At 38.9% G+C, this 72,089-nt stretch overlaps 2 protein-coding genes and 2 long non-coding RNA genes across 6 annotated transcripts; 1 reads left to right on the top strand and 3 right to left on the bottom strand.

Annotated features, from left to right (window-relative positions):
• Nucleotides 1-23,267: 23,267 nt before the first annotated feature.
• Nucleotides 23,268-25,599, bottom strand: LOC127631416 (uncharacterized). The gene is made up of 4 exons (XR_007968956.1): nt 24,926-25,599; nt 24,558-24,740; nt 24,288-24,365; nt 23,268-24,015 (listed from the first exon to the last, which is right to left on the bottom strand). It is a non-coding gene; the product is annotated as an uncharacterized LOC127631416 (long non-coding RNA).
• Nucleotides 25,600-25,620: 21 nt separating this feature from the next.
• LOC127631414 (uncharacterized) lies at nt 25,621-32,089 on the bottom strand. Of its 3 annotated transcripts, none has more exons than XR_007968952.1 (3): nt 31,782-32,089; nt 30,220-31,032; nt 25,621-26,428 (listed from the first exon to the last, which is right to left on the bottom strand). XR_007968952.1 is itself a non-coding variant. In XM_052109529.1 (2 exons), the coding sequence occupies exons 1-2, from the start codon at nt 32,040-32,042 to the stop codon at nt 30,550-30,552; spliced, it is 744 nt and encodes a 247-aa protein (XP_051965489.1). In that variant the 5' UTR covers nt 32,043-32,089; the 3' UTR covers nt 29,996-30,549. The 3 variants fall into 3 exon arrangements, 1 of the variants encoding a protein (XP_051965489.1); XR_007968953.1 differs by lacking the exon at nt 25,621-26,428 and adding an exon at nt 27,485-28,279; XM_052109529.1 differs by lacking the exon at nt 25,621-26,428 and having other exon boundaries at nt 29,996-31,032.
• Nucleotides 32,090-32,116: 27 nt separating this feature from the next.
• On the bottom strand, nt 32,117-39,268 carry LOC127631417 (uncharacterized). The gene is made up of 4 exons (XR_007968957.1): nt 39,207-39,268; nt 36,918-36,971; nt 35,623-35,672; nt 32,117-32,168 (listed from the first exon to the last, which is right to left on the bottom strand). It is a non-coding gene; the product is annotated as an uncharacterized LOC127631417 (long non-coding RNA).
• A 2,422-nt stretch (nt 39,269-41,690) lies between these two features.
• On the top strand, nt 41,691-49,130 carry LOC127631422 (uncharacterized). Its single transcript, XM_052109539.1, has 5 exons — nt 41,691-41,749; nt 42,437-42,718; nt 47,805-47,946; nt 48,258-48,428; nt 48,594-49,130. The coding sequence occupies exons 2-5, from the start codon at nt 42,681-42,683 to the stop codon at nt 49,128-49,130; spliced, it is 888 nt and encodes a 295-aa protein (XP_051965499.1). The 5' UTR covers nt 41,691-41,749; nt 42,437-42,680.
• Nucleotides 49,131-72,089: the final 22,959 nt, after the last annotated feature.

Raw genomic sequence — 72,089 nt, 5'->3', positions numbered from 1 at the left:
AATTAAAATCAGTTTGAAAAATCAAAAATAGCTAGGAGAAAAATAAAATAATAAATAATAAGAATAAGAATTAAAGCTTTGAGTCCAGTGTATTGCATTAAACTGAAGTCAACTAAGTAATTGGAATTTAAACAAAGGTTGTAGTTAAGATAAGTGTTGTTATATTACATAAAGTAAAACTCCAGTGGAAATACTAAAATCTAGAAGTCCACTGTGTAAAATCTCAAACAAATGAGAAAGCAAAATAAATAAATAAATAATAAAGTGACGTGAATGAACTTTGTGTATTAAAAAGTAAAGGTGAAAGAAATTTGAAAAATTGTTTCAAAATATTGCCGTTAAAGATTAGTGTAGAAGGAAATACATTTAAAAGATAAGAGATTCATTTATTCTCTAAATGTATTGATTTATCTAAATTAATGCTGCTAAAATAATTTTTCATTTTTATATGCCAAGTAAAAATGAAGAAATAAACAGTGGAGAAATAAAAACTAAGATCTAGATGAAGACTGATCCTAAAAGTAAATTGACAAACATATAGGAAATGTATTCATGTATGGGGTATAATAATTCACATATTAGAAGATAAGGAAATTAAAAGATATTTAGATTAAAAGGTTAATAAATAAATAAATAAATAAAAAGATAAGAGTAAAAACTAAAAAAAGGAAAAGTAAAAAGAATAAAGTAAGAGCTATGTCCAGAAAGTTTAAAATTCACTGAGAAATATGAGGCAGGCCAGAAAAGCTGAGGCATGCAGAGGAGGGTAAAATGACAGGATCCTTTTTAAAAATACCTCCCTATGTGACCCCAAAGGTCAGCTCCAAATACTTTAAATAGAATGTGGATGTAATTTCTCAAAGTGTGGCCAGTAGTTATCAAAGCCACAGAAAATGGTAAAGGGAGATTAAAAAGAAGGATTTTGAAATTGGAATATGAAAAGTAAATCTAATGTGAAAATTTCACATTCATGTGTCTGTTTAATGTTCTGTCTAGTCCAATATGAGAAAATAACATTTTTAACAATATTAAATTAAACTATAATGTCCTGATATATACATTTAAAAACCCATGATTATATGTTTTATTTTTGATGTGTTTAAATATGTCTGGAGAACAATGTACATGTGTGTGCAACTTTATTGGTGTAAACTTGATCAACCAACAAAAATAAGACAGATAGTGTTTATTATTTTTGCTAGGAAATGTCTGACTGGAGAGATTGAGTGAGACCTGATAGTGCTCTTAATAGAAACAGATCCTGCGCGCTGTAAGGAGAGAGAGCAGGAGGGGTTAAACCCGGTGTCTCTCATGATGTCTCTAGTCAAACACAGGGGGCCCCCAAACTTAGAAAACAGAGATAGCTTTTAAGATTAGATATTTTTCTTTTATTTCTTGTTTTATATACAGTGTAGGCATTGGTTGATCATGGGTACACTGAAAGTTGTTACTGAGACTAGAATTAAAGAAAATAAATTTAAGAATAATTTAAATCATTTCATGTTCTCTACTGTTCAAATTTGCTCAGATACGTTTTTTCTTGGGTTTGTTCTATGACCAGTCATGCCAGATAAAATTGAAATAAGTCCTAATATGTGGTGTATTTGATTGAAAAAATATTGATAATGCTAAGGAAAAACTGGAGATTGGTATTAGGTGAAACCCATAGAGAAACATTAAGATTACATTGAATATCATAAATAATTTGATGTTCATGTGTCTATTCTGTGTGAAATTGATGCTAACTATGTTTTACTCTCTCTGTTGTCAGCATTGTGCAAGTCATTTCAGTAACTCATTCTGGAACCAGTCTCTCGCCATTGCAGATTGCTGAGCCAGATGATTTATTGAAGAAGCTTATATTACAGGAGACAGTCCGGAGAAAAGAAAAAGAGACTGAGAAATACAGTATGTGGTACTGTATTTCAGTCATATATGACTAATTGGATGTTTGATTCTCCAATTGCCATCCATGGGTTCAATACCCATGTCTAAATTGTTCTGAGGGTCTAAATTTAAATCCAGCATCTAATTGCGAATTTGTTGATGTGAAGGTTAAATATTAAAACTTAATGGCAAAGTAAGAGTTACATATTGGATTGTTTACTCCCCTAAATTTTCCAAAGACTACCCTCACTTTAAAGAAAAAGATTAATCAGAGCTGCAAGGAGTTCATTAAGTGTCTATTTCTAGTAAGCTATTTTTATTTTGAGTTAAATCCATGAAAATACAATTTTAGAGGTATACAGTTTATGCACAGTGACATCTGTCTCTGCTATTTAACTGAATAATTGATCATGAAATGCTGATAAGTATAAGACGATAATAACTGAAAAATCATATTATTAAAGGATGATAACATTAGGATATAAAATTTAGACTTGTAAGAATTTCAAAGGATTTAATGTATTTTACTGATCAATTATTGCAAAACACAAGATATTTGTCTGAACTTCCATTGTGCCACTTTACTATTTTATTTTGTTTAAAATCTTTAATTTTTTTTATTTAAAAAGGTGATTTATGTTGGTTTATTTGACAATGAAAGTTCCTTCTCCTGAGAAAGAGTAAGAAAAGGGAGAAAGTAATCATAAGAAAGTTTATTGATTTAAAACAAAAACTTAAATTTCTCAATGGTCTGAATACAAATGCGCATTAATTTTATTGCGCGAGGGGGGAAGGGTTAAGAGAAGTAGAAATTCTAGAAGTTTTCTTGAAGATGGTTTAAAATGGCAAAGGTTGAAAGCAGATAATATAATGAAATATATTTGAATATATTATTTCATTAAATTACATTTATCACTATTCTCACTGTTGTAGAATTACATAAATGTGTTATTGTGATTTTCTAAGTAAAAAAAAGGAATAACTGTAACAACAGTGTGAAGGAGTGCAATCTCTCCCTCAAATTCTTTCCCTCTCGCTCTCAGTTTAAATTTTTTAAGTGGGCTAAAAGCATATCTCTAAATTGTTTTATTTTCTTTTGATTTTATTTTATTTTATATGGAAAATGATGTGATTTGACAATAATGTTAGATACAGTAATATGAAGGAAAGGTTCAAACAGCTTTCCTCATCATGATTAAAGATTTGTTATTTTCAGAGGGCAATTTGAAGTGAAGTGTTCATACTAAAGATAAGAGATTTGGTTGAATGTACATCTGGAAGAATAAATGTAGGTTCTAAAACTACCTAGAAATTATTAAATTAAAGTGATGATTTAAATTAAGCATCTTAGAAGCTTGACAGAGGCGATCCTGTATTTTGATTTGTTCTGATGGATAGTCTTCACCAAGGGACAAGGTCTTTTATGACCGTTGCTAAATGAGAAAATATAACAACTTGAATGGAAATTAGTGAACTGTAAATGAGTTCAATTGTTGCATTTTACTTTTCATTTGGACAATTTCAATAGATTGTTGAACTTTGAATAATGCTTTGTGAATTTAACCAGGTTTTGGACTGTCTCAATGTTTGAGCAGTTGTAGATGGCTCCATTGGCTGTGACGGTTCTCAGGTGATGCTCCCTGAAGCAAGGGAAAATGTCTGTTTACGGATACCAAATTATTAAAGATTAGATAATAGGACTGAGCAGTACCGAGACCAGAGACAAGAGATGATAACCAAATGATGGGTAAAATTCTCCAGTGGCAAGTGGTGACGACCCAATGACGGGTAAAGACTCTCCAATTGCAAAATGAGAGCTGCCTAAGACAGGGCGCCACTGCCCTGGAAACATGCCCAAGAAGGGTGAAATGGGTTTAAGGAAGTGGAAGGATGCTTTTAGGAAAGAAGCATCAAAAGGGAGGTCTAGAAGAAACCTGCCAGAAGTTGTGAGTTCCACTCAACCCGACTGTGTCTTAATAACCGCTTTATTAAAATATTTTATCACAGCGATGAATAACAAGCATTCTATCACTGTGTTATCAGGGGATCACACCCTGTGTAGAAGATCAATTATAGATTGATTTTGGAGGTAAAGCTTTGAGAACCGTTGCATACAAAGAAGTGCCTAAATTATTAAAGAAGTATTAAGCAAACCTGGGATTGTTTGCATGATGAAGAATTAAGATTGGAAAATTATTTTTCTCATGTACATTTTAATAATAATGAAGAATGGAAAAGAATATATGGTGGTGACTAAAAATTAGCATGGCCTGATTGCCAAAAGAAATGGGGTGCACAATTAACTAAAATTAATATAATATCTGGATAATAACATTGTGGAAGGAATAAGATTCTGTGTGATCTTTAATAAAATAATTTTGGATTCGAGCAACAGTAAAGCAGATGACTTTGATTGATGTGAATGGCCCAAGGCAATGGCAACTACCCTGAATGGACAGAAAGACCAACTTGGGAGGAAATTGATTCCTTCAATGAATATATAAGAAGATATGAAGAATCACGCCCTGGGTGTAAGTGCTGGATAACCTCTCCCCAAAGGGTGACCCTCTATGATGCGCAAAGTATCTGGGTTGAAGACATCTACACTACAAGCAAGAACTCTTAAAATTATGATGAATATTTTGTTTAATACACTCTACATAACTGTGACAACCAAAAGCAAGGCCGAACCAGGAGCACGTACATGCGTAAATATGTTAATTTGTGACTATAGAAAGTCACAGAGGAGGGAATATGTAGTATATTTTTATCAAGTTAATCAGGAGTAATCAATGAAAACATTGTTGATTTGTACCACAGTTATGTCTGATGGGCAAACATGCAGTTTACTGTGTGTAAAGGCCTGTGGACGTGATGAATGTGTGCTCAACATATGTTTGACTATTTGACTGTGTGTGCAGAAACATAAATAGCATTACTTAGGGGGGAGAATTGATCTCTTCCAAAGGACGTTCTGTTACTTCTTAATATGGTCAGACCAGAGTCAATGAAGAGCATGATAGATAATGCATGTAATCCCACCTTTTTTGAGGAGGTGTATTTAAGTAAAACCAAACCAGAGATGGTTCAGTTGTTGTTGCTGTGGTTTCATGGCAGGCAACTCGGCTTTATTGTGTGATAATAAAGTCTATTCTTCTGAAATCAAAACCCCAAAGATGCTGAGTGATTTTTCACAAAATTGGCACAAGAAACTACAACAGGTGTCATCCGCAAACTTCAGAAGCTTGACGGACTGGTGACTGGAGGTGCAACTGTTAGTGTACAGGGAGAAGAGCAGAAAGAACGCAGCCCTGAGGGGATCCAGTGCTAATGGACTGAGTCGGAGACGTGTTTCCCCAGCCTCACATGCTGCTTCCTGTCAGACAGGAAGTCAGTGATCCACCTGCAGGTGGAGTCAGGCACACTTAGCTCAGAGAGCTTCTCCTGGAGCAGAGCCGGGATGATGGTGTTAAAGGCAGAGCTGAAATCAACAAACAGAATCCTGGCATAGATTCCTGCGGAGTCCAGGTGCTGGAGGATGTAGTGGAGGGCCAAGTTGACTGCATCATCTACAGACCTGTTGGCTCTGTATGCAAACCTTGACTTCTTGGGAACAGGGATGATAGTTGAAGACTTGAAGCAGGCTGGCACGTGACATGTCTCCAGTGAGGTGTTGAAAATGTCTGTGAACACTGGAGGCAGCTGATCAACGCAGTGCTTCAAGCTGGATGGGGAGACATTACCTACAACTGGGTTGTTGTAACCCAGCAAAAAATTATCACTACCCATAAGATGTGTTAGAAGATCAACTCATAGAGTTGGGTTGGTTGTACAACCCAACATGTTAGATTAAAATAACCCACGGTTGGGTTTGTCCATATTTGACCCAGCCATGGGTTGCAAAACAACCCAAATTAGGTTATTTTCAACCCAACATTTTTTAGTGTATATGTATTACCAAGTTTTGTTTTTTGTATTGACATTTTATAAAAGATGTTCTCGTTTTTTAAATGTGTTTCCGGAGATGTTTTAAATTTCTAGATTTATAGAAGCGATGATCAAATGTTATCATAACATGCAGTATTGTTTTGCACTTTCTTGTTAATTAAATTAAATTATATGATTGAGATACACTCAAAAAAATGTTGGTTCTTCAGCGGTTCTTTGGGGTGGTTGAGGTGCTATATAGTACCACTGCCATATAAAGAACCAGTTCAGCCCAGTATGGTTCTTTAGTGGTTCTTCAGTGGTTCTTTGTATAGTTGAGGTGCTATATAGCACCTCGACTATAAAAATAACCTGTTAAGGCCCTGTATGGTTCTTTAAAGGTTTTATAAACTATGTCTTCTCTTATTTTAGAAAACAATTTAGAAATAATTGAATACAAGAAAACAATGTATTTCCTGAGGATAACATATTAAAGCAGTGGTTTTCAACCTTTTTGCCCCCAAGCTTCCCCAACATGTATAAAGATATATTCCAGGGCCCCCACAGGAGACTTTTTGACCTCAGAAAAGCATGCAAGTGATTTGAAACAGCTTTTGCCATTGTTGAAAATTAATCCCTGTTAAACATGTAAGAGTGGAGTAACATATTTAAAATATATGGAGAATGGGGTGGCCAGAAGAATGCAATAAGACAGGATACTGAAAGCTGTCAGTTGCAGTTTAAATTGTGCAGGAGGAGGAATAGAGTTGGGGGATGAGAGAAATATAAGACACTGATTGGCTGTGAAATGAACGTAAAATGGGGTTCAAAGGTATGGAGGTGTTTAGGAAGTCAGCTGAATACAGAAATTATGTCAATAAGGCTATATGCATATACTAAACGCTATGTGTCATTTCAAATAATTTGGCCATATCTTGATGTTTTGTGACTGTAGCGTTCTGTAAGTAGAGTTTTCAATAATTTACTATCATATCATAAAAAAAACCTGTGAACCTATACCTTTCTGTTGAGGACTGCATTCAAGAATTAAGTAGGCTACTAATTTCCAATGCTGCATAAAAATATTAATTTACCATCAAAGGCATTCTTAATATCCTGAAAAGTCTCATCACTAACCATAATACAATATTTAAGGTAATAAATATGGGACCTGCCCAAAATTCAGATTAAAACACAGCAGGCATGTAGGCCTATCAGTGTATGCATTTCACTCATACAGAGCTGGTCTACACCAGAGCCTTCTCTTTGTAATATTAAGAGATCCAGCAATTCCACAATGAGCACTTGTCATTAAAATGTGTTTTTGACATGGAACTACATTTGACCAGAGCACGCAGAGCACGTAGTTCAGGTGCGCCCTGGCAGTGCGCGAGCGCGAGAGCGGCGGGAAAAATCTGGAAACAACTGCGACGTTGGACTCGAAAACTAGGAGGAACCGGCTTCAGAGTGTCAATACGCAGATATTTTTTGAGGTGAGTGTCTTAGCGACAGCTGCCAGAGAAACAGGCTATTAACGTTAAGTTGCTTGCTTGTCAGGTATATTTATGTTATGCTCCCTTTAAATCTCTTTTATATCGCTGATAGTGGTGACAGGGAGTAGATGGCGGTGGGCTAACGGCTGACAGTAAAATGGCGGTGGGCTAACGGCTGAACCGCTTGTTAGCCAGTAGAATCCAAGTAGGGATGTCTGATCCCGCGGTGACAGGATTTATAGCTGCATGTGTAGCAAAGTACTAAATATGAACAACTTAAGAATATGAAAGTAACACATATGTACACCTTACAACTAAAAAAATTACTGACAAAATTAAATATTAATGTTATATTACAAGAATTAACTAATAGATATAGTAACCATTTAAAGCTCAAATGATGTATTAATGTAACGTTACCATGCAAGAGGCATATGTTACATTAGCCAGTGTAACCTAATGTAAAACACTTCTTTGCAAGTGTACTAGAATGGAAACAAACAATAATGCTGTTAAGTTAAATGTTGGCTGAATTTAGGCTATTTATCATTATTTATTGATGTAAACCTATATCTTGTCGTGAATATTTTAATGAATCATGTTAATTTTATCCAGTTAACAATTTAACATTACTGTTACTGTAGCTACTGTTCTTTTTATCTAGTATTTCTGTTTGTTATAAGTTAAGTTAGCAGATATGAGTCATTCATGTTTCCATGAGGCCTAATGTTTGTCATCACTATGTTGCAGATAGAGCTAAAGGCTAACATTCATCCTAGTTTTGTAATTTGATTTTTTTTTCTTTCTATCTTCAGGTTATGACGGACTTCACATGTTGGACTTATGTCCAAGTTTGTCAATGGTTGAGAGATATTGACTTGGGGGAATTCTGTGAAACATTTGTGGGTGAGCTTCAAGTATTTTGTGATCGATGCACCTGTGCCCTAACTGCCATGTAAGAACAGTCTCTTACAACAGATACCTCAAACACCTGCAGTATTTCCACGAGAATGAGCCAAATTTCGTTGTTGTATGTGGACACAATGGCTGCCAAAAAAAGTACAAAATAGTGAGTTCTTTACGTGTCCATGTTTTTCGGACTCACAAAATCTTGAGAAACGCAGAGGACTCTGAGAAAAATCAGGAGGCTCCAGGCACCTTAACTACCTTGATCGATATGGAGAAGACTTTTGATTCTGAAGAACCAAGTATCTCTTTTGTTGAAAAAATATATGGTTTCAGATCACTAATTGAGAGACATTTTACATTGTTTTGTTTAAAACTTCAAGAAAAACACATCCTCCCCAAAATTGTTCGGCATACTGTTACTCGTGAGGTGAAAATACTGCTTGAACTTTTTAATGAACAGTCTAGAGACCTTCTACGGTTCTGTCTTGAAGTAAATATCAAGATTGACAATCATTCAAACTTGAAGTCCTTGGTTGAAGACAACTTCTTTGGGAAGTGTTTTGATGTTATTGTGTCAGACTATCAGTTTGAGAGGTACTGTATTAGAGAGTTTGGGTTAATTGAACCAGTCGAGTATTTACTCGGATACGACTTAATAGGAAGAAAAGAGACTTTCCAGTACATTCCCATTTTGGAAGTTTTGAAAAATATTCTGAGAAGAGAGGATGTTTTTCATTATGTTGTGTAGGACACGTTGTTTGATGAGGAAACACTAAAAGACTTAACAGATGGATTCATTTTTCAACAACATGCCTTTTTTGATGGCTCTGAGACACAGCTGAGGCTCCAGTTATACACTGATGAATTTGAAATTGTAAATTGTTTAGGATCCAAAAAGCAGATTCACAAAATTTCAAGTGTCTACTTTGTTCTTGGAAATATTCCTCTTAAGTATCGTTCCAGTCTTCAAAATATACATGTGGCTGTGCTTGTCAGACACAGATTGCTTCAGAAGTATGGTTATGAGCCAATTTTGAAACCTCTTCTTCGTGACCTTTGTGAACTTCAGTGCCGCGGGGTATCAGTTGAAATTGAAGACCAGTCCTGTGTTCTCAAAGGCTCTGTGATTTCCATTTGTGCTGATAATTTATCAGCCCATTCTTTGGCCGGCTTCAGTACTTGCTTTAGTCAAGGACGGATCTGTCGTTTCTGTCTGTGCCACCACCGTGACATTGGTAACAAAACTGAGGAAAGTGAATGTATTCTCCGGACTCCTGACACACACGGTAGACATTTACAAGTGTCAGATGGTAAATCCTTGTATGGTGTTACTGGACGCTGCCCTTTTGATAAACTGCCTCATTTTGAGGTTACTGAATCCTTTCCGCCTGACTTGATGCATGATATTCTTGAAGGAGTCATCCCACAGGTTCTGAAGTTAGTCTTGCTAAAGCTTAGCGGTGAAAGACTGGTAACGCTGCAACAGTTTAATGACCAGCTACAACAGTTCCCGTTTGGACAAAATGATGTCACTCACAAGCCTGTTTTGCTGAAGCCATCTGCTCTGCAGCAAGGTGTCATCCCAGGAAAAGCAGTTGAAAAACTGACCCTTTTCCGACTCTTACCTTTTTTGATTGGAAACTTCGTCCCTCAGGAAAACACTTACTGGGGTCTCTATTTGCTATTGAGATCTATATGTGACATAGTACTGGCACCTGCGATCAAAACAAGTTGGCTGAGTCCACTGTCTGCTCTCATCACAGAATTTCTGAAGAGCTTTCAGAAGCTTTTCCCTGACAACTTCACTCCAAAGATTCACTTTCTGCTTCACTATCCTCGATTAATCCAACAGCACGGTCCGCTGAGAGCACATTGGTGTCTCAGGTATGAGGCCAAACACCTGTACTTTAAACGCCTTTCATCGATTGTAAACAATTACCAGAATATTGCAAAGACTCTGGCAAAGCGCTATCAAATACGCCAATGTTGGGAAGCACAATCAACTAGAAACCATGAATTGGAAGATGTCCCGTACTCTTTAATAGAGATACCTCTGCACGCACTACCCTCGCAGCTTAGGGAGATTGTTGCAAAGGACACATCTGAACTGAGTGAGACACTTTGGAAAACCAAACAAGTGCTATACGACAGAGTCAAATACACCACTGGAGACTTCTTGATCCTTGAACTTGTGCATGCTGAGGAAATTCCAGTTTTTTTAAAAAGTTATACATATTGTTAAGTACCACAGTCAGTGGAAATTGTGCGGAAGACTCTACAAAACTTGGTGCTTCTCTGAGCATCTGCATGCCTACGGGGTCCAATCAACAACTCAGTGTGTGGCCATTACACCTGGGGAGGAAACTGACTTCCATGTACTTGACACATATGCAGATCAAGAGGACAACCTGTACATCTCACTGCTTCATAGGCCTGTGAGATATACTAAGTTATTTGCAACTTCAAATTGATTAAAATGTTATGATTTGTTTGATTGCAGTAGTGAACAGAATCAGATTGAACAAATGCTTCATTCACAAACTATAACAAGTCCACCAGGAATTTGCCTTAATGTCAATGGCACAAAACATAGATTCACAGTTACCTATTATCGCATGGGTTCAAGACCTCACTAGAGTCTATAGCATACATGTAACAGCATGCTAACATAGATTTTGTTCCTGGAATGTAGCTCAGCCAATCACAATGCAATGTATAATTGATAGATTCATAACAATGCTTGCCATTTATGAGTTATTGAACCTCTCGTTCTTTGTTAAATGCTTTCTCCTTCCCAGAACATGAAATAGATGGGGCCACTCTTGCTGTGATTTCAGAGAGGATGTCTGAGAGGCTCATTCCAGTCATTCGCAAGCAGAGTCTGTTTCTGGCCCAGTTGGAGAAACTTAAAACAAACCGAACGAGCAGGTAACACTCTGTTTCTACATTGTTGTTCACCAGTTATTTGCTATTTGCTAATTTTATTTTTATTCCATTCTTTGATGGCCATCTCTCTATTCAGTGTCTCTTTTTTTCTCCTCCTATTTTTCCTCTGTAGAGAGCAACCTCCGAGAAGCAGTGATGACTCCAGCCAAGCACAGTCCAGTCCTAATACCTCTTTAGTATTTCCAACAGTGCTGAGGATGGCCATAGACAGAAGAGATTCTGATCTGAAGAGTGCAAGTAAAACAAAACTACGGACTCTTTTGATCCAGACTCTTTTTGACCACCTGAGTAAGAAGTCAATGTAAGTTGCTACTACTTGTGCCTTTCTAGCTTGAAAAAAATTCAAAGTACATGACATATGTAACAAATAGTGAGTGGAGAGATATTTTCTTCACTAAGAAAGCAATGATTACATCGTACCTGAACAATTTTAATCACTGCGGGGGTCCATTCATTTATTTCTCCTCCTTAACAATGGCCGCAACTACTGTATGTCCATTCCAAATGTACATAGACTTTTATAAAGTTTTTTACCACAAATTCCCTATTTGTCCTCTGAAAGTATTCCAATAAGTATACCCACAAATAAATGTCTAAAGTTTCCCTGGATACAAGTAGCAAGATGGGTATATTTTTATCTGAAAATACTAAAATAAATATATAAATTAATTAATCCTAAGTAAGGTTTGTATGGGGCTGTCTGGAGGACCAAAGAAAACCTTGGCAAGACAAGTCCATAAGCAAGCCACTATCGACTCAGGTAGGCCATCTTGCCTCTGTGTGAAGTTATGCAGTTTGCAGTGCAAATCTTGGCTGGTGATCAACAGTTACTTTAGTAATTAGATGAGCATTTAGGATCAAATGTAACATGTTGATTACCACACAGTAAAATGAGCTGGAAGCCACATCTTTACATATTGTCAGACCAGAGCTATAACCCAAACTACTGTACATGCCCTCAAACACAGCATGCTAGCTCGGCTAATAGTGAATTGTTACAAACAAGCTCAAATAAAAGCTGTCTATAGTCTTAACTGTTCAGCTTAGTTTGCCACGTACCTTTTAACATTTAGCATATTCCTGTAAACATCGCTGGCTGAGACAAACCAGACCCTCCTCTTTTCATTGTTTCTAAACATCACTTTCCTGCCGAGTTGCAACCACATGTACTGTCTGATGGCCACACAGACACAGTGGAGAGGCCTGCCGGTTGCAGGTTTTACAGAATGGATATTTATTTGTATTAGTTATTTTTATATTTGTTAAACTAAAATGTAATTATAGATTAAGGTGTAGTTCTTTTTTACACAGCCTCTGCTTTGGCAATACTGTATCGTTTATATTCATGCCAATAAAGACCCTTTGAATTGTATTGAATTGAATAGTGGACATATTGAGAACTGCACTGTGCAAAACTGCTAAAAAGTGGATATTTTAACAGAGAATCACAGACAGTTTCAATGCTGAACCTTTAGGGGGCGTTTAAGTTTACAAATACTTGCAAAAGAAATCTAACAGAAAAAATACAAACTATGTTCCTGTTCATACCGTACAATGATTTTCAATGTAAGTTATGCTGCTTAAAATCTTTATTTTACAGCAATGTTTTTAAAACATGCAGATTTTATATATATATATATATATATATATATATATATATATATATATATATATATATAGTTATATACACTCACCTAAAGGATTATTAGGAACACCTGTTCAATTTCTCATTAATGCAATTATCTAATCAACCAATCACATGGCAGTTGCTTCAATGCATTTAGGGGTGTGGTCCTGGTCAAGACAATCTCCTGAACTCCAAACTGAATGTCAGAATGGGAAAGAAAGGTGATTTAAGCAATTTTGAGCGTGGCATGGTTGTTGGTGCCAGACGGGCCGGTCTGAGTATTTCACAATCTGCTCAGTTACTGGGATTTTCACGCACAACCATTTCTAGGGTTTACAAAGAATGGTGTGAAAAGGGAAAAACATCCAGTATGCGGCAGTCCTGTGGGCTGAAAATGCCTTGTTGATGCTAGAGGTCAGAGGAGAATGGGCCGACTGATTCAAGCTGATAGAAGAGCAACTTTGCCTGAAATAACCACTCGTTACAACCGAGGTATGCAGCAAAGCATTTGTGAAGCCACAACATGCACAACCTTGAGGCGGATGGGCTACAACAGCAGAAGACCCCACCGGGTACCACTCATCTCCACTACAAATAGGAAAAAGAGGCTACAATTTGCAAGAGCTCACCAAAATTGGACCGTTGAAGACTGGAAAAATGTTGCCTGGTCTGATAAGTCTCGATTTCTGTTGAGACATTCAGATGGTAGAGTCAGAATTTGGCGTAAACAGAATGAGAACATGGATCCATCATGCCTTGTTACCACTGTGCAGGCTGGTGGTGGTGGTGTAATGGTGTGGGGGATGTTTTCTTGGCACACTTTAGGCCCCTTAGTGCCAATTGGGCATCGTTTAAATGCCACGGCCAACCTGAGCATTGTTTCTGACCATGTCCATCCCTTTATGGCCACCATGTACCCATCCTCTGATGGCTACTTCCAGCAGGATAATGCACCATGTCACAAAGCTCAAATCATTTCAAATTGGTTTCTTGAACATGACAATGAGTTCACTGTACTAAAATGGCCCCCACAGTCACCAGATCTCAACCCAATAGAGCATATTTGAGATGTGGTGGAACGGGAGCTTCGTGCCCTGGATGTGCATCCCACAAATCAACTGCAAGATGCTATCCTATCAATATGGGCCAACATTTCTAAAGAATGCTTTCAGCACCTTGTTGAATCAATGCCACGTAGAATTAAGGCAGTTCTGAAGGCGAAAGGGGGCCAAACACAGTATTAGTATGGTGTTCCTAATAATCCTTTTGAGTGTATATGGCCAGTTAAATGGACATATACAAAGCCTCTGTGACATGAGTACGTTTTAGGCCGCCGTGTTGGCTATGAACGAGCGATCGTTCCCAAACTTTGCACACGCTATCGGGGTCTTTCCACCAGAAACATATTACACTTTTGTGTGGGGAACCCCTTTTATTACAGTAAAAATATGCTTAATATAGTCGGGCCTATATAAAGCCTCTGTGAAAGGAGTACGTTTTAGGCCGCCGTGTTGGCTACGAACGAGCGATCGTTCCCAAACTTTGCACACGCTATCGGGGTCTTTCCACGAGAAACATATCACACTTTTGTGTGTCCCGCCCCAGGGGAACCCCTTTTATTACCGTATAAATATGCTTAATATAGTCGGGCCTATATAAAGCCTCTGTGAAAGGAGTACATTTTAGGCCGGCGTGTTGGCTAAGAACGAGCGATCGTTCCCAAACTTTGCACACGCTATGGGGGTCTTTCCACGAGAAACATATTACACTTTTGTGTGCCCCGCCCCAGTGGAACCCGTTTTATTACAGTCCAAATATGCTTAATATAGGTGGCATGCTTAATATAGAGTGGTGGTGGCGTAGTGGACTAAAGCACGTCACTGGTAATCAGAAGGTTGCTGGTTTGATCCCCACAGCCACCACCATTGTGTCCTTGAGCAAGACACTTAATCCAAGTTGCTCCGGGGGAATTGTCCCTGTAATAAGTGCACTGTAAGTCCCTTTGGATAAAACGTCTGCCAAATGCATAAATGTAAATGTCCATTTCTGCTTGGCACCGCTGAGGTCACAAAAGAGCTGCCGCTAGCATGTGAGGGAGTCACTTTACCTGATCGAGCTCACTCACAGACTGTGTCTGACCGCATGGCTGCCTGTCAGTGCATCACAAAATGGGTGGTTTTCATCCCTATATCCCATAACCTAACCATAACCTAACCTAACTTCTTAACATAACCATCTTCTCAGCTAATAAAAGTCAAATGTATCATAAAGATACCATGCTTACACAAATTAAGATTGCATCTCTTTATTCATCTTTAACTGTAAACTTAACCAACTTCTGAACATGACACATTTCCAAACTAAATACAAGTCACACTGATCAAAAAGACACAACATTTACACAATATAGAGCAAGTTAGACCATAGGAGAAGTCTGTATTTGAGTCTAAATCAAAACTCTTAAGACTGATCGAGGACAAAGCCAATCAGACAGCTAGAGGATCACGTATATAACACGTATACAAAGTTTTTTTTAAAAATCGGACCAACGGAACCAAAGTTAAAGAAGATGGCGTGTTTGCCATCGGCAGTTTCTATCCTCTGTCCTGCTCTGGCCTGACCGAGGGCTGCCACGGGCCCCCGAAAACACTCCACTCAAACCTACACCAATCGACTCCAAACTCCCCCAAACGCGCTCCTAGCACGGTCCCCCGGGACGCCACCAGGAAAACCAACCACGCTGTCAAATTCCGCTACAGGACGCACCATATATGATGCGGGCCATAGCGAAGCCCCGTATCTCCACGAGCATACCTCCCAGAGTAACGGGGCCAACGCTGGTCTTCTCGGCAACCCCCAGGCCCACACCGCCAGCACCTTCAGAACAGCAGCCACCCACAGACAAACATTTATCCATAGACTGACATTGCATGGACTGTTGATCTTAAAAAAGGCTTAGAATTGTGAAAACCCGTCGAAAACCATGTAGTTACAATTTTAACTCACTGGAGCCTCAGCCATTTCACGTATCGCTATTTGTTGTTATTATATTGTTTTTAAAGCTCCTCTTGTCATAATAAAATTCATCATCCCTTCACTTGTGAACTCATTTCTAAAATGCAACGGTTATCCGGCTTCATCAAGTTGGACACGTCGAGAGTTGCAATGTCAAGTCACTTTTTCTGGTTGACTGTAACTTCTATATTATGTCTTTGATGGGCTTAAAAAACAAAAAATCATTGAAAAGTCAAAAAATGCTTCCATTGTTCAACTTTATATAGATTTATTTATTTTTTCTCCCTCTGGCTTTTGTTTTTTTTATAATTGTTGTATAAAAAAAAAATGCAATTTTTGACACAATTTCATGTAAGACCTTGGCATGATTATTAATAAAATAAAATAAATAAATAATAATAAAAAAAGTTATCTTTAAGGAAATCTGAATTGATGTGTTGTTATTGTAATCGATGACTCAGCGATTGAACCGCGAAGGGGCTTTATTGGATTTCGCAGATTTCATTTCAAAGGGCAAAACGCCCCTAACAAGTGTGTCATCTCATTATCGTGGCAAGATTCGATGCCGTTTGTATTCTTAAAAGTTTTCAAGTCCTTCGGTTATTTTCTGATGCATTTGTTTTTGGAACAATTTCTTTAATATTTACTGGACTCAAGTCTGCTCTGCTCGCAACAAAATAATCTCCTCCTCGCAAGCATGGCCCGATAAGTTTCATGAAATGATAATAATAATAAAGGATTGAGTTTATCCCACCCAACAATTCCTACAAAAACATTTCAGCGTTCTTGTGAAAAATGCGTTCATTACCACAGTCGAATTCATGCAAATCTTAAAGGCGTGCATGTGACTTTTTAAACCACTCACAACCTACGTGCAAAAGACTCTTCTACCTTTTCAGCGCTACATTTCCATTGCTCTCTTCTTCTGTTCATCTCTCCTCGTCACATGAAAGCAGACGGAATTCTGAATTCGATGACACCAAGCTTGGCAAAATCGGACCGACTGTCCTAAAGATTTATCTGTGAAACAATCCAGCCAATCAGATTCGATATGCAAATGAGGGTGGACATAATGAGGGTGGAAGTCGTTTTTACCCTCGAATAAAATCGAGCAGAGCCTAACCGATCGAGCAACTCATCATGTGTCATCACTTTTCTGTAATCCACACAGAACCGTACAGACCTGTCGCTCTTGGGGACAAGAACAACCAGGCTGGACCAATCACTGTGGGATTCCTCTATTGCCTCCATATCAAGCATCGCATCTAATCCTTCCCGAACTATTTTCTTTTTGTGTTCATGCAAACGATAGGGTCGGCTACGTACCACCCCTCCCGGTTTGGATGTTGTGCTGGATGAGGTTCGTACGACCCGGTAGAGGGGAAAACACGTCTGCAAACTCCTGTTGTAACTCGGCAACCTCTGTGAGTTGATATGGTGAGAGGTGGTCCCCACAAGTGACCGGGGTGTTATGATTATGGTTTGTATTCACCTCTGGCCCGAGCTCCGCCCTCTCCAGAACTACTGTAAGCCAACGTCACAGGGACCGCCTCCCTCCATAATTTCAGGAGGTTGAGGTGATATATTTGATGTGCACCCCCTCTATCGGTTCACTTTACCCCATAATCGAGGTCCCCCACTCGTCGTGTGACCTCAGATGGCCCTTGTCACTTGGCAAGTAATTTAGACCTCGATGTTGGGAGTAATATGTGTATCTTATCTCCCGGTGCAAATTCCCGCAGCCAAGTTCCCCTATGTCGTTCTTGAGCTTGGAGCAAATTCTCCTGTATTAATTGCCCCAGTGTGTGGAGTTTTGCTCGAAGATCAAGAACGTACTGAATTTCATTCTTGCTATTTGAAGGTCCCTCCTCCCAAGCTTCGCGGATGACGTCAAGCACATTTATCACGATTTCTTGCATCATCGTGCAAGAACTTACGAATCATGTCCTTAAGGGTTTTATTAAATTGCTCCACCGGGCCATATGTCTGTGGATGATAAACGCTGGTGCGAATCGATTTAATACCCAATAGTTCATAAAGCTTGTGTAGTGTACATGACATAAAGCTTGTGCCCTGATTGGTGAGGATTTCTTTTGGAATCCCCACCCGGGAGATTATTTTGAAGAGTGCCTCCGCAACACTATGTGCTGAGATGTTGCTCAGTGGCACTGCTTCCGGATATCGCGTTGCATAATCCCCTAGGACTAATACAAAGCGATGTCCGCACACTGTCTGCTCTAATGGCCCGATGAGGTCAATTTCAATTCTCTTGAAGGGGACATCGATTAGCAGAAGGCACTTTTGGGGTGGCCTGCGAACATCGGCAATGCCTGGCCAATAAAAATGGCTATCAAGCGGTTCGGTGTTTTTCTTTCCCCTAGGTGGCCTGCCATCGGATCATAGTGAGCCGCCTGGAACATCATTTCCCGGCGGCTCTGCAGTATTAAGAGCTGGGTTGCATCATCTTTTGTAGGAGTGTCCTGCATCACTCTATACAACCGCTTGTTTATAATGGGCTATCTGCATGGATCGTTAATTACAACTTCCGGAATAATAGAAGCCAGCTCAAAAACTTCCGGTGTAACGTCACTTGCTGTAGCGGCATATTCCATTTTCTGCTAGACAGTGTAAATAGCCTGTAAGGCAATATCAATCTTTTTTTTTTTTTAACAGTTATAACTGTAAAACAGTTATTCACTTGTTTAAATAGATAATAAAAATAAGTGAACGAAATGAAAAAGACGTTTACATTTCAGCGCTGTGTGTGGACGACAGCTGAGCACCGCAAGTGATAAGAAGATTTTTGCAGAGTCAGAAATACTTACATTACTTAGGCAGGATATGGCAATAATGGTGGACAGAGGCTTTCTTGTGGAAGACTGTGTGCCCTGTAAAGTGTACAGGCCTGCATTTCTTTCTGGGAGACCTCAGATGCCAGCACACGAGGTCAGGGAGACCCAGGCTATTGCACATCTGAGAGTGCATGTTGAGCGCCTTAAAAGGAACACAAATTCTTTGACACGGTTATCCCCCTAAATATGTTTGGTAACATTAACCAGCTCTATGTAGTTGCATGCCTTCTGTTAAATTACCAGAGTGGCCCTCTTGTAAAAGCTTTGTCTAAATCTGTGGTTCTCAACCGGTGGGCCCCTCGGGGGGCGCGAGTAGGCTACGATGGAAGGGAGAAAAACTGGAAAAAAAAATTTTTGGGGCACATTTTTTTATCACTAAACTACTGTCATAAAAAGTTATAGTTTTGTATATACATAACTCCTGAATAAAAATTAAAATGTGTTTGGACTGATTTAAAAAAAAAGTTTTGAACAAATTTGATTGGTTTGTCGATAGTGAGCGCAAATGCAGGTGATAAGCATAAGCGGTTTCATTAAGCGAGTCATTGAGTCGTTCATTCAAACGATTCGTTCAAACGGCCGATTCATCAAGAATGAGACAGATGTTTGTGAATGGGTCATTGAATCTTTGACTCAACCGATTCGTTCACAACACTGAATCATTCAAAACACGATTGAGTATTGCTGTGAGATGCGCTATGCTGTAATCTTTGTTTGGATTCATCGGATCTATTTTCGCTGCTAAAATAGACCAAAACAGTCATTATTTCGTCTAAAATGTAAGTGACTTAATATTATTAACTTGTTTGTTGAACTGTCATATGAAATCAGTGTCACATTTTCAATCGTGAGGTGATGGTAAATTAAGTGATGGTCAATTGTCAGCTCTCTTGGTCGTCAGGTCGTGTGATGTATGTTGCTGAACTGTATTCGAATGTTATAAATATAAAAACACCACATTTTGAAATTTAACTGCAGTATGTCAATTTAGTTTATTTGTGTGTGCTGCGCTCATAGACTTTAGAAAACGGCGCTCATTTGTTTGATTTCTCCTCGAGAAGCTGCGCAAGCCTCAAAAGTTTAAGGTCCTTGCACCCTGACTGACTCCGAAACTGTCGTATTCGTTTTTTCATATTCGTCATTTGGTGGCTCTCAATTGTCAAAACCCCTCAAAATATTTGCTACGGATGCGAAAAATGCAGAAAATCGAACCATCCGAATTATTTTTTATGACGGACGGAAGTTTCAGAGGCTGCAAACGTATAAAACGTGAGGTCGTATTTAGTTGTATATATATATATATAAACGAATAAACTAGTCAGAATATAGGCTACAGTTAAAGCTTTCCTTTAGTTTTTGTGAAATGCTCGCACGCACGCAGCCACGCACACACAAAAATGTTTAAATACATTTATGTCGTTAATAAATAAATAACAATACATTGTTGTAACAGCAATATCTCCAAGTTTTGTTTTTCACTGTAAACATGTCATGATTTGCCAATGCAAAGAGAGTGCCGCCACCTTTTCCCCCCACTTCAAGCACTGATTATAACACAAACAAATCATCCTCCTGGCGGCTTTTTTTTTTGTCAAAATCGACAAATCCAGCGACTTTTACTGGTGTTTTTGGAGACTTTTGTGGTGTTTGGAGACTCGAAAGCACGAATCACTCTGCAGTTAGGCCTACTGTGCTCAACGAACAGCGGGTGCTGCCGTGAGCCCCTCTCCCGTCCAAAAGCTCTCACAGGTGGTCAGTCTCTCAGTAGCCTAGCGCAGCAGTCAGAGAGGAGACACACACACCCCTCCGCGTCCAGGCTGCAAATGAATCGCGCATGCGCATGGCCGCCGCCGTTCCCGCCCTGGCTTACAGAGCGGGGTATAAATGTAAATGTTCACTCACTCTCACACAAAAATAAATCACTGCATTTAAATTGACTCACGACATAGCTTTCCATTCACTCTAGTCTAGTCTCTTGCCAAGTTCGCTTGTGCCAGCTCTCGCTAGTCTTATCAATCTCGATTTACATAGGCCTTTACTACAAAACCCCAACAGTCTTTTTTAAGACTAAACCCACAAACATTCTTTAAGATTAGATCAAATCTCAGCCCTAGCCAGTATTTTTTTTTTAACTGCTAGGCAGTAGCTACACTTAGCTAAAACTACCCACAGGACTAAGACACACACACACACTGACGAGGACTACAATCGTTAAGTATTAAAATAAAATCTGAATTGTCTGCAAAATAATTATTTTGTTTGTTTAATTAAAGATTGTGCCCAAGTCCCGACTGCTTAGCCCCTGATACGTCTCTCAACATACACCACACACACAGTTACATATTGCCTAAACTTTATTGAAAACACATCAAAATGGAGAAATTTCTTGTGAGGACCAACAAGCCAACCGACGCACCACCAGGTGCAAAAAAGCTTCGAAGGTACGATGAAGCATACCTGCAATTTGGGTTTACAGTCACGGCTGATCTGAGACCTCAGTGTGTCGTGTGTGCCGAGGTGCTGGCAAACGACAGTATGAAGCCCTGCAAATTAAAAAGGCACCTCGAAACAAAGCATGCTGGCATTAAAAATAAACCAGCTGAATATTTTAAAAGAAAGCTTGATGGCCTCCATCAGCAACAGGCAACCATTTCAGTGCACAGCACTGTGTCTAAACAGTGTTTGGAGGCATCGTATGTAGTGGCCAAAAGGATCGGTAAACTGGGTAAACCGCATACAATCGCAGAGACTCTCATTTTGCCGGCAGCGCAAGACATGTGCAGAATAATGATAGGCGATAGTGCAGCAGCCAAACTCGGTGCAGTACCACTGTCCAATGACACAGTCGCTAGGAGAATTGTAGACATGTCCAATGATATCAGAGAGCAACTGATAGTTCAGTAAGAAAGAGTCCTTACTACGCGCTGCAGCTGGATCGAATCCACTGATATTGCTGGGCAGGCACAGCTCCTCACCTATGTCAGGTATCTGCGGGACAAGGCAATTGAGGAGGATGTCCTGTTTTGCCGGCCTCTTCAGTCGCACACTACAGGAGAAGCCATTTTCAATGTCCTTGATATTTTTATCCGTGAAAATGGTTTGGCTTGGGACCGATGCGTTGGCCTATGCACGGATGGTGCGCAGGCAATGACGGGCGTGAGCGTGGCCTAGCTGCTCGCGTTCAGCAAGTAGCTCCACTTGTGAAATGGACACATTGCATGGTCCATCGCGAAGCACTAGCTGCTAAAAAATGCCGGTTCTCTTTGACTCCGTGCTGAACCAATCAGTGAAAATAATAAATCTCATCAAATCACGGCCGCTAAACTCTCGCTTGTTTGGGGTCCTCTGCCAGGAGATGGGGTCAGGGCACGAACAGCTGCTTCTGCACACTGAAGTTCGCTGGCTCTCCAGGGGGCGGGTTTTACAGCGGTTGTATGAGCTGCGAGAGGAGGCGAAGTGATTTTTGACAGAAATCAAATCAGATCTGGCGAAGCATCTGGATGACACTATGTGGCTTGCGTCTCTGTCCTATTTGGTCGATATATTTGACCGCTTGAATGGCCTCAACCTGTCTTTGCAAGGCCGCGAAACTCATATTTTGCTCCTTGCAGACAAAGTGCACGCCTTCACACAAAAACTAGACCTCTGGCATGGCCGCATCAGTCGAGGGAACTGCGACATGTTCCCCAGCCTTGCAGACTTTATCACTGATGCAGGCACGTCACACGATTTCTCCTCCCTATTTCAATCAGCGTCTGAGAACCTGTCAGCAATGAGAAAACAATTTGCGACGTACTTTAAAGAGGATTATCGCTCTTTTGCGTGGGTTCGAGATCCGTTTGTGTGCACAGCAAACGAGCTATCAATTGATATGCAGGAACAGCTTATTGAGCTGAAGAGTGACAGTAGACTGAAGGAACTCTTTAGCTCCTGCCCTCTTTCGTCATTCTGGGCAGCATTGATGCAGGAATACCCTGAACTCTGTGAAGTCGCCTTGAAGATTCTCCTTCCTTTCGCGTCGACATATTTGTGTGGGGCAGGATTCTCAAAAATGACTGCACTCAAAACGAAATACCGCAATCGTGCACAAATCGAGGATGATTTGAGGCTATGTTTATCAAACATTGAGCCAAGAATTGAGGATCTTTGCAAGGCAAAGCAGGCTCAGGTCTCACATTAACATCACCTACCAGCAAGCTTCTGTAAAAAATGCAGATGATGCCTACTATTAGGCCTAGTAATAATAACAATAATAAAGCATAAATTAATATCAGAGGTCTGGTGCCAATTCCCAATTATAGCAATAGCCTAGTAATGATAATAGGCCTACTGATGATGATAATAATAATAATAATAATAATAATAATAACAACAACAACAAAGCATGTAACCTCATATAATTATATAGCAATAGCCTAGTAATGATGATAGGCCTACTACTACTACTCATAATAATAATAATAATAATAATAATGCCTGCAAGCTCACATTAGAAGTCTGGTGCTACTGCCAATTATAATAATAATAATAACAACAACAATAAAGCATGGGGCGGGGCGGGGGGGCACTGGGGCCCCAACTGCAATGAACCAGCTTTGGGGGGGCCCAGCTTGCAAAAGGTTGAGAACCCCTGCTCTAAAAAGATGCATCAAGACCAGTGCGCAGTTCTGTTTAGTATTTAAACTATTTTACTGTTGTTAGCTACTGCTTTTGTTCAATGATAAAGAATGGATTTACATCTCTACAACTTCATACAGGGATCTGTATTTTCCCCTCATTTTCAGTTTCATGCTTCCAGTGAATAAACCTACATTTGTTTGTAACTGCCTTTTTAATTGGCTCCCCAAAGCATTGTGTATTTTATTGTGACCATTACAAACAGCATTTAAATAATACTAATTTTAGGTACTAATACGTTATAACCTCAAACACTCACATAAATAACATTTATTGGAAAATATGTAATTTTAATAAATTAATGATGACCTGTTCAACTACATAACATAATTTGTATACTAGAATTTTATTGTATTAGAATATATTTGTGGCAGATGACAATAGTGAACACATGAAAACCAAACTATTTGAACTTTGTAAAAAACAGATTGAAAGTTAACCATGGAAATTTTCAAGCCAAAAGCATAGGTAGGTAAAAGTAATCAACCTTTTGTTTGATTGTTTTTATGACTCTCCCATCTCTGAATATTCTTTGAATAAACAATTCAATAAATGCTATTCCCATTGTTGTTGTGGGTGGAGCAGTTTCCCTTGGCATTCCTCGGTTAATCTCATTCACACGCAGAACTGACATGTCTGGAAGGTCACAGGTCTGGTCACAGGCCCGTTGTACAAGTTACTCCTGAAAATATACACAACTGAACAGTTAGACAAGCGTTTATGTACTGTTTGTTATCATCATTAAGTAATGCTTTTCATGTCAAATTCTACTTCAGTGTTGTGTAGCTCTACGCTACAGGGATGTTGTGTGTGTGTGTGTGTGTGTGTGTGTCTGTATTTTTAGACTAGTCTTTATTATGAACCTCTAATTGAACTGAATGTCCATACACAAAGTACAATTTTACATTTCAAGTACATATTTTAATTCATGTACTGCCCATTTCCACAGATTACCTGATCCCTTCAGCCAATCCTCTCCTTGGGCCTAGCTGACAACACCACAATCTCATTTGTTGGACCAGGCTTAAAGCCCTGTCAAGAAATGTTGAAAAATAACTTATTTACTTTGTGTAAAAATGTTTTAGCTCATATGATCACATTCTCATAAGGAAGGATGCTGCATGGAGCCTTGAAAGTTGATGCGATTTACATGACATAACCAGGAAGAAGTGAGACACATAATGTAACATAATATGTTAATTGTGGTAGTGTTGAAAACATCACCTGGGTTCTAGGTTTATGCCACTGCTGCTCAGACCCTGTGCAGCTGTGAGTAGGGGGACAGCCGTTACTCCCTCCTGGCTGTAATGTGAGGTCTGTTTGAGCAAATCTACAACATGATTGCATAGTGCAAACCCAGCAATGACAGGCCAACAGCTCAACAGGTTAATAGTCTTTGAGAACAACCTGTAAAAAAATAATAATTATCAAATGATACTGCAGCTTATGTGTTTTGAGGTTCAGGTAAATCATTTTATTGAGAGTGGCTGAGATTACTGAAATACATATTTAATAACAGAACTACATGGAGTCAGTGTAGATAGTGTTTTAAACATGCTCACTGTGTACAATGTCAAATGCTGGCAACCTACCTGCCTCTACTCTCACAGACACCTCTCCTGCCACATTCTTATCAGAAACTGAGAAACAGAGGCAATGAATTAAGGAAGGACCACATAGCAAGACAAAATGTTATCCTAGTCCCAAGCCTGGTTATGTCAAGGAGAGTAGCAGGAGACAGATCTACATATCTAAATGCTGCCAACTTAGCGGTTATATTCTGTTTACCAATGCTAACGTTAAGCTAACGTTGGTCTTTCAACTTAACAGTAGCTAACTTACGTTCAACAACGTTAGCCAAGTTAGCTGTCTATAGCTAGCTTACAGAACGAAAGAATTATAGCGTACTTTGCTAACTTACCTTCGTAGTCATGGATATAGCTTGATATGTACAGCTTAAATCCCTTTTCATGTTTGCTCGATGAAGTCTTTGAATTTGACTGAATCAGGCGGTGTACATCATTTATGTTGACTCGAGGTAGATCCTGCGGGCAGCGAGTATAGAACATCTTTGACATTTGTTTCAGGAATGACAGTTGACCGGAAATGCCCGAGCTGGCTTATCTAAACCAGGAAGTAACCGTGCATATAGCCAATTGTAAAATAGACATATGAAAGTGCGACATTCGGGTGGAGTTGTTGACCATCTCTCACTTGGTCAAAGACGGGCTTGCGGGTTTCTTCTCGCAACTGCTCCAGAGGGAAATCCCCTCGGAAGCCCCTGAGGATGGGAGGGGCCACAGCCTCTCCCCCTCACGTCATCCTGATGTGGAGCAGACGAAGAGGGGTCTGGCTCCGCCTCCCGTGCCAGAGCATCGCACATATCACATCTCCTCGCTTTATCAGCGGATGGGTGAGGCGGGAACTAACCGCGACCTCCTCTCTACGTTTTGTTCCAAGAAATGTAATTGCAAGGGTCATCACAGGGTATTTGTGAATATCCCCATGCACACACTTCACACTCACACTTTTAACTGTGCCCAATGCCCCGTGTTGAACCAAGCGTTGGTGGATAGTGGTTATCCGGCACGCTCCAACCCAGTCGGGGGCAGCCTGCTGGAGTTGCGGGGATCCAGCCGGCCAAGACGCCACGCTCAAGCAGGGTTTGTTGATGATTCTGGTGCAGGCTGGCGAGGGCCTAGAGGATCTCCGAGAGCTAATCCGTGTCCCGGGTTTCGGCACCAGTGTAGAGGATTGCGTAGGAAGGACACAGGAGGCAGGTTGCTCCAAACAAAGGTAAGACTTTTTAATTAGTCAACTCAGCACTTTTCACAGCTTCACAAAATGAAATGGCTTCACAAAATAAAGCAGCTTCACAACGGGACTCTCGGTCTCTGACTCTCTCCCATCTGGTGGTTCTGTGGCCGTTTATATGCCACTCTCCCCATACTCATTGAATTTAGAGAGAGGTGTTAGACATAATTTAGCTCAGGTACAAGCACCCTTACCGCTTTCTCTCTCCAGATGGGCGCTTGACCACGCCCCCGCTGCCACAACCACCCCGTTTTTGTTGTTGTGAAGTATCCAGGATGGCACTTCAGAGAGATTAGATGAGAGATTTCAAAACACAAACTTCCTAAACACAGCAGGACATTTGGCCGACAACCCCAAAGGTTCGGCCGTAAACATCTTGTCTCATCACACACCAAAAGCAATAAACAGTTTTAAAATCATTTCCTAAGAGAGATGTCACTTTAAAAGTTGCAGGCATCAGTTTAAGATGATACTTGAAACGCTTCAGTGAGGATCAAAGATTTTAAAACACACACACACACACATGCTCCTTAAATGCAGCAAATCATTTGACCGAAACATTTTTCGATGGAGTGCAGACAACCCCGGATTACCTCTTAAAGATGGATAATAAAGCAATAAACAGAATTAAAAACATTTCCTAAGAGATATGCCACTTTAAGAGTTGACCAGGCTTCATGGATGTGTGAACAGATACTTTGAATATTTTTTAACACTTCAGAGAGATAAAAAGATTTAAAAGGACACTTCGAAATCTGGTTAACAAACACAGCAGGTAATTTGCCCGACAGCCCTTAAAGTAGCTTGTAAATGCCTTACGTAATCCCAGCACCTCAATAAACAGTCTTAAAAAATATTTCCTAGGAGATATGACACTTTAACATTGGGAATTAAAAACCTGTATGTGTGAACAGGGGTATGTGTTTAACTTGAAACCCCTCCCACCTGAGGGGATCGAGTGTCGGTTAGAATCACATTATTGTTTGGATGCGCTTGTGAAAGGACTTTGATCAGAACAATGTAAGATTACTTGTGCTAAAGGTACATTTTAAATGTAATGCATGATATTTCATTTCATTTTTATTTCAACAAACAACATTTGTTAAACACATTTTATGTTGAAGCTACATCTAACATTAAACAAGATGCTTAATTGTGTTTGTAACATTACTGAACAGTGTTGGGAAGGTTACTTTGGAAATGTAATAGGTTACAGATTACAAGTTACCCTATTTAAAAATGTAATAAGTAGTGTAACTGTTACTTGATTGATGTAACAGACTACATTTGATTACTTTTCTAAATTTCTAACTGAATGTTTTCAACTGTTAATCATTTTCAAACATTTAAACCAGGTAGGGTTAACCTTACAGTAGTACTCAACACTGATTACTGTCAGACTAATTAAAAAATCCTTCATCACTTGAAATAAGATTATAATAATTTAATTTTGAAGCAGAGCCACCACAAAATCAGACTTTAGTACCGCTTTTTACTTTGAGATCATTCCGAGGTTAAATACAGATTTTAAATCATAACAAGAAATAGTTTAATAGCCATGATACTGTTTTTGAAATCAAATCTTTGCATAGCTATGACAGGAAACACTGGCATCGAACAATGCCTTGGGGAAAAAGTAAATCGTAAAAATAAAGCATAAACATAACCAAATAGGTTATTGAATAAGCATGTGTCCTAGTCTGTGTCCTAGTCAAGTGAACTTTATTTGTATAGCGCCTTTCACAACACACATCGCTTCAAAGCAGCTTTACAGAAATCCAGCATTAACAGAAGATAAAACTGTAATGTCCTAAACTCCTGAAACATTGGTGTCTTTCCTACTTTATTTAATGACTGCTTAGTTAACTGTATGCTAAATTACAAACCTACAGATGCTTCTTCTGGTTCGACATTGAAACCTTCGATGTCGATAGCATTTTAATAGCTGGCAAACATATTTTGCACTGAACTGTTATATTTGCAGCCTTTTCTGATTTCTGGATGAAATGATTTTTACATTTCCAGCACTGGAACGCATTTTTATCACTCGGCATGGTGGCAAACCTCAGACAGGTTGTAGTCTAAAGCTTTCAGTGGCAATGTGGATTGATGTAACTGGCAGACGTGGTGCGCTGCAAATTCAAACGAGAGAACCAATCAAAAGCATCAGAATAGCATCACTTTACTAAACAGGCTTTAAATGGCAGGAGGCATCATGCACATCAATAACAGGCAAAGCAACAAATGAATATTTTTCAACATATCCTAGCTTTTTAGAGATTTTTTTCAGACCTAACCCCCTTTGTGATCGTTAATATTTTCATAAGTAACTGTAATTTAATTACACATTTTTTCCTCAGTAACTGTAACAGATTAGTTACATTTATTTTGTAATTAAATTACATGTAACTAGTTACTCCACAACACTGATTACGAAACACAAAACTTTATTGAATGTGGAATAGTTTGCAGCACATCCTTTACTCATCGTTTTAGAAAGATACTTATCTTTGATAAATGTAAGACACTTTTGTGCTAAAGATACATTTTTAATTCAATGAAATGCTATGTGCGGTTTAGTGACATAACCCTGTTTGCTAAGCTAACAATTTTATACTTTGTCTTTCTTAACCCATTTATTCATTATAATTAAAAGTGAACATCTGAATAAGTTTGCTTCACAGACAATATCCACTGTTTTAGAAACACCTCTTTGTTAAAAGTAAAAAGGTACGACATTTTGTTAGAGCTACAGCTAAAATGTAATACATTATTGTGTTTTGGTTAAATAAACCTAATTGTTAAACTAATGCAGGGTTTTTCCTGGCTCAAAAGGAGGTGGAGGTGATACCATACTGATCAAAAAGTGACTTAAAAACAAATAAAAGTTTGTTTTGCGTTAAATGTCACTCCTAATGACATGGCAACTGAATACTAGTGTTCATATTTAGTCTTAGTCCTGTGTCAAATGTCCTTTTTAGTTCTTATCATATTTAGTCAATCTTTTTTTGTCAAGTTTTAGTTGACAAAGTCTGGCATTTTAATGCCGTTTTAGTCAATGATTAGCAACATGTGTGTACAGGTTTGTATTTTTTATAAAATAACGTTTATGCCTGTTTTTGAAAAAACTAAAATGTTAAGTCACTGAAATAAGGCCATATAACACATACTAAACATTTGTCCACAAGACTTTTGAGAACTGGATCTTGAAGCCTAGAGTTTTTGCTACAAAATGATGTGAAACCATCCCGATCACTCATTCATACAAACAATATAGTCATTTAACTTTTGTAAGACACTTTGTGTTGATAGGTAATATGCGAGGAGGCGTGAATGATCAAGGATGAAGGAGGTGATTCACACCTGAGGACACAAAAGACCCCTCCTCTGGGCCTATCAATGAGGAATGTGACAGAAAGAGAATGAATGTGACGAGACTTAATGATCAACATCAAGTTTTAAGTTAAAAGAAGTAATCTGACTATACATTTTCTTTACATAAAGACTTTACTTAATTTTAGACCTACATTACCGTTTAAAAGAAGTCTCTTCTGCTCACCAAGACTGCATTTATTTGATCCAAAATACAGAAACAACATTGATATTCTGAACTCTTTTTACAATTTAAGAGAACCGTTTTCTATTTAAATATATTGTAAAAGGCCATTTGTGATCAAAGCTGAATTTTCAGTATCATTACTGCAGTCTTCATTGTCACATGATCCTTCAGAAATCATTATAATATGCTGATTTTCTAATATGGGCATATTTAAAGTGCATATTTGCAAGCACAAGCTTTGTTGATGATAATGAGGCATTTTAAACACTAGATATGATATAACATAATATTAATGTTTAGATTATATTTTATTACATATCATATTTATATCATACAGAATACAATTTAAATACCTGCTTTAGCTGAAACAGCATTTACACGTAACTAAAATAAGATATTTCAAATTTCAATAGACTGAATCCGGGCTGGCAAGTCTGGAAACAGTCCCACTACTAAAATATGTACATGTTTATATAAAATAGCATGTCATCTAAACAAAACTAAAGGACTTACTCGGCTGAAATTGTATCATCGGCTGGATCAAGTCTCTCTTCAAAATACAAACGTTCATCGGAGTCCCGCTCTTCTTCTGAGGAAAATTAGGAAAATTTCCCTTGATCGTCGCAGCACATTAGCGTATGAATGGCGCGCTCAGCTGGTGGGTGTGATCACATTACAGATAATGAAGCTGAGCCTGGAAAACTGTAAATCGCTTTGTTTCATACAGATTACATTGCAGGAGAATATTTGTTTTCAATTTGAAAATGATGAAAATATCCAGCAGGACGCGCCGGCGCGAGTTGAGCAAGCCCTTTGATATTTATTGAGCTCTCTTCAAAAATGTCATCTTGCATTGTCAGTTAACATGTAACTGTTTGGGTGCCATTGCAGTTGTGGGACAGTTCCCTTTTCAGGAGCAAAGACATGGACTTCATTGGTAAAAAAATTAATGTAATCAAAGAGTTTATGCTCACGTAGAAAATGCCTGAAGCGGAGCAGACATCTTCTCCAATTCCCATTACTTTCCCACTTTTCATGCTGTAGTAGCTGGTAGAACTTGTAGAATGTCTTACAATAGGCATCATTTAAATTAAATATGACCAATATATCTGCATGCTTCAGCATTTGATCAACAACATGCTTGGGGCGGATATGGTTAGAAGGCAGGACTTTATTGGAAGCAACCTTTTCTGCATTCTCTTTTTCTTCAATGCGGGCCAGTATGCTCAGAAATTTGGCTTCGTTGCTTTTGATGAATTCCCTGGTCTCCCCTTTAATATTCTTTACTTCTTCATCCTCCATTAATTCATCATATTCTTCTTCTGTCTTTAAAACACAACAAAGCAGAACAAACGTGTCAGTGACGGCCATTCAACATAAAACAATATCATCAAAAAACAGAGCACAATGACCAAGCTCCACCGTGAGGCATATGTAAAAATGAGAGTGTGACATGCAGACAGGTGGTCTTCATATAACCCCAGATTATATTTAGTTAATTATCCAGACCAAGTTTCATCAAAGTTTAAAAAGCTATTCTCTACACATAAGAAAGTTCACAAACAAGAAGAGAAGGTGATTCAGCCCATCTTGCTTATCGATGTTAGTAGCTTATTGATCCCAGAATCTCATCAAGCATCTCAGGGTGTCAGCTTCAACAACATTACTGGGGAGTTGGTTCAATACCCTATGTAAAACCAGTTTCAAACATGGTCAATGGTACAGACAGGGTCATGCCATATAAACCTAGATTGAGACACAATTTTCTAGAAAATGTAATTGCAACCTTTTGATGATTTTAATATTTGTCATTGGTGTTCATTATCATCACTGTGAAAATGACTTGCGGACAGTTCTATGCTTAATGTGTTTCAACTGAGTCCCTAGAGCAGTTTAGAAGCTTGTGTACATACATGCCATCAGAATAATGCAGAAAAGGTTTCATAACATAATGACCAATCCCAATTATTTGCCATTTTCTATATCCTCCTCTGACAGTGGGGAGAGGCATGGATATAGTGTTCACAGCACCCTGGTCATTACATCTTTGACTTTTAATAGTTTTATATTCTTACCATAGGAGCAAAACATTCCCCATAGTTGTAGACTTTGGTTCCAGGAAACTCAATTCCCTTTTGGAAGAGGTCCGGCAAGCTGTCAGCCACTTGGTGCAACACCTCATTTTCATAAGCATAGATGTTGCCATCTTTGCCTGCCAGAATGATCAGCTGCAGTCCCAACGCTAGACTCGGGAACATATCAATGGCACCGAAAACTCTCATCTCTACTCTTTCAGGAAGGTAGAAATCTTCCCATGCCTCAAGCTCATCCTCCATTTCTTCATAGATTGTGTCACCTAGCCCCCAATTCTTATTTGATACCCTGCTGGCTTCTCCAGAGGCACAGTCTGCCCCTGCATTTCTCCACTTGCTTTGATACAAGGTCTAGGTAGTAGGGTGACTCTGTTGTAAGAAAAAACAAAGTGGTGGGTGTCAAACTTCAAGGATCAAGACCAAAGATACAGTACAATAACTGTTTCAAAGAGTTTTTCTGACAAAAAACAAAAACTATCTGTGTCACATTATATCACAATAGGAGGCGTGGTGGTCCTCTGTGGTTAAGAAAGGGGCTTGATACCAGGAGGCTCCTGGTTAAAATACCAGCTCACTTCACCTCCATGTGCTCCGTCCTTCGGATGAGTCATAAAACAAACAAGGTCCTATTGGAAGTGACTCACAGCAGTTGCTGATGCATATTTCTCAAGTCTTAACCATCAAGTCTCAAGTCAAGTCTCAAGTCCAGTGCAGACAAATCAAGTCAAGTCATGGTGAGTTTCAAGTCGAGTCAAGCCACAGTACTAAAATAAATAGAGGTTCATTTTTTAAATAATATTTATTTTTGCTCTGAAAAGATGAGCTTATATACATATTTTTACATTCATTTTTTATATGAATTGTATAACAGTAATGTGTTTTTTTATATATATATATATATATATATATATATATATATATATAAATATAACATATATATTAGTAAAGTGCGTTAATGTGTAACAAACTCAGACCGGATGTTGGGTTAAATCCATTTTGCAGATGAGTTTAATGAACACATCCAAATCAGAAATCACAAACGTAGCAAGTAATACAGGCAGAGGTTGGCAACAGGTAATCAATCCAAACAATATAAAAGGGGTAATCCAAGAACATATTCCAATAAACAGGCAGTAGATCATAACATGAAGCAACAGATAAACGCTTGGTAAGGCAGGTGAACTGACAATACTTTGCAAGGTGTGAGTGATTGTGCATGGCTCAAATACAGAGCAAACAGGAAGTGACATGAAAGGAACTGATGTGGCAGGAAACAGAAAGTGACAGAGTTCAGTATTCTGGTGAGGGCTCACTCTGGTGGAAGGGAGGCTGCTCAGATGAAACATAATGAACATGCACTGTATTTTTATCGTTTTATTATATATATATATATATATATATATATATATATATATATATTAGTGAATTAGCGTTAATGAACATGCACAGTATTTGTATCATTGGCACTTAAAAATACTGTGAACACTTCTAGATACCTATTAACCGGTTAAAATGTATAACACTGCGTGTATGCGACAAGGCTCAATCCAATTCACAAGCTCCTCGTCCAAATGTATTTAATGCACGAGTAATTTTGCTCATCTACCTGCAACAGGTGAATGACATGTAAGAGGTCTCGGATTGAAACACATGACAAGAAATGCTGTTAGTCAAAAAGACATGCTTGAAGAAACACAATTATATTTTTAAGAACATATAAAAGTAAAGACTTCAGTGCTCGCGTCTGATTTGCTGGTACGTTCAGGGGCGTGCAGCACGAGTCTGTCTCGTGAAACAAGTGCATGTAAGAGTTATCACTCCTTTTTCTCTGTCACTCTTTTTCAACTGAAAACTGTTTGCAAGAATAATGTTGTGTTGTCTATGAGAATGCTGCACACGATCTCCGATCATCTCGTGAGGTGACGGAGCAGTTCACTCTTACACATTGTGAACGCAACTCTACAGGTTCAGTCATATATATCTTTGGATTAAAGACTAAATATTATTTATTCTCTTTAGGCAGCATTAACTGTATATGCAAACACATTTGATAAGAACACACATATGGCAGCTTTATTTGGCCACACAAGGGAATTTTTTGGCTTATTTATTATGATGATTATAATAATTATCTTTACATTTCTAATTGTCTTTAGTTCTTAATTTGCAGCTGTTGCCACATACGGATACTTGCGTGATGGTAAATGGGGTTGTTGGAGATGGTAAATGTTTGGATTTGGGGAGGTGGTTATATAGAAGATTTTTTAATCACTTTAGTTATTTTAATTGCTTTTATCATTTCTTTTAAAGTGCCATTTGAATTTAGAAATGTTTTTTAATAAATGTATTACATTTTTAAAGCAAAATCAATCAAGCAAAAATATTCACAATATAATCGGATATCGTGATATTTTAAATGCGATTATCATTCAAATATTTTTTTACCTATCGCCCAGCCCAAAAGGTAAGTACAATTTTTCTTGAACAATTGTAAAATTATTTTATGGAGACCCACACAAACACGTGTACTCAACTCCATACTGCAACATGTTGCCTATTAATGTTTGCATATTTGTTTGTTTTTGAGTAGTCTATGGGCACTAAAAACATTTTACTTTATTGCAAAACGTTGTTTTTGAAAACAGTCAATTATTCGTTTGTGGAATGGCTCTTTCGCAAAAATGCATCAACTAAACATTTTTAAATGGGCTCCTAATTGAAAAAAAGTTCCCGACTCCTGCATTATACGGAGGTAAGATGAAAAGAAAATGCCATCGAAACTTTTCTGTTGACAGACAGTTCCCTTCAGAGATACAATTTACATTCATGCATTTGGCAGGTGCTTTTATCCAAAGCGACTTACAGTGTTCTTATTACAGGGACAATCCCCCCGGAGCAACCTGGAGTTAAGTGCCTTACTCAAGGACACAATGCTGGTGACTGTGGGGATCAAACCAGTGACCTTCTGATGACCAGTTCAGTGCTTTAGCCCAAGACGCCGCCACCACCACTCAACAATATAAATTTATATAAAATAGTCATAAAAGTATTTTTATATAGTTAAAGTCTTCAGAAGTCATAATCACTACAAGAGCACTTGGATTTCGTCACGAGTCATTCTGTATATTTAATACTTGTCATGTTTTAAATAAAGTGTTGTGACTACAGATCTGCCTGTTATGTTGTTACATTGTCAAAAAATGGTTATGGTTTATTGTTGACTGTTGAGAAAGCACACACACATTTAGAGGCAATGTCGCGTCATTTCAAACTTGTCGTGCAAAAAAACATTATTAATCATCAATCATTTTAATTTACTGACAACCCTCAAACATTTGAACAGTAATTTTACATAGTAATCTTTCTGGATAATGAAATGATAACGAAATAATTTACTTGCCTTTCCTTGTGGTTTTTGAAATGTCTGATCGAAATTCAAGGCTTGTATCGGATATTTTTGCGTTGCATATTTTCATACTTTCTTTATTCACACGGTCCAAAAAATCTTTATATCCAAAGGAGATTATTTTGGGAACTGGACAATCATCTGTCATTTTGGCACATTGTGAGTGCAGCGTTAACTGTGCAGATGCAGATCAGTGGTGCTGGCGGGCTTTAAACACATTTCATTACTGTTTATAATAAGTTATTGAAAATAATAATAATAAAAATCATTCAAGTCATTGTAGAGTCATGCAGTTCAAGTCAAGTCTCGAGCCACTGGTTCTCAAAGTCAAAGTCATTAATTCCTTAAATTCCTTAAATTTGTGAGTCCAGTCAAGTCATGTAACTCGAGCCCCCCACCTCTGCAAGTTACACATACCTTTATCAATGCTGCAGAAATCCTGGATCCTGGATAAGGGCCACTGGTTGCTGCAATTCCAAAAATGAACTCAAATATTAGCATGTACACTTATGTTATGGTTTAATTCTTTATAGTATACCAATTCAAAATGAAAATGTTATGAAACCTGCCTTGTGTAACAAGTTTTTTTTGCCATCACCATAAGTATCCATTCAGATCATGTTTAAAACAGTGATGCTCGGTATGGTACTGGCCTCTTTGTTTTTTTTAATCCCTGATTTTTAAATATTAAACTGTATCAAAGTCTTTCTAAAGTATTTGATCAGTTCAGTAAGTCATTGATGCCAGTCTCTGAAGAAGATATGATCACTTGAAAAGCAAATCCAGCACAGAGGCTAATTTCTGGTGCCAGATTTGCCCCTCCTAAACTACATGAAAATGCATGACCACTTGCAGTTCCCAATACCCTGGCCGCAGGAGACTTCTTCATGAAGTGTAAGACTGGACAGGTAAAACTGCCAGGAGTTTCTCCTTCAATGCAATGGTATAAGAGTCTCCAAGGCCTGAAAAATTAGGGTCTGTCTTATGTTAACTCCGTTTCCTAGATAGCAGGAATAAAGAGTAAAGGGGACCTTACCTGTAGCATGTGACCCTGAAGAAAAATGTAAGTATTGCCTAGAAATAAAATGATCTCTCATATATATATATATATATATATATATATTACACACACAGTATCTCACAAAAGTGAGTACACCCTCACATTTTTGTAAATATTTGATCTTTTCATGTGACAACACTGAAGAAATGGCACTTTGCTACAATGTAAAGTAGTGAGTGTACAGCTTGTATAAATTGACAGCACATTTACACTGTTATACAAGCTGTACACTCATTGTACTTTACATTGTAGCCAAGTGTCATTTCTTCAGTGTTGTCACAAGAAAAGATATAATCAAATATTTACAAAACTGTGAGGGGTGTACTCACTTTTGTGAGATACTGTATATATATGTGTGTGTAATAATATATATATATATATATATATATATATGAGAGACAGAGATAATTTTTTTCTAGGCAATACTTACATTTTTCTTCAGGGTCACAAGCTACAAGGTAAGGTCCCCTTACTCTTTATTCCTGCTATCTAGAAACGGAGTTAACATAAGACAGACCCATTCATTGCTATCATGGAAGTGAATATAAATAATGGAAGTATATATAAATGAATGAACAGAAACACAAAACTATATTTTAACATTGAAGTCACCAATACAAGTAGAAGGTCAGTGAAACAAAAACGTGCCTACCTTGACATTGTGCATTCCTCATCCAGCATCATTTGGGTCATCTCGAAGGCACAACTAAATGAATGAATAGAAACAATCACATGTCACAGCTGAATAACCTTTAATAACATTCTAAGTTTTGCTGCCTTCCTTCCTGGTCTGTCTTGAGAAGCTGCTAGGACAGTCCCACACTGCATGTCAAGTTACTGACAGCAACCAATCAGAAACAAACAGGGAGGTGAATCTGAACAGTGTTCCCAGGTGTAACCAAATAGAAGCCACATTATAAACAGCCTTATAAAAAGAGAAGCCACTGGTAGATAAGCCAATGTTAAAATATACACCAACACTAATCATTTTAATTTTGAAAACTGAGCACCCTCCACCCCTCCTATCCAGAAGCAAACTTTGAATTACAGCAAAACGTTGGATAGCGTAAGGCGTAAGCTATATTGAAAGAAATGTCTCGAAATCTCTCTGCCGTTTGGGATTTTTCTGTTAAATGGCCAGATGACAAAGTTGAATGGCCACTGTGCAAGCGACTCTTATCATGGAGGTTTAACCAACCACTTTGAACGTTATTTGATTCTCTGACGTCTAAGCGTGTAAGCTGTATCCTAGGACACAGTGTAGGGCTGCTTTTTACAATGTCGAGTCAACTTAAAATAGCGTTTTTACACAATTGACCATAGCAACAGGCAGAGAGGCTAGCTTTGAGTAGAACACTAGCTAGATATGGATCAATGGCTAAAAAACGCGCCGTTCCAAGCAGCAGCAGTGCTAGTGGCAGCTCAAGTGAACCCATGGAAAAAAGAAAAAAAAGCTGATAAGTCAAAGTACCGGCAATTTCATGAACAGTATGTCGTTTTCGGGTTCACGTCCACACCTACTGAACCGCCTCAGCCGCTGTGTTTCCTCTGCGGGGATGTGCTCTCTAATAATAGAATGAAACCAGTCCATTTACAACGACACCTAAGTACCAAGTTGTTGGTTCTTGGTTGTTCCCAAGACACAGTTTCGTTCTGTGATAAAGCATTTTCTTCCTATGCTTTGGAATTCAAATACATTAGTGACTTTTAAATCTTTTCTCAAAATATTTTATTTTAGGATTGCTTTTACTTGATTATTAATTTTATTAGTTTATTTTTGTATTTAAAGTGTGTATTTTTCTCTGTTGTTATGTTTGCCTGTAAAGCGCTTTGAGAAAGCAACTTTTAAAGGCTTATATAAAATAAATTTATTATTATTATTATTATATAAAATGTGATCTTTGTTTTTGTATAATTGGTCTGGACATGTGAAGATGTGAAAAAGTCATACAAATATTGAACAAAGACAAGTATTATATTATAAGAGTTATAGGAAGTAAAAATATCATTATTTACAGGTAAATTCAGGGATCACCTAAAATTTACACCAAATCTAAAAATCACACCGATCACATGCGCTTGTGGGGGTACTTCAGGCAGGATAAAATGTTTTGGGGGTACAGTACCCTAAAAAGGTTGGGAACCACTGTTGTAGAGCACATACTATTGTACAGCTTTTGCCAACACCCAATACAATATTTATGAAGGTAGATTGTAAATACGTGTTTAAAAACATAATTTAGTTTCTTCTTTAAATATTCAACACTACTTTTTTTTTTTTGTCATTTTACTGATTAGTTAACGCAATTCCTTCGGTGGGGAAAGTGTTGAGGAAGATAAACTGAAAAGACAACATGGGTTAGTCGCTGATGAACAGTTTCTAAAAACTGCATGTCATCAAAAGAAATTCGACGCGTATTTCCTGTTGTAAGGCGTTAGCATAAGCTATTTAAAATAATCAAATATTCAAATGTATTACTGTAAAATTTGACAATAGAAACTTGCCGTAAAGTGGCTCATTAAACATAAGAAAGTAAATTATGTAGGCTTTAAAAAAGAGCAGTGTGTACAGAATTATTTTAAAATAATTGTCGTTAACTGCGTTAAAAGATAATATATCCAAACAAGGAAACAATAAAATTTGCTTGATAAAAAGGAATCTGATAAAATACTGCTAAAACATAAAACAAATAGTTGTTTTCTTATATATATAAAATAATGAAAACGCCACATTTCCAACTGCGTTTCATAAATGTGCAAAATGGCGGCGTATTTTCTAGCCCGTTCTGAAGTGTAGGTATTATTTAGTAAATTATTATCGTATCCTCCACCCCATATACATTCTTAAACGATGCCTTTCGATCAAATACAGCGTATCGGTTTTACGTGGTAGACTAATAGTCTATAGTAAACATTGTATTTTATTCAAGTATTCCCTCACCTTAAAATGGCTCCCTGCTTGACAGCAAAATGCAGTCCTGTGCTTGTGATGACGCGCGCGCGCACACCCTGTGGGTGCGTCACAGGACCGACTCACTGGCAGGGAGAAATCAAAAGCTAAATATAACATATATTCATGTGTCAAAATTCTGCTCCTCAATGCAATTTTTATAGAGGATATAGAATATTTAACGCATATAAATAAAGTTTGACTTTAATGAAACCGTTATATAATATAATCCCCTATCTTTATTTGATTTAAAATGATGCATGGTATTTATTTGTGTACCGGTATTTGTTATTTCCTTGTGTCGAACTGTTTTTTATGTAAACCTTCCATCTGCATTCAGAATGCGTGTATTTAAATACCTTCACAATGATCATTTGTTCTTGTGGCTCATGAAAAGTACCTATTCCTTTTGGAAAAGATCTGGGGAAACATTTGGCTTCATTTGTTACATCTCGTAATATAACAGGACTGTCACCTTCTTCAGGAGCAATAGATAATATACAATAAAATAAAAGTGTTGATCTAAAACCTCTTGGGCTATATCATCTGGCTGTAAACATGTATCCATAAGTATGCCATGTTGTTGTTTATCATAAAGGGATTCATCAATGTTATCATCATCACATAACAGTTATCATCATAAAACAGTTTCCTTTTAGTGACAAAATGTGTTTGTATATTATTTTTAAAATCAGAGTAGCCTATTCTTTGTTTTTTATCATTAACACTAGAACTACCGGAATTCTGTACTAGAATGAGAATAGCAGTAATTGTGACCACTAGTTTCCAAACTCTATCATCTCAGTCACAATTGAAAAAATACCCAAATTGAGAGATTTCATTCAGTTCAGACACTTCTATTTTATTCAACCATTGTACTGATTAGCCAATTTAATCTAGCAATTTGTATTTGTGAGCAAAATTAACGATAGCACTGGAGACCGCTAGCAACGTTACTTTGACAGAGACAATAACTAAGTTTCCATCCAAGGTCTTTTTGCAAACATTTTAGTGCATCAAAACAAAGCTGATGGAAACGCAAAATTATCGCTAAAAGTTCACAAGTGTCGACATAATATTTTTCCATGTAACTCTAGTGCATGTCGATATTTCAAATGTCGCGAAAAACTGTTTTGGAAACACTTTTTGTCGAGAAAATTGGCATTAATGCAAGAATATAATGTCACATGACAGTGTTTGCCCCAATTAAATGATGTGTAAATTATGACGACAGTATACATCCTTGAAAGCCAATTTATTATTCGTGATTATGGATTGATTTTAACGGAGTATAGATCCTATCTGCAAACACATCTGCGTCATGACACTTCCAGGAGTGCCAACACAAATATCTCATATCATTCACATCAACAAGTACAAGGAGAACAAATGACTGACCATTACTGGTTTAGGAGACCTGGACACAGGCCCTAAACAAGTAAATATACCTCAATATCCCCTGGAACGTTTTAGATTGCAAAAATGGCCTTTTAACACAAGTGGTTTGAAATCTTTGATTGGCTTGAATACTCGATTGAGAGCAGGAAAGAGAAAGGCAACAAATAGTACAATATGATGGAAACACAAGGAAAGACACAGATTATGGTGTGCATTAACAGAAAAGGGTAGATACAGGAGTTGTTACTGAAACAGTATAAAATGTTCTTCCAAAACATGCAATCTGTCAGTAATGCATTTAGCTGTATTTTGTGCTTGGGGTGTGGTGGGTCTGTGTCTGGGCTAAGCCCCTAGTCTCTCCAAACTCTAAAAACACCCCTGCTTGTTTCTAATCAGTTGTTTCTTATTCATACAATGTTTTTCAAAATTGGCATACTTCTATCTGCTCTGTTCTTTTACATTGATACGATGTTGCTCATTGGTTGCATATTTCTGAGCAGAGTACTTTTTAAGTTCACTTCTATAATTTTCATCAGTCACATATCGAGAACTTGCACTTCGTTTGACATTCTCTCTGGGAACTTCATTGTTCATCATAATGCTTCAGAGCCATTTCAATTTTCTCATGTCTCACTACTTCATTGCTTTTGTATTCCCGCTTTTGTCTCTCAAGTTTATGACGTGTTGTTAAACTTACATTGCACTTGTCAAATCTTTTGCAAGTATGAGCATAATCATCAGAATTGATTATTTTGGCACAATATATTTGGGGATCAAACTCTTTTTTCTAATTTGTCAATGTAGCCCTACAGTAATTAAGTAATGTACTGTACTTTTATTAGTCTCTTGCGCCCCCTGTTGGCTGTGCATTGCACAACTAGTGTAAGAGAAAGCCAAACATACTGAAGTTTACAACATACAGTACATTGTTGTCTCTTGGCAATTTGTGACACCTGTACAATGTTTCTTTCTTCTTTAAGTGCAGGTAACGATTGTTTTGTATGTCGTGTTCATTTATTTTGTACAACATTAGTCATACAGTATAAGGGTTCCGCCCTCTTTTTTACAGGAAGAGTATGAGCATGAGTTTCGTTTCCTTCATTTCTTTCATTCCTATCAGCGCAGAGGTGATTTGTGTAAGTACATCATTTTACTGTATTGTATTGAAAGTGAATCTCGACAGAGCTTTTCATTGAGATTGATTCTAATGCTATGCTGTACTTTGAGACACAAGCATAAATAAAACACATTCAGTAAAAGGTGTTTTGTAGAAACCATGTAGGACTTAAATGTGAAAAATTAAATTAACCCTTTCGGTCATGATTTTATAATAAAATATAATAAAAAAAACATTTATGTCTACTCTATGGGAAAAGACGTTGCACTTCCAAGGCAACATTGGAAATAAAGTAGACAGATAGACAGGTCTCTTCTGATAGTTAATGGATCACACTAGCATCAGAGGATGAACAGAATCCCTGACAGATTATTAATAGAGGAATAGGGTGCTCTTCCTTTGGGCAGGCTAGCTAAAGGTCTTATTGTGTCATAGAAAGGGTTACACATTAATGCTCATGGCAGCAACTAGTCTCTTCTTGAATGATGCGAAGATCTCCGCTCGACCACTTCAGTTGATAACCTCGTCCAAAGATTCAGCACCCTTCTGTGGAGAAGATCCTTCAGCCCCTCGGTTCTAGATTTGCTCTCTGTTCTCTGTAACTTGTGAAACATGATTGTCACCAGTAACTTTGTTTAACCCCTTATCAATCTAAAATACAAAATCAATTGTATTCTTTCTGTTCAGTTCCTTTTTCTATTCACAGAGGCTGTGTGGTCCAGTGGTTAAAGAAAAGGGCTTGTAATCAGGAGGTCCCCAGGTCCAAATCACACCTCAGCCACTGACTCATCGTGTGACCCTGAGCAAGTCACTTAACCTCCTTGTGCTCCGTCTTTTGGGTGAGACAATATTGTAAATGACTCTGCAGCTGATGCATAGTTCACACACCTGAGTCTCTGTAAGTTGCCTTGGATAAAGGCATCTGCTAAATAAACAAATAATAATTCATCATGGAGAATGCACCAGACCAGCAGCTTGATGAAAGAAGGTAAATCAAATGTAATTGTTTTATCAATAACAAAAACAATGTGGAAATAAGACTGAGTTATACATGAACAGGCAGGAAAGATGAACAGGTTACCGATTTGTAGGATCCTCACAGCGTGCCTCTGTGCTGCGTAAGGTAGTTCATAGAAACATACATTCCATTTCCTGTTCACTTTTACAATCAGTGGAAGTGATGAGCAAAGAAGCGAAAATCTGCATTCTAGCATCAGAGAAATACTGAATATACCATACTGAAAGTGACAATTTGATGTGGTTGTAATAGAATCCTATACATAATCTCTCGCAAAATCAGCATGATGGAATTTGAGGGTGAAATTAAGATTTTCCTTTGCCCGTCTGTGTGGCAGCATTTTGGGTATCCGATGGAAACAATAAACAGCAGAGAATGTGACAAGACACGAACAATATGTAAGTACTGTAAGAAAATAGTGCCATACACCGCAGCTAACACAAGCACAAGCAAAGACACCTACAGAACCACCACAGCGCTCAACTAAAATCCACCAGGTCTGAAGAGACTCAAGCAGTACCACCGCACCCTATAAGCAGACTACACAGTCTGCGTAGGGCACCAACACCCTAGGTGGGCACCATCTTACCCTAGGAGGGCACCCAGAAAGTCCACCGGCTGCCCTTACTTGCACGTTATTCAAGGACCTGAAAGCAGTTGCGGAACACAGACGATGACCCCCCCCCCCCAACGATTCTCACACAAAAAAAAAAACATTTTTTTAACTAGTGATATTATTTAGATAACATTAATATTCATGTATCTCATAAGCTTTCGAAGTGAATTATAAAGCTTCGAATTATATGAGCAAATTGTTGCATTCGTTCATATCATTGAACAATTGTTTCATCTTGATGGAACTAAGGGAAGGAAGTCCAAACAGGGGGTGTCTGAACAGCCTAATAGGCAGTCTGTGTACGCACTTCGTGAACACTGTGCGACGCCCCCTAGATGATTTTTCCCGAAGCGCGGGACAGCCCCTGGGCCTTCAGGGCGGCCTCCCGTCCTGGCTTGAGGGGTCCTCCGTTGTCGGCAATTTAAAAAAAAAAAATCGCCAAAGTTTTCCTTTCTAAAGCCTGTTTTCTCGCAGTTCATTATCTTTCCGCTTGGTGGTGTCTTCCTGCCTGGACCACCTACTTGATGCCCCCAATGTTGGGGGGCCATCCCCCCATGACCACAGACCCCCTTTGATGCCCCCTTGGCTGCCTATTTTTGAGACTTCGATGCGCTGACCATGGGGGCAGGTCCGGGAGGGGATGGGTCTGTCTATGAGCAGCCTATTCTGCTACCTTACCACCTAAGTGACACCAATGCCCCCAGAGGTCGGAGGAACACCCCCGACCACCACCCCCAACGTCCACGGACAGCCTACGTGGAGCCTGTAAAATCAGTTGCATTTGGAATGCTGTTTTGGACTTTTTTTAGCTATGGTCTCCCAAGTGTAACTTATTTGATGGGCCTCAGATAGGTGGTCTCTGGACAATCCATTCTCAAGACATATTTATTATTTAGGTGCATATTTAAAATAAAACCATTTGTATAACACTCTGGACACACCACTTAACATATGTATGCCATTTAAAACTCATAAAAATTCATATTTTTATCCATAGACAGCCTACGTGGAGCCTGTCAAATAAGTTGCAGGAGGGCACTTCCTTTGTGAACTGGTGAGAATAACCTTAAATTTGGTGCTAAGACCTGGGGGCATCGAATGCTTAATCGTAGGGTCCTTACAAACAACATATTAAAAATCCATGTCCCTCAGAGGTTGGGAAGTACTTTAAAAAAATCAAGAAAATATTCAAGAAAAAAATAACAGTCACTTTTTATTCACAAGTCAGCCAATTAAGCACTTAACGAACTCGCTCAGACTACAAACTTTGCACACTGCCTAAGGGGCCCCTGAGAAGCTAAATATTTCAAATTGGAGTCATTTGGATTCATTTGGAGCTTTCTGTGGGGTGTCCTCGAAAAGCCTATAGAAATTAATTAAGTTGTTCGTGGGATGCGCCCTGGCAGAGTGCCCAGAGGTCTCACGGACCCCAAATTTCACACAGTGGTAGCCCGATGCACCTCGAAAGACAAATCGAGAGCATGAGGCATCTTTTTTTAGAGTATATGCAAGATTCTCTCACACAGGCCTCTTGCACTCACAGCTTAACAGAGCCTCTTGAAATAGATGAGAGACAACTAGGTCTAGGGTTTGGATTTACACTCAGGAAGGTTCTAGAGACCCCTGACAGTCAAGGATATCAAGGATATCCTGTGACCTTTGTAACCCCCTTTTCTAGACGTCCCACTTGCAACTTAAACTATGCAAAATCCATAAGTAATCCATGGACGCTGTCCCTTTTTGGGCCCATTTAGTATTAAAAAATGTCGTAGGGCTGCAGAACGTAGGACACCGACACAAAGCACCGTGACAAGACATATATGTCAATTTTGGGACGATCGGACCTTTCTAGGTGCTGTACACGAAAAGCCTATAGAAATGAATGGAATAAGTTGCACATGTAACTCGTTCCCATTTCGTACCCTGAGTTCCGATGGACTCCAGACTTCACTTGCTGGTTGTCTGGACACCCCCAAATATCATATCTAGAGCACAGTTCTCTAGAACAAAGATACATTTTTCACAGCATTTTATTCTAGAATCTCCCTCACAGCCCTCTTGCTCACATAGCCAGACAGAGCCTTTGTCTTACAGAGTTAGGATAAGAGTATTGAGCAGAAAAAATATATATCTAGAAAGCATCTAGAGCTTCAGAACTCTGCGGCAGGATCGATGGGGCCCTGGACTACCACAGATTTCTGAATTTCAAGGCACCTATTTTGGCCCATTCAGTAAGTTTTAGGTGGGCACTTCCTGCATGACTAAGCAGTAACACAGGAAGTGCCCACCTGTGACTTATTCAATGGGCCTTAGTTAGGTATTCAGTGGACAATGCATTAACAAGAGACATTTAATTCACTTATTTGTATTTATTGACAAAACCACATGTTCAGTGCTCAGGACACACCATTTAACACGTTTATGTAATTTAAATTCACAAACATTTATACTTTGTATAAAAAAAAACATCTGTCCACGCACAGCCTATGTGGAGCTTGTCAATTAAGTTGCAGGTGGGCACTTACTATATGACTCAGCAAAAGCATAGCTTCAGAGCTAACGGTTCTCAACTAAACCACTTGTTTTACACCCAGAACAGTCCAATGGTGGTATTTATCAAACTTGCAGTTCAATAAAGAGCATCATTTTCCAAAAAAAACACTCTGTCCACAGAAAGCCTAATTGAATTAAAAATAGATTGCATGTGGGATGTACCCTGGCATCACGTTCGGGGGGTCTTACAGACCCCAAATTTGACATGGTGACACCTTGAGAGCCCCTCGACAACATACTAAGGGGGGTGGCCTTTTCGGTGCCGTTTTGGTCAAAAGTCAATGTAATGGGTTTAAAGGGCACCGGGCAGGCACAGTGGGCACCCACGGTGTGGTCTGGGGCAAAATCGAGTGAAAACCAACCAAAACATCTTTTGTGCCATAAATGATCAAAAACACACTTTTAACAGCTCTGGGGGATGCCCAGGCACCGCCCGTCATGAACTGTGGCGATGATGGACATCGGTGGTGCATCCCAGGGGCTCTGGCATGCAAAAGTGTTATTTAGTAGGTAAGGGGACAAATAGGCATTCTGTGGACGTGAGTAAGACTATGGTGAAGTTTAGTGTGGAAGAGGGCACCGTAGGCACTTCATGGACGTGATGAAGACCATTGGAAAGACTAGTAGGTAAGGGGACCAAATGACACTGTGGACACTTATGATGGAGCCTATGGTGAGTGGACAATAAGAGACCCCCATATGCCCATTATAGCTCGAGACCACCTCTAGTGGTGTCCATACAGTGCGTTTGACCCCTAAGCCCTGCCTTCCAAGATTTTGGGAAAAGATGCCCACCCATAACTTATATAGCTTTCACGGGGGATCCAAATTCAATCTACGTTCCCTCGCACCAACTATTCGTCCAATGGCAGCTTTTTCGAATGAGGAAATTTCCACGAACCATCTAACTTCCCTTATGTACAGAAATGCTAAAATACACCAGCAGTCACAGACAGCGCTCACAATTTCAGTCACAGCGCTCGTTCAAAGAGGGAACAGTGCTTTCCTGAGGTAATGACAGAAAAACCGCATCTGGAGTTATTCACACCAAGTAATGACAAACCTAGACATGACATGTATTATAATGGGCTTGTGTGACCATTTTTACAGGTTTATTAAAATTCAGAGGTGTTAAAACATTGACAGTGATCTTTAATAATTAATAAATTATACCCTTATGAAAACTACCAATGGATTTACTGTATTAATATTGTATTAACCTTGACTAGTAACCACGACTGTAGTGACCATGTTTTTTATTTTTATTTATTTATTTATTTTGGCAGTAACGAAGGTTTTGATACAATTAACCATGGTTTTACTACAGCATTACTGTAGTATCCATATTGTAATTTGGTTTTAGTAATAGTACCATATAATAATATCTATGGTTAATTGAGGTTTTATATGTGGCTTATATTAACACATTTTTAAAGGAAAACAAAGCAGCCTTTCTGCTTATGCCTATAAATATATATATATAAAAATGTAAGTAATAATTTAAGTTACTCATTTTATCCAAAGAATTCACCCATCCCGAAGTCCCTTATGGGGCAGTGGTGGCTCAGTGGTTGAGGCTCAGGGTTACTGTCCAGAAGGTTGGGGGTTCAAGCCCCATCACCACCAAGATGCCACTGTTGGGCCCTTGAGTAAGACACTTAACTCCAGGTTGCTCTGGGGGGATTGTCCCTGTAATAAGTGCACTGTAAGTCGCTTTGGATAACAGCGTCTGCCAAATGCATAAATGTAAATGTAAGTCGAATAAAAGACCAGTCATCTTGTTCTCGTGAACCCAGTATCGTGTATCGTCACACCCCTAATATTCATATATTAATGGAATCTTTTGGACTGTGGTGAGAATGTAACTTCACTTGTTTACTGTTTCAGAGCTAGATTTTTTAAAAGAAATATAAAAGATGAAGGAAGCCTGCAAAAATCTGGGAACAGGTTCATCATGAAGTGTCTGGAAATTTATGAGGAGCACATCACAGATGAACTGAAAACAGTCATCCATGGATACATGGTAGAGGTGAGGCTGTGCAAGTCTCTACAGTCTTTGTAAAGCCGTAGCATCCCACAATTACATTGAGTTTACACTAATATAATGAATGTGCTGGGGGATTAGATCCTTATGAATTGTGCACAGTTCAGACTGGACTGCAGTTCTAACCCTCATGTATGTAGTGCCTTTGTGTAACCTGGCAGTTTTACATGGCATTCTGTCCTTTGTAAATCGGTATTAAGTTGTTGTTGTTGTTGGTTTTAGCTTTGCTGTCTGTAAACTAACTCTCTCTCTCTCTCTCTCTCTCTCTCTGTGTGTGTGTCTCTGCTCCTCACCAGGTGCTGCACAGCATCTTCTTTCTGGGCAACATTCACAAGAACAAAATTATGCCTACAGATTTCTTTGCAGAGAAAGAATTTTCACAACTATACAACAAGTTTTCAAAACCTTTTAATGAATTCTGCACCCACCTGCCAACCCGCACACCTTTTTCCATCCTCCTTGATGTGGTCAGTATAGATCAGAAAACTAGTGACATTGTCCTGTGTCTCTTCCACCTGCTTTATTCCACAGTTAGCACATCTAACAGATGAGATGTCATTCTATTAAAAAAAATCTGTTCAAGCTTTTTACACCCAAATCCAATAACAGTTTTTTCCCCTTTAAAAATGCAGGTGGTAAAGATTAAAGGCAGTCAAAATGAAATAGAGGTAATGGAGTACCTTTTGACTTTATTAAAACAACTGAATGTGCCAAAAAAACCATATTTCAACTATTACACCTTGGAGGCCACTGTCATCTGCATTTGTCATTATGAAATGACAGGGGAGAAACAACGAACAAGTTCTATGGAGCCTCCCTGTCCTGCAAGGGGCTTAGAGAGCAGCAGGTCATCATTTCCCTCTCGTGATCGACACACATGGACTCTGAAAGTGGCTTACGCAGTGGCCCTTGCAGATGAAGGTGGTGCCATCCAGCTTCCACAAACAGTGAAATGCAAAGCCTTTAAAAGAATCAGGGAAATGACCGCTATTGTGAAAAACCTCCATGCAAAAATTGCATTACTATATTCAAAGGAGCTACGTTCGAGCCTTGTCACAGTGAAGCCGATGAAGAACCAAAGTGGCCCTATGGCAACTGTGCTGAAACAGAGTCTCTCAGCAAACTCCTCAATGCAGATCCAGCACTCTGTGAACAAGTACAAGTTCTGAAGAACAACATGACAGCTGACCTAGACCTTGAAAAATACACAGTCTGGAAAAATGCCACGAGCAGGCTGGTAGAGCTGCTTAGAGGGACAGAATATGTGCGTAATGGCAATGATATTCTGTTCTTTGTCCCCTAACCCTCCCCTCCGAGTCCTTTTTAGCTCCACTCTGCCAGTATGGCATGTATCTTGTAAAAACCAGCTAATTCCTGATCCCTCCTGATCTACATGTGCTATGAATGATTCTCTTGTACTATCTGGAGATCCAGATACCTCAGGCTGTAGTAATTGGTCTGTGTGGTAGTAATTTAGGATGTGTAATTTTATACTTTTATAAAAAACATTTTATATATATATATATATATATATATATATATATATATATATATATATATATATATATATATATATATATATATATGTGGTGTGTGTGTGTGTTAAAAAGATGTATTGTATCCCTGGAAATCAATTCACCTGGTACCTTAAATGTATTATCTGTGTGTTACTTAATGTATCAATGCTGGGAATTTAAAATAAATCAAACATGAATACATCTTATTAGAAAAAGCCTAGCTAAAAATCTCCATCATTAAATACTGGAAAGGAGAGAAATGTCCAACTTTCACAGAATGGAAACATGTAATGACATGTGTATTACAGCTGGACGGGCTCCACCAGACACACAGAGGAAAATGAAGAGACTCCCTTAAAAAACAAGCCTATTTTAGGTTAGTTGATGAGTAGAGGTCAGTGAGTTTACTGTGGTAAAGGTCAGGTAGATGACATGATTGTAGGGTATTTGGTATGCTAAATAGACAGGAACCATTAAAGTGCCCATCTTTCTCACACCATTATATGTAAGGGAAAACTATATATGGATAGATGTAGACGGGAACCGTTAAAGTGCCCGTCTTTCTCACACCATTATATGTAAGGGAATTTAGGGTCTTGAAATATGTGAGCTATGAACTAATTAAACTATCCTTATTGTACATTATTATATAATTAAATATATAATGGAATTAGTCGCACAACCATTATACAGTAGATAAATGACAAATAATTGTCTGAAATATAATCTATACCATATAGATTATTAAAATTCTCCACCATTGATATCTTAATATAACGTCTAGTTTTATCCTCTCAAACTTTCTATTGTAAGGAATTAGGAGTAATATTATTCTCAGGGCTTATTGAAAATAATATCACATGTATTCAGGTACATAGCGTTGAAGCGAAATCTATTAGAAACAGGGATGAGATTTTCTATAAAAATATACCACAGTAAAGTCATATTTGAATACAGACAAACTTTATTGCTTTTCTAAACATAAATCTAATCTAACACATATATACATGAGATATGTATATATGGGGTTAGGGAAAGAACCTCAAATATGGGTCCACAAGGTTCCCAGATGGGGTCTCTCAAAGCATGGGCACAGCTTTAAACTTGGAATCCCTTGACAAATTGCTATTCTCAGTGTGGGATATGTATGTAATTCCCAAGGGTAAGAGTTAAATTCTGGACTAGGGAATAGATAAAAATACCTAACAAAATCCACCTTTAAAAGAAACGAGGTTGGGTTTAGGCACCCTAAAAATAAAAAAACACAAGACAGGAAGTTAGGTTAGGGTTAGGGTTAGGGTTAGGTTTTGGGGTTAGGGAAAGAACCTCACATATGGGTCCACAAGATTCCCAGATGAGTTCTCAAAACATGGGCACAGCTTTAAACTTGGAACCCCTCAAGAGATTGCTATTCTCAGTGTGGGATTTTTGGGGGGATATGTATGTAATTCCCAGATTAGGGTAAGGGTTCGTGCAAACACGCCATCTTCTTTAACTTTGGTTCCGTTGGTCCGATTTTTTTAAAAACATTGTATACGTGTTCTATATGTGATCCTCTACATGTCTGATTGGCTTTGTCCTCAATCAGTCTTAAGAGTTTTGATTTAGACTCAAATACATACTTCTCCTATGGTCTAACTTGCCCTATATTGTGTAAATGTTGTGTCTTTTTGATCAGTGTGACTTGTATTTAGTTTGGAAATGTGTTATGTTCAGAAGTTGGTTAAGTTTACAGTTAAAGATGAATAAAGAGATGCAATTTTAATTTGTGTAAGCATGGTGCCTTTATGATACATTTGACTTTTATTAGCTTAGAAGATGGTTATGTTAAGAAGTTAGGTTAGGTTATTGTAAAGTTAGCAGGAGGAGGCAGACGAGGGGTGAGGATCTAAGTGCTGGTTTCTATTGACCAAAGTGAAAACAAACAAGACTGGAACAAAGGAAACCTCCACAATGGGAAAAACAAAACTAAAACACAAAAACATCCAAAGAATACAAAACATACACAGTGGGCAATGGTAACATTGACTAACTGGGTAAACACAGCAAAACATCTACATCCAGACATCCACAAACAACAACCGATAATGACTGGAGAACAAACAGGGTTTAAATACACAGGGAGAGTGATGATCAAATGACAAACAGGTGAGAACAATGATTGAGTGCTGGCAGTGATGAGGGCCGGGAATTGTGGGAATTGTAGTTTATAACAGGTGACAAGATGTGATATTCTCAGTTGACTTTTAGTTTGTGTACTTTTATTTTGACATTTCCTGTTTCCTAGTCCTGTCATATCCTGTTTTCCCTTCTTGTTCATGTGTCTGGTTTTCATTGGTTCATTGTTTGATTACTTTGTTTCAGTTCTAGTTTGTCACTGGTTTTAGTTAATTGTCTTTTTATCTTGTTTTAGAGTTCTGTTTGTTTATTGGCCTTGTTACACATGTCTTGTGTATTTAAACCCTCATGTTTGCCTTTGTCATTTGTCAGGTATTGTATGTGTAACCTTGTTGTCAAGCATAGTTTAGTCCAGTCTGTATACATGTACCTTGTAGTTTTGTTCCAGTCCAATCTAGCCCTTAGCCCTTAGCCCTTAGCCCTTAGCCCTTAGCCCTTAGCCCTTAGCCGTCTAGTTTTGTAATTATTAGTTAGGTCCTTGGTTTCTTGTTTTGTTTTCTTTCACCCTTTTAGTTAGGGATACTGGTTTCACGTTTGGAAGAAATAAACTGCACTTGGGTTCATCTTCACATCATCGTCTCTGCCTGTTTTGTCAACACCGTTACAGAATACCTGACCAACCATTATGGACCAGCAGTCCGACTCTTGTATCTTCGTCAGGGGAATCAACCCCTGGAGGCTTATGTTGTGGATTTTTGTGCTCTGGCATACCAGGTTAACTTCGATGAGGTAGCCCTTAAAGACATTTTTTGTTTTGGGCTAAATGAGCCAACCGCTTCATTTATGCCTAGTGGTCGCTGTTCCCTCAGCCTGGCTAGATATATTGACCTTGCCCTTCTGATCACTGGTTCTGCATTCACTGTGGGGGAGGTGTAGTATATTTTTATCAAGTTAATCAGGTGTAATCAATGAAAACATTGTTGATTTGTACCACAGTTATGTCTGACGGGCAAACATGCGGTACTGTGTGTGTGTAAAGGCCTGTGGACATGATGGAATGTGTGCTCAACATATGTGTGACTATTTGACGGTGTGTGCAGAAACAGAAATAGCTTTTACATGTGTGCTCTCATGACTGCTGAGAAAATATATGGTGAGCCTTTTTACTTCTCAAAATAAGCTGACAAGGGCTAAAGCACAGGAATAGCCCCACCTCATTAGAGGACTGTATATAATGAACCAAACCTAAAGATGCGTTAGTTGTTGCTGTGGTTTTACTGCTGGCAACTCTGCTTTATGGTATGATAATAAAGTCTATTCTTCTGAAATCAAAACCCCAAAGATGTTAAGTGATTTTTCACAAAATTGGCAAAAACTACTACAAATGGTGCCCAAACAGGGACAGAAGAGAGCAGAGTTATTACATCGCGGGGTTGGCTGGGAAGGCAACACAAACAGGTGGCCACCATTAAAAGGTAAGCAACTTTTTGCTTATATAAATGTTTGTGTTGCTTGCCAGTTTGCCTGTGGTGGTAAGAACACTCAAAAAGCTCTTCTAAGCCAATAAGGGAAGAATAAAAAAAATTTAAAATAAAGGGTTTTGATTCCAGAAGAAAGAATTGCATGCAAGGATCTGTTTTTGGCTGTTGAGAAACTTTGATGGAAATCAATAGATTAAAAACAGATTAAGTTTAAGGGAGGCCGAGAAAAATATTACTCATTGGTTGAGAACTTAAATATATTCCTCATAAGTTAAGGAACTAATATATATTCCGCATAGGCTGAGGAAAGATTCCGCTCATTGGTTGAGAACTTAAAAATATTCCTCATAGGTTAAGGAACTAATAATAAATCCTGCAGGTCACCTAAGAGGGGTGAAAAGTTGTCTTTCACTGTGTTGAGGAAGTGTATCAGTGATGGTAAAATAGTTGGGTTTTAGAATTGTAATGTATCTTTTGAGAGCTCTATGTTTATAAAGGCCTTGTGTTTGTAAAAAATTTGGTCATTTCTGTGGTTGTGAGAGTATCTGTATCTGTGTTTAAAATAGTGTGTAGAGTGAGGGTGTATGAAAAAGTATGACTGAATAAAAATATAAGCCCAGTAAAGGGATTGAAATGTGTGATTAGTCTTTGACAATAAAAGGAACACTGCGTGGATGTAATATGAGCCCAATAAATTAATAAGGGACAAGATGAATGGAGTACAGTTGTCCAATAAAGAAGGTTTGTCATTTATATGTTGAATGAATGTTGGAAATGAAAGCTGTCTCATAAAACTGTGGAAGGAAATTTCCTTAGGTAACACACAGAAAACTAAAATCTGAGATATTGTAGGGTGTGTAACCAGTAGAGAGAGCCTTTGCTGCATGAACAGAAAGTTAACTCTCAGGTTGTGAGGTTTTTTTTAGACTAGCAGCTGGCTGTAAAAATATGCCAGACCTCTGAACTAGTCAGTCACAGAAGAGAAGTGAACTTCATTCAGAGAATTTGTGCAGTCAAAAGATATATCTGTGTTTAAAGTTTAACATTTAAAGCACAGGGACAAGTAACAATGAAAAATTAGAAATTGAAATAAAATTAAACAACTTTAAAGTAATTAAAATCAGTTTGAAAAATCAAAAATAGCTAGGAGAAAAATAAAACAATAAATGATAAGAATAAGAATTAAAGCTTTTGAGTCCAGTATATTGTTTTAAAACAAAGGTCAACGGAGTAAGTGGATTTTAAAACAAAAGGTTGCTATAAAATAAAAGATATAATTATGGCAGCAACTCCAGTAGATATATTAGGATTAAAATATCCGTTGTGTAAAGAACTTATAGATAAACTCTCAAACAAATGGCAAAAAAGAACTAAAAATATGATAACAAAATGGCCAAAACAGGGGACATTTGATGTAGCTTTGTGCGAGGAAATGGAAACATTGATAAAAAAATTATAGACCTAAGGAAAGTAACAAAAATAAAAAAAGAGAAGCGAAAAGAGAGAGAGAGAGAGAAGTGCTGATATTGTTCAAAAAAGGAGAAAATTCTCTAAAAACCATAAGACAGACTAGGAAAATACTTAAAAGAGGCAGAAAACGAGATGAATAAAAAAGGAGAGGAGGCCCTTGTCAAATCACCTCCAAATATACACTCAGAAGGTCAATTCCCAATGCTCAAGGGAACTGTAGAGGTTTTAGGAGAAATGCAGATGGAAGGTAATGTGCAGTTTGAAAAAGAAACACTTACAAAATTAGGGGCAAAACCAAAAAAGAAACAGGATAGAAAAAGTGAGAGGCGTCTGTCAAATTAGATTGTTATGGTCAAGCACGGACAGTGTTACAAAAAATGAAAGCACAGTTTAATGTAGAAACATTATGTGAAGAACCATTAGGACAAGTAAGAAGAGAAGAACAGGAAATAGAAGCAGAAGCGCAAATAATAGAAGCACAAATAAATAGGAAAGTTAAAGAAACAGAGAAATTAATATGAGATACAGATAAATTGGTCAGAAGTAGAAGCAGATTATTAGACACAGGGGAGAGGGAGAGTGAAGAGGAGCTGTCATTTGATGAAGGAAATTGGACGCAGGGAAGAGAGAGACATAGGCTTAGGCCTTTGGCGCAACAACTCCCAATATTAATTAAGGGTACGCAGGGACAATATGTACCTTGGGCTACACAGGACCTTGATGGGCTTGTCGCTCGCCTCCCTGATATCCACCAGGGGGCTGGAAAGTGGATAAGAGTGTTTGAAGAACAAACAATGGGCAAACTGTTGTCTGTGGGGGACATTAAAGCACTCCTGTCAAAAGTTATAGGAGCAGCCGATATGGTAAAAATCCTTCAAGTATCAGATCTTGATAGAGCTGTGGATTCTTATTATATGGATGGAACTGTTTTTGATGCATACCGTCCAGCAGTGTGGCAGGCAATGCGTCATGAGTATCCAACCAGAGTGGACCCTAAGGCATTAAAAGGGGAACAACTTGGGGAAACAGAAAACCCTATCGCATATGTTCAGAAACAACTAAACAAATGCAAGCAAGAGACTGAAAGGGAATCCAGAAGGAGACTCATTAATGGCTACATTGTTCAGAAATGCTGTGATAGATGCTATGCCAGAAGCTGTAAAGAGCAGGCTGGAAGACGTGGTCGGCTTAACCTCCAAAACACACAAGGAGTTTTGTGATCATGTGACTCATGCAGTAGAGCAATACAGAAAAAATGAGCAAAAGTTAAAAATCCAAGAGAAAGAGCTGCAGAAAAAACTAACTCAGTTACAGCTTGAAGAATTGACACAAAAGAATAAGAAAAAGATTCAAGCTACAGTAAAGAAAGAAGAATCAGAGAAAATGACAGTAATGACTCCTGTAAATGCTTCGACACCAAACATGCAGCGGAATCCAATTACAGCAATCCCTAAAAATACACACCAGGGCCCTGCGCCTGTCATCAATGTTTATGCTCAACAACCAGAGATGATGGGATGGAAAAGAAAATCAACACAAAGGGAACAGAGAGAAAGTAGCGGACTTAAAAGATTTCCTCCAAGAAGGTGCTTGGGATGTGGACAGAAAGGGCATAACAGTGATGAATTCCCTAGGTATCCATGGGAACAGTCACCTGGGGTTGGAGGGGGGGAGGGGTGGCAGCCTTCTCGGGTCCATCTCAAGGTCCAGTAAACACTTGGGGAGGTCCAAATCAAGGATATTAGGGATGCCCAGAGAATCCTATAGGGGAGAGTCAGCTTCCAATTTTAACAACCAATGCTGATCAGGAACCTATGCTGCAGGTTAAAATAGAGGGGAAAACAATCCCTATGCTAGTAGGCACAGGAGCAGTTTACACATGTGTAAATTCAAATTATGCCTCACATCTCCCCTTGTCTGGAAAATTTGCAAAGACAATAGGATTCTCGGGACAAATGCAGCTAATTCCAATGACCTCTCCAGTTTGTCTACAAACTAAAAATAAAACTGCAACCATACCTATCCTGGTATCAAATCAGACACCAGTTAATTTGTTAGGAAGAGATGCATTGTGTAAAATGGAACTTAAAATTTGGTGTTCTCCAGAGGGAGTGTATATAGACTTACAGGGAATAGAAACTCAAATGATGATTTCTGAGCCAAGAGCAAATGTGTACTGGATAGGACAGATAGAAAACGACGTGAGACAAATAATAAATAAATGGGGAAAATTCATTGAAGCACAGATTCCAGAAGCACAGGTGCCAAAATCTGAATTTCACTGTACAATGATATACGATCCTGAGAGAGATGCAGAAATAGAAAAGAAATGGCAGGAAGGAACTAAAGAACAAAAAATCGAAATGACCTCACAATACATCATTATAGGTAAACAGGGAGCAGCTTTGAATATAACAGAGAATGAATTTATAAAAAATTGGTTTAATATAGTAGACTCCGCTCCACATATCTTTATATTTAGGTAAAAATTCAAGTGCAAAAGATTTGGGGCCAATGATGATAAAAGCTAAACAGTGTCAATGGGAAACAACTGTGAATCCACTGATTTTCCATTCTACTGACAAAAATTACATAAACATTTTGTGTGGGACGTCATTAATGGGTACTCCACAGGAAGTAGTCATCAATGAAAAAATACAAACGCAAATGATGATAACACACAAATTGGAAGAGACTATTGATGCTGAACTATTTCAAGAATTGGAGTATCAGGTACCAAATGAGATATGGTCTCAGCATGACACAGATATAGGACTGGTAAAGTCAGCCAGTCCAATAAGAATACGACTTAAGCCAGGTGCACGTCTGCCAAGAAAATCGCAATACCCTTTGCGGCCTGAAGCTGAAACGGGCATAAAAGACACTATAGATGGTCTAGTAAAAGCAGGAGTATTGATGGAAACAAACAGTTATTGTAATACTCCAATTTTTCCTGTAATCAAAGCAAACAAATCTAAGTGGCGACTAGTACATGATTTACGAGCAATAAATGATATAGTGGAGGATTGGCCAGCTGATGTTCCAAACCCACACACGCTGCTGACAAATGTCCCACCTAATGCCAAGTACTTTACCGTGATTGATTTATGTTATGCATTTTTCAGTGTTCCGGTGGCAAAGGAAAGTAGATACTTATTTGCATTCACATATGCTGGAAAACAGTATACTTACAAATGAATGCCACAAGGATTTAAACACTCACCACATATATTTAATCAAGTTCTCAAAGCTGACTTAGAAGACCTAATAATAGACAGCGTTATGCTGCAGTATGTAGATGATATAATGATCTGCTCCACATCATTGGAACAGTGTCATAGAGATTCTATTAAAGTACTTACTATGTTAGCACAAGGTGGACATAAAGCATCCAAAACAAAACTACAGTATTGCCAGCCACAAGTGGAATACTTAGGATGACTGATCTCATATGGCACAAAAGCTATAGCTCCAAATCATTTAGAAGGCATAAGTAAAACACCATTGCCACAAACAGTAGGGCAGATGATGACCTTCCTAGGAATGACAGGCTCCAGTTCTGATTGGATAGAGGGATATGCAGTAAAAACAGCTCCACTAAGAGAGATCATGAAACAAGCAGGATTGCAAAATTTAAATACTAAATTAAAATGGAATTCAGATGCAATGATATCGTTTGAATCTATAAAAAAAGAACTACAACAGGCACCTGCCCTCTGTAATCCCGACTACTCTATACCATTTCACTTGTATGTGGCAAACAGAACTGATGGCTATGAATCAGCTGTATTAATGCAAGAAACATGTAGTGGCAGGAAAAAACAACCCATAGCATATTATAGCACTAAGTTGGACAATGTAGCACAAGGTTACCCACCATGTTACCAACAAGGCCTTGCAGCATTATATTTTGCTTATGAGAAGACATCCACGTTGACTATGGGGTATCCAGTAATCATTTACACGCATCACAAAATTGTAGAGTTACTAGAACAAGGAAAATTTGTTTTAACGCAAGCCCGTATTTTAGCATACTCTTCACTACTGACGTATCCAGATGTTACCATTAAACTGTAGCGTGGCCACATAAGGGGATGTTATATATAAGGTTTATGACCTCAAACTAATTATGTTTAGTCATTTTTGCCTATTAGTTGTATTATTATCCCCTGTATTCTGTATTTGCCTCAGCTGTGGTGTATTTGTCCCCTATCTCTGTTCACGCGAGAACTTCACGTGGTTTCGTGTCACGTGATGTCCTGCCACGTAAACAGGAAGAGACTGTCATTTTTCTATTTAAGGAACCGGTATGCCGGTTTTCAGACGCTCATTTACGAGACGCTCATTCACAAAACCTTTCCATTCATTCAAATTGGATTTCTATTGATGACTGACCTGGAAGCGCGAGGGCGCCGTTCCCCAAGGAGTATATTCACGTTTGGCTCGCTGCCTGGATTACTTTCTTTCAGAGGACATACGCCAGTCATCATCACTTGATCGTGCTCACGGACAATACAAATACCCGGTGAGGCTGATCTGAACACTGTAAATAACTCTTTGCTCTGGATTACACATTTACACTCACATACACCTGGTATTGTACTATGGTAATGTTATTTTGGATGTTGTAAATACACTTGGTTTATTGTTTATTTCGTCAGTGTTGAGTAGTATTTTTTCATACTCCATAGCCTATAGATACGGGACATTTGTTCCCATTATTATATTTTGTGATACTCAACTTTAATATTGTGGAGTGTTACAAAACGATGTAATACAATCAATCCAGCTGAATTGATTCCTCTGGCTTGTGAAGGTGAGCCACATGATTGTGTGGCTAATTCATTGGCATTCACTAGGTTGCGACCGGATCTTGAGTCAACACCGATCTCTGAAGCAGAAGTAATTTACTTTGTTGATGGTTCCAGTTTTAGAGATTATATAGGAACTCATACAGGCTATTCAGTAATAAAGAAAAACAAGGATGAATTTATACAAGTAATATCTCAACATTGTGTACAGCCATGTTCTGCTCAATTAGCAGAATTAAAAGCTCTCACAATTGCATGCCAATTAGCAAAAGGACAAATAGCAAATATTTTTACTGATTCAGCTTATGCTCATGGTGTATGTCATCTATTTGGGGCTGTATGGAAACAAAGAGGTTTCAAAAAGAGTGATGGAACTCCCATTCAACACACTCAAAAGATATGTCAGTTAATTTCTGCTATGATGTTACCATAGCGATTAGCTGTTATCAAATGTCAAGCGCATAAAAAAGGAAACAATTATATCATTAAGGGTAACAACACAGCTGATTTAGAAGCTAAAAAAGCATCAGGATGTAAGGTGGCAGTATTAGCTCCAGCAATTTTAGTAGAACCACAACCTCAGATAGAGGATATAATCAGGATTCAACAACAAGCAAGTCCATATGAACAGACAATGTGGCATCAAAGAGGAGCCAAGAAAGACACACAAGATATTTGGCATTCACATGAAGGACAGATAGTAGCACCAACTACACTATTAAACATACTTATTACAGATCCGCATGGATTTGACCATTGCGCAAGGGGGGAAGTAGTAAGAAAAATTAAGCAGCAAGGATATTGGTCACCATACTTACATGCAATGGTAGACGAATTTCTGTCCACATGTGAAATTTGTGCCAAAAACAATGTTAGGAAAGGAACAACCACACCGATAGGCCATATACTAATACCAGAGGGACCATTCAAGCACTTAGTAATGGATTATGTGGACATGATAAAGCAAGTACAAGGCAAAAGATACATGCTTGTGGTAATAGACAGATTTAGCAGATGGGTAGAAGCAATACCATCAGCAGATGAGGGGGCAGGAACAGTTATTAAATTTCAAACAAGGGAAGTAATCCCTAGATTTGGAATACCATCAGAAATAAGTTCAGATAACGGGTCAGCATTTATTCAAAAAACTGTAAAACAAGTATTGCAGCAACTAAGAATAAAACAAAGGTTAGGCTGTGTTTATCACCCACAATCCCAAGGGGTGGTGGAAAGGGTAAATGGTACCCTCAAGGCCAAACTTAACAAAATATGTGAAAGTACTAAACTCAACTGGATTGATGCTTTACCTCTTGCGCTAATGAGTTATCGCATGCAAACTAACAGAAGCACGCATTTAACACCGCATGAAATGCTTACGGGTCGACCCATGCCTGTGCCATATTGCAGAGGTCCGTACAAAGGACCCCCTCTAGAGCAATTGCAAATGGAACTGAGGTCATATATGAAAAAACTAACTGCAATACATAAAGCTATCTATTTACAGGAAAAGAGAAAAGAGCCTGAAAAAGAGACAGAGACATTTTGTCCAGTCGTTCCAGGAGATCAAGTCTATTTGAGAGTATTCAGAAGAAAGTGGAATGAGCCCACGAGAGAGGGACCTTACAAAGTGGTGACAGCTACTCCAACAGCAATCCAAGTGGAAGGAAGTACCACCTGGTATCATTTGAACCACTGTACAAGGGTACCCAAAAACTTGAACCCGACGGTACAAAAGAAAGCTTGGTAAGACCAGAGACACAAGAGGAAAAGGTACAGAATGTCAAAAGTTCAGAAAGAGTTACACAGGGAGTGGAGCAAAGCAGAGAAGATCAACAATGCAATAGGAATTAATCTAATAACATGCATGATGATCATCATATACCTATTGCATCTGGCAATGCAAGCTCAAGCCACAGCCAACACTTTTACTCAGGAAGTCAACCAGACTTCCCTATCATTGATTTTTCAGCCCTCAGTCAAACCTAGTAGCAATTCAGAAATAACGCAAACAAATCAAGAATTAGGTAAAACACAAAAGATATCAAAACAACGTAGAAACATTGAAAATAATATCAATAATAAATGGAAATATTAGGAAATTAGATAGGTTATGGGAAACAGCGCAAAATAATGAATGGTATGAATGGGCAACTTTTACAGCAAAAGAGATAGGTATGGAAAACTGCCTACTATGCTCCAAATCACCCCTAAATAAGGTAACTGTTAGAGAATGCAGACGAGGGCAGACAAGAAGTGGGATCTACAAGCGGGTTCTTTATTTTTTTAAATCAAAGTGAAGACAGAATAAACAGGAACAAATGAAAACATCCACGAGGGGACAAAACTGAAACTAAAACACGAACACAACGGAGGAACACGGAACTAGGGAAACACGGCAGAACAGGCAATGGAGCAAACATGGAAACATCAACATTCAACAAACGACAAGGAGTGGAGAACAAACAGGGTTTATATACACAGACACAGGAGGATCACAAACGACAAACAGGTGCGAACAATGACACAATGATGGCAGTGATGAGATCCGGGAATTGTGGGAAGTGTAGTTTTTAGACAAAGACAAGTGAAACACGGGGCAGACAACAAGGGAATCGTGACAGTAACGGTAATTCCAAATCAGCATGACTATCAAAAATGTGCCAACTTTAATAGAAACTTTTGTCATTTAAGAAAGCATGTAAGATCATCCTGCCCAGCAGAATGTTTGGCATTTCTGGGAAATTCCATTCTTAAGGATCACTTCAATAAACCACATTGGGGAGATTGGTGTAGATATGGGGATATAAAAGAAAACATTAAAATGAAAAAAGGAAAGGTAGAAATCCCAAAATGGTATGACATGGAGAGAGTCAAGAGTATGAGTGTTATAGTAAACCTGAAGGAGTTCATGATTTGGGAGAATTTATGGGAAAATGTGCTACTACATGGAACCTAGATAAAACAAATGCTTGGAACTCAGATGTACCTGTAAGAGCCCCAGAACTTCAAGCACAAGGATTGAGAAAGGGAATAAAAATATATAAAGAAAAGTGTGAAAATCAAACTATAGCATTACCGTCAATAGAATTATATGAAGATCAAACATTAGTGGTGGCAGATTTTTTCTAGGTCTGTGGAAAAGAACAACTTATGGCATCTTTACCACTAGGATGGAAAGGAATATGTGTTAGAGTACGATTGATTCAGGAAATTACAATGGCACAGTGGGAAGCAGGACAATTCATAAAGGAAGATAGGTACAGAACAAAAAGAGCATATAAAACAGACCCTAATGTGTTTTTAGACTCAATTGGTCAACCTAGGGGTATACCTAATGAATTTAAGGCTAGAGATGAGGTCAAAGCAGGGCTAGAATCAATATTCATTTGGATTACACAAAATAAGAATACAGAGTGGATCAATTATATTTACTATAATCAACAAAGATTTATTAATTACACTGATGATGCCTTATCTGCTTTAGGAGAGCAAGTACATGAAACAAGTAGAATGACATGGCAAAACAGACAGGCTCTTAATTGGTTACTGGCAAAACAAGGGGGTGTATGTGTTATGTTTGGAGATCAGTGTTGTACTTTCATACCAAACAATACCGCACCAGGAGGAACATTTAGTGAAGTCATGATTAAGTTAAAAAGCTTAAGAACCGAAGTTAAATCAAATGCTGGAAGATATAATCAAATGTGGGATTGGTTTGATTTAAAGTTAGGAGCATGGGGAGCATGGTTTGCTAAATTAGGAATGTTTTTGGGAATTGCAATAGTAATAGGAGTGTTAGTATTTTGTTGTATGCTGCCTTTATTAAGGTCACTAGTTATTAAAGCCACAGTTAAGCAAATGGAATTGTTAAGATGTCAAGATAATGGGAGAGTTATAGTAGAGCATCAGGGTTGGATTAAAAAACCAAATTGGGATTCACAAACATTGGATGAGGAGTCAAGTACCTCCAATGAAGACGAAGAAGATGAATAAAAGATGAGCCATACCCTGGGTGAAAGTGCTAGCCTAACCTCTCCCCAACGGGTGACGCTCTACGATACGAAAAGTATCTGGGTTGAAGACATCTACATTACACTTTAATGATATGATGGATGTTTTGATTATGTACTCCACAAGACTATGGCAAACACAATTAGAGCTGAACCATCACAATCAAAGCTGAACCAATTGCACATTTAGGATTATAACATGCTTATATATTAAAAGAAAATGGAGACAGAATCTTTTACTCTGCTCTTGAAACAATTTGAGTAGAGATGTTTGGTTATGTAATCTCCACCGGAGTGCGGTTGCATAATGGGGTCATTGGTAGTGCAATGGTGAGACTTAATTGAGTCACTAGATAGCATAGCTAAAGCGGCTGAATTATGAAACTGCACTCAGGGCTGTGACTCTAAAAAGTCACAAAGGGGGGATATGTAGGAGATTTTATCAGGTATAATCAATGTAAACATTGTTGATTTGTACCACAGTTATATCTGACAGGCAAAACATGCAGTTTACTGTGTGTGCATGAAGGCCTGAGGTCGTAATGGAATGTGTGCTCCATATATGTGTGACATTTGAAGGTGTGTGCAGAATAAGCATTACATTTGGGGCTCCCATGACCGCTGGGAGAATTTATCTCTTCCAAAGGTGGTTCTGTTACTTCCTAATATGGTCAGACCAGAGTCTGAAGATGATAGATAATGCATGTTTAAAAAAGGATAAGCCCCACCTTGTTTGAGGAGATGTATTTAAGTGAATGGAACCCAGAGTTAGTTAGTTGCTCTGCAGAATGACTCGGCTTTATTGGTTGTAATAATAAAGTCTAATTTTCTGGAATCAAAAACCTAAGAATTTGAGAGTGATTCTTCACAGATTAAGGCAAAAACCTACAACAGAGGCAGACACCGAACCAGTGTTCCACGACATAGCCACCAAACCAGAGTCACCTGTCTCGAAGCCTTCCACGGCCCCTGTCTCGAAGCCTTCCACGGCCCCAGTCTCGAAGCCTTCCACGGCTAAAGTCTCAGAGCCCATGCCTGCCATGGCCCCAGTCTCAGAGCCCATGCCTGCCACGGTCAGCGAGCCAGCGCCTGTAGCCTTGACCGTCCCAGAGCCAGCGCCTGTAGCCTAGACTGTCCCAGAGCCAGCTCTGTTGGCCGAAAGAGGAAGAGAAGGAAGAGGGCACCTTCTCCCCAGTCTCTTCTTGTGCTCAAGACCGCAGAGGTCATCTCAGAGTCTTCCACGGCTCTGCCTGCCTCTGCTCCGCCCTCGGAGTCTTCCACGGCTCTGCCTGCCGAGCCTCCCAGGGCTCCGCCCCCGAAGTCTTCCACGGCTCAGCCCCAGAAACCCTTCCTCACACGGCTCTCCCAGCTCCCCCAGTAACCATGCCTCTTCCTGGCCTCCTGTCCTGTGGCCTCTTCCCTGGCCTCCTGTCCTGTGGCCTCTTCCCTGGCCTCCTGTCCTGTGGCCTCTTCCCTGGCCTCCTGATCCTCTCCCTGTCCTTTGGCCTCTTCCCTGGCCTCCTATCCTGTGGCCTCTTCCCTGGCCTCCTGACCCTCTCCCTGTCCTGTGGCCTCTTCCCTGGCCTCCTGACCCTCTCCCTGACCTGTGGCCTCCTCCCTGGCCTCCTGACCCTCTCCCTGTCCTGTGGCCTCCTCCCTGGCCTCCTGACCCTGTTCCTGTCCTGTGGCCACCTCCCAGGCCTCCTGAATCAGTCCCTGTCCTGTTGCCACCTCCCTGGCCTCCTGAATCAGTCCCTGTCCTGTGGCCCCCTCCCAGGCCTCCTGAACTAGTCCATGTCCTGTGGTCACCATCCAAATAGATAGATAGATAGATAGATAGATAGATAGATAGATAGATAGATAGATAGATAGATAGAAAAGACATACAGATAGATAGATAGATAGATAGATAGATAGATAGATAGAAAAGACAGACAAACAAACAGATAGATAGATAGATAAAAAGATAGATAGATAGATTTATGACTTACAGATACAAATATATACGCACATATACACATAGTGGACATATTGAGAACTGCACTGTGCAAAACTGCTAAAAAGTGGATATTTTAACAGAGAATCACAGACAGTTTCAATGCTGAACCTTTAGGGGGCGTCCATGTAAGAACAGCCATTCATTTAAGTTTACAAATACTTGCAAAAGAAATCTAACAGAAAAAATACAAACTATGTTCCTGTTCATACCATATAATGATTTTCAATGTAAGTTATGCTGCTTAAAATCTTTATTTTACAGCAATGTTTTTAAAACATGCAGATTATATATATACACTCACCTAAAGGATTATTAGGAACACCTGTTCAATTTCTCATTAATGCTAATCAACCAATCACATGGCAGTTGCTTCAATGCATTTAGGGGTGTGGTCCTGGTCAAGACAATCTCCTGAACTCCAAACTGAATGTCAGAATGGGAAAGAAAGGTGATTTAAGCAATTTTGAGCGTGGCATGGTTGTTGGTGCCAGACGGGCCGGTCTGAGTATTTCACAATCTGCTCAGTTACTGGGATTTTCACGCACAACCATTTCTAGGGTTTACAAAGCATGGTGTGAAAAGGGAAAAACATCCAGTATGCGGCAGTCCTGTGGGCGAAAAATGCCTTGTTGATGCTAGAGGTCAGAGGAGAATGGGCCAACTGATTCAAGCTGATAGAAGAGCAACTTTGACTGAAATAACCACTCGTTACAACCGAGGTATGCAGCAAAGCATTTGTGAAGCCACAACACGCACAACCTTGAGGCGGATGGGCTACAACAGCAGAAGACCCCACGGGTACCACTCATCTCCACTACAAATAGGAAAAAGAGGCTACAATTTGCAAGAGCTCACCAAAATTGGACAGTTGAAGACTGGAAAAATGTTGCCTGGTCTGATGAGTCTCGATTTCTGTTGAGACATTCAGATGGTAGAGTCAGAATTTGGCATAAACAGAATGAGAACATGGATCCATCATGCCTTGTTACCACTGTGCAGGCTGGTGGTGGTGGTGTAATGGTGTGGGGGATGTTTTCTTGGCACACTTTAGGCCCCTTAGTGCCAATTGGGCATCGTTTAAATGCCACGGCCTACCTGAGCATTGTTTCTGACCATGTCCATCCCTTTATGGCCACCATGTACCCATCGTCTGATGGCTACTTCCAGCAGGATAATGCACCATGTCACAAAGCTCGAATCATTTCAAATTGGTTTCTTGAACATGACAATGAGTTCACTGTACTAAAATGGCCCCCACAGTCACCAGATCTCAACCCAATAGAGCATCTTTGGGATGTGGTGGAACGGGAGCTTCGTGCCCTGGATGTGCATCCCACAAATCAACATCAACTGCAAGATGCTATCCTATCAATATGTGCCAACATTTCTAAAGAATGCTTTCAGCACCTTGTTGAATCAATGCCACGTAGAATTAAGGCAGTTCTGAAGGCGAAAGGGGTCAAACACAGTATTAGTATGGTGTTCCTAATAATCCTTTAGGTGAGTGTATATATATATATATATATATATATATATATATATATATATATATATATATATATATATATATATATATATATATATACATGGCCAGTTAAATGGACAGCCTTTGCTGTCTCTCATCCATGTCTAGAAAAGCACTTCATAAAAGAAATGAATTATTATTATTAGTAATGTTATTATTAGTAGTATTATGGATATTCTTGTTATTATCCTTATAAGTCATCAATAAAAGTTTCTCTTGTTATTGTATAATTCCACCTGAATTATTCACTTTAATACTGTGCTTGCAAAATTCTGAATTACATTAAAAATAATTTCTGCAACAGTACATCTCAGATGTAAAAAACTCTTATCATTTGTGAGCACTTTTCCATAGACTCACATTGTATAGACTGCCACCCAGTGGGGGGAAACAATAATGGGCCTATGTGAAATGATTACGTTTTAGGCCGCCTTGTTGGCTACGAACGAGTGATCGTTCCCAAACTTTGCACACGCTATCGGGGTCTTTCCACAAGAAACATATTACACTTTTGTGTGCCCAGGGGAACACATTTTATTACAGTAAGAATATGCTTAATATAGTCTACTTATATTAAGCCTCAGTGAAATGAGTACGTATTAGGCTGCTGTGTTGGCTACAAACGAGCAATCGTTCCCAATCTTTGCACACGCTATCGGGGTCTTTCCACAAGAAACATATTACACTTTTGTGTGCCCCGCCCCATGGGAACCCATTTTATTACAGTAAAAATATGCTTAATATAGTCTTCTTATATTAACCTTCTGGGGTCGACGGACGCGCCGGCGCGTCCTGCTGGATATTTTCGTCATTACAGCGGAAACAACTTAAAATACTCCATCATTTTTGGGTATACATATAAGTGTGAGACATCATTAGAGACTATAAAGGGTCTACTTTTATTTGTGTACACTCACAATAACAACAAAATCTTGTGCTTTTGTAAAATAAAGAAAATAAAAAGGGTGAGCTTTCAGCTGTCTCTGTGTTCACGAGCATATTTCAGAAACACGTCACAAAAATGAACTGAAACTCTGCGAATACTTATCACACAAACATGAAACATATGTCTAAAGAAAGCTTAAAATGTCTACTTTTAAATAAAACAATTCAAATTGAAAACAAATATTCTCCTGCAATGTAATCTGTATGAAACAAAGCGATGTACAGTTTTCCAGGCTCAGCTTCATTATCTGTAATGTGATCCCACCCACCAGCTGAGCGCGCCATTCATACGCTAATGTGCTGAGACGATCAAGGGAAATGTACACGCCCCCGACAGTGAGGTTGTAAACACAACACAGCTCAACTTTTCTGCGTGTTTGTAACGATACACAGGTGAGGAAACTCCTGGATAGTAAGGAAGAGTTCACATTTTCCTCAGAAGAAGAGCGGGACTCCGATGAACGTTTGTATTTTGAAGAGAGACTTGATCCAGCCGATGATACAATTTCAGCCGAGTAAGTCCTTTAGTTTTGTTTAGATGACATGCTATTTTATATAAACATGTACATATTTTACTAGTGGGACTGTTTCCAGACTTGCCAGCCCGGATTCAGACTATTGAAATTTGAAATATCTTATTTTAGTTACGTGTAAATGCTGTTTCAGCTAAAGCAGGTATTTAAATTGTATGCTGTATGATATAAATATGATATGTAATAAAATATAATCTAAACATTCATATTATGTTATATCATATCTAGTGTTTAAAATGCCTCATTATCATCAACAAAGCTTGTGCTTGCAAATATGCACTTTAAATATGCCCATATTAGAAAATCAGCATATTATAATGATTTCTGAAGGATCATGTGACACTGAAGACTGCAGTAATGATACTGAAAATTCAGCTTTGATCACAAATGGCCTTTTACAATATATTTAAATAGAAAACGTTTCTCTTAAATTGTAAAAAGAGTTCATAATTTCAATGTTGTTTCTGTATTTTGGATCAAATAAATGCAGTCTTGGTGAGCAGAAGAGACTTCTTTTAAACGGTAATGTAGGTCTAAAATTAAGTAAAGTCTTTATGTAAAGAAAATGTATAGTCAGATTACTTCTTTTAAATTAAAACTTGATGTTGATCATTAAGTCTAGTCACATTCATTCTCTTTCTGTCACATTCCTCATTGATGGGCCCAGAGGAGGGGTCTTTTTATCCTCAGGTGTAAATCACCTCCTTCATCCTTGATCATTCACGTTGATATTACCTATCAACACTAAAAGTGTCTTACAAAAGTTAAATGACTATATTGTTTTGTATGAATGAGTGATCGGGATGTTTTTCACATCATTTTGTAGCAAAAACTCTAGGCTACAAGATCCAGTTCTCAAAAGTCTTGTGGACAAATGTTTAGTATGTGTTATATGGCCTTATTTCAGTGACTTAACATTTTCGTTTTTTTCAAAAACCATGCATAAACGTTATTTTCTCAAAAATACAAACCTGTACACACATGTTGCTCACATATTATTGTAGCCCAGTTTGTGCAGAATACAGTGTTATCAGACTTTAGCCATTAATATGTTTTTAAGCAACTGAAAAAAGCACAAATGTCAAGGCATGTCAAAACTTCTCCAGGGCCCAAAATACCCTCAGACCCCAGAGGGTTAAGCCTTTGTAAAATGAATACGTTTTAGCCTCCCAGGGCTCCGCCTCTCGAGCCTCCCTGGCTCCGCCTGTCGAGTCTTCAAGGGCTCTGCCTCTCGATTCTCCCAGGGCTCCGCCTCCCGAGCCTCCCAGGGCTCCGCCTCTCGAGCCTCCCAGGGCTCTGCCTCCCGAGCCACCCAGGGCTCCGCCTCTTAAGCCTCCCAGGGCTCCGCCTCTCGAGCCTTCCACAGCTTCAATCCCAGAACCTCCCTCAGCTCTGCCTCCAGAGCCTCCCTCAGCTCCGCCTCCTGAGCCTTCTACGATGTCGCCTCCAGAGCCTCCCTCAGCTCCTCCTCCTGAGCCGTCCACGGCTCCGCCGTCCACGGCTCCGCCTCTCGAGCCTCCCAGGGCTCCGCCTCTCGAGCCTTCCAGGGCTCTGCCTCCCGAGCCTCCCAGGGCTCCGCCTCTCGAGCTTCCCAGTGCTCCGCCTCTCGAGCCTCTCAGGCCTCCTGAACCTGTCCTTGCTCTGTGGCCAGCTCCCAGGCCACCTAAACCTGTCCCTGTCCTGTGGCCGCCTCCCAGGCCTCCTGAACCTGTCCTTGCTCTGTGGCCAGCTCCCAGGCCACCTGACCCAGTCCCCGTCTTGTGTCCCCCATGGACTGCCTGCTTGCCCTCTGTGCCCCCGTGGACTGCCTGTCTGCCCCTTGTGCCTCCGTGGACTGCCTGCTTGCCTGCTGTGCCCCCTTGGTCTGCCTGTCTGCCCCTTGTGCCTCCGTGGACTGCCCGTTTGCCTGCTGTGCCCCCTTGGACTGTCTGTCTGCCCCTTGTGGCCCCTTGGACTGTCTGTTTGCCCCTGTGCCCTCCTTGGTCTGCCTGCCCTCCCCCCTCACTCCTGGGACGATTTTGTTTTTTGGGTATTTTTTCTTTCTTTTTTAGGAGCGTCTAGAATCCGCTCCTTAGAGGGGGGGGGGTTATGTCAAGATCCCTTGTTGTCTGCCCTGTGTTTCTCTTGTGTAATGGTGTTGACAAAACAGGCAGAGACGATGATGATGAAGTGAAGATGAACCCAAGTGCAGTTTATTTCTTCCAAACGTGAAACCAGTATCCCTAACTAAAAGTGTGAAAGAAAACAAAACAAGAAACCAAGGACCTAACTAATAATGAGGGCGGAGCAGATGCAGGCAGAGCCGTGGAAGACTCCAAGGGCGGAGCAGAGGCTGTGTATGTTTTGTATTCTTTGGATGTTTTCGTGTTTTAGTTTTGTTTTTCCCATTGTGGACGTTTCCTTTGTTCCAGTCTTGTTTGTTTTCACTTTGGTCAATAAAAACCAGCACTTAGATCCTCACCCCTCGTCTGCCTCCTCCTGCTAACGTTACAATAACCTAACCTAACTTCTTAACATAACCATCTTCTAAGCTAATAAAAGTCAAATGTATCATAAAGGCACCATGCTTACACAAATTAAAATTGCATCTCTTTATTCATCTTTAACTGTAAACTTAACCAACTTCTGAACATAACACATTTCCAAACTAAATACAAGTCACACTGATCAAAAAGACACAACATTTACACAATATAGGGCAAGTTAGACCATAGGAGAAGTATGTGTTTGAGTCTAAATCAAAACTCTTAAGACTGATCGAGGACAAAGCCAATCAGACATGTAGAGGATCACATATAGAACACGTATACAATGTTTTTAAAAAAATCGGACCAACGGAACCAAAGTTAAAGATGGCGTGTTTGCACGAACCCTTACCCTAATCTGGGAATTACATACATATCCCCCCAAAAATCCCACACTGAGAATAGCAATCTCTTGAGGGGTTCCAAGTTTAAAGCTGTGTCCATGTTTTGAGAACTCATCTGGGAATCTTGTGGACCCATATGTGAGGTTCTTTCCCTAACCCCAAAACCTAACCCTAACCCTAACCTAACTTCCTGTCTTGTGTTTTTTTCTTTTTAGGGTGCCTAAACCTAACCTCTTTTCTTTTAAAGGTGGATTTTGTTAGGTATTTTTGTCTATTCCCTAGTCCAGAATTTAACTCTTACCCTTGGGAATTACATACATATCCCACACTGAGAATAGCAATTTGTCAAGGGATTCCAAGTTTAAAGCTGTGCCCATGCTTTGAGAGACCCCATCTGGGAACCTTGTGGACCCATATTTGAGGTTCTTTCCCTAACCCCATATATACATATCTCATGTATATATGTGTTAGATTAGATTTATGTTTAGAAAAGCAATAAAGTTTGTCTGTATTCAAATATGACTTTACTGTGGTATATTTTTATAGAAAATCTCATCCCTGTTTCTAATAGATTTACGCTTCAACGCTATGTACCTGAATACATGTGATATTATTTTCAATAAGCCCTGAGAATAATATTACTCCTAATTCCTTACAATAGAAAGTTTGAGAGGATAAAACTAGACGTTATATTAAGATATCAATGGTGGAGAATTTTAATAATCTATATGGTATAGATTATATTTCAGACAATTATTTGTCATTTATCTACTGTATAATGGTTGTGCGACTAATTCCATTATATATTTAATTATATAATAATGTACAATAAGGATAGTTTAATTAGTTC

This window comes from Xyrauchen texanus, chromosome 38 (genome assembly GCF_025860055.1).
Source record: "Xyrauchen texanus isolate HMW12.3.18 chromosome 38, RBS_HiC_50CHRs, whole genome shotgun sequence".
Taxonomy (NCBI): domain Eukaryota; kingdom Metazoa; phylum Chordata; class Actinopteri; order Cypriniformes; family Catostomidae; genus Xyrauchen; species Xyrauchen texanus.
Note: the sequence above shows the minus strand (reverse complement) of the source record. Positions and strands in the feature narration are given on the sequence as shown.

Bases quoted from the DNA above. Each gene is read 5' to 3' on its own strand.
- LOC127631414 (XM_052109529.1), bottom strand. From the start codon at position 32,042: ATGGAGGATGAGCTTGAGGCATGGGAAGATTTCTACCTTCCTGAAAGA. The intron at 31,033-31,781 runs GTAAGAATATAA...TGTGTTTTAAAG, and splicing joins GGGAATGTTTTGCTCCTATG to ACAGAAGAAGAATATGATGA.
- LOC127631422 (XM_052109539.1), top strand. From the start codon at position 42,681: ATGGAGAATGCACCAGACCAGCAGCTTGATGAAAGAAG. The intron at 47,947-48,257 runs GTGAGGCTGTGC...GCTCCTCACCAG, and splicing joins TCCATGGATACATGGTAGAG to GTGCTGCACAGCATCTTCTT. The intron at 48,429-48,593 runs GTCAGTATAGAT...TTAAAAATGCAG, and splicing joins TTTCCATCCTCCTTGATGTG to GTGGTAAAGATTAAAGGCAG.